At 51.4% G+C, this 68,543-nt stretch overlaps 3 protein-coding genes and 1 non-coding gene across 6 annotated transcripts; 3 read left to right on the top strand and 1 right to left on the bottom strand.

Moving 5' to 3' along the window:
• The first annotated feature begins 5,279 nt into the window (after positions 1-5,279).
• LOC128578741 (cytochrome b-c1 complex subunit 10) lies at positions 5,280-10,000 on the top strand. The gene is made up of 3 exons (XM_053581266.1): positions 5,280-5,425; positions 8,859-9,007; positions 9,830-10,000. The coding sequence occupies exons 1-2, from the start codon at positions 5,376-5,378 to the stop codon at positions 8,977-8,979; spliced, it is 171 nt and encodes a 56-aa protein (XP_053437241.1). The 5' UTR covers positions 5,280-5,375; the 3' UTR covers positions 8,980-9,007; positions 9,830-10,000.
• Positions 10,001-11,966: 1,966 nt separating this feature from the next.
• LOC128580127 (U7 small nuclear RNA) lies at positions 11,967-12,028 on the bottom strand. Its single transcript, XR_008378464.1, has one exon. It is a non-coding gene; the product is annotated as a U7 small nuclear RNA (small nuclear RNA).
• A 5,848-nt stretch (positions 12,029-17,876) lies between these two features.
• MBD3 (methyl-CpG binding domain protein 3) lies at positions 17,877-34,441 on the top strand. Of its 3 annotated transcripts, none has more exons than XM_053581268.1 (7): positions 17,877-18,183; positions 25,690-25,849; positions 26,031-26,168; positions 27,420-27,510; positions 28,021-28,198; positions 32,514-32,729; positions 33,022-34,441. In XM_053581268.1, exons 1-6 carry the CDS (start codon positions 18,074-18,076, stop codon positions 32,704-32,706), a joined length of 870 nt encoding a protein of 289 aa, XP_053437243.1. In that variant the 5' UTR covers positions 17,877-18,073; the 3' UTR covers positions 32,707-32,729; positions 33,022-34,441. The 3 variants fall into 3 exon arrangements, with proteins under 3 accessions (XP_053437243.1, XP_053437242.1, XP_053437244.1); XM_053581267.1 differs by having other exon boundaries at positions 17,882-18,183; positions 32,514-32,735; XM_053581269.1 differs by having other exon boundaries at positions 17,882-18,087; positions 32,514-32,735.
• Positions 34,442-46,750: 12,309 nt separating this feature from the next.
• On the top strand, positions 46,751-56,740 carry MEX3D (mex-3 RNA binding family member D). Its single transcript, XM_053581270.1, has 2 exons — positions 46,751-47,453; positions 54,500-56,740. Exons 1-2 carry the CDS (start codon positions 46,838-46,840, stop codon positions 55,882-55,884), a joined length of 2,001 nt encoding a protein of 666 aa, XP_053437245.1. The 5' UTR covers positions 46,751-46,837; the 3' UTR covers positions 55,885-56,740.
• Positions 56,741-68,543: the final 11,803 nt, after the last annotated feature.

Genomic DNA, 68,543 nt, shown 5'->3' on the forward strand with positions numbered 1-68,543 from the left:
GGCAAGAGGATCACTTAAGCCTAAGAATTTGAGGTTGCTGTGAGCTATGACATTATGGCACTCTACTGAGAGCAACATAGTGAGACTCTGTCTCAAAAAAAAGAAAGGGACGGGTGGCGTCTATGGCTCAGTGGGTAGGGTGCCAGCCCCATATACTGAGGGTGGTGGGTTCAAACCCGGCCCTGGCCAAACTGCAACAAAAAATAGCCAGGTGTTGTGGCAGGCGCCTGTTGTCCCAGCTACTCGGGAAGCTGAGGCAAGAGACTGGCCTAAGCCCAGGAGCTGGAGGTTGCTATGAGCTGTGATGCCACGGTACTCTACTGAGGGCGATAAAGTGAGACTCTGTCTCTACCAAAAAAAAAGAGACTAAAGCCAGAGAATTGCTTGAGCCTATGAATTTGAGGCTGCAGTGAGCTATGATCAGTACCACTGTACTCCAGCCTAGGTGACAGTGAGACCCTCTCTCAAAAAAGAAAAAGACTCCTTATCCCATAAAGATAGACACAGAAATGCTACTTAGTGATGAAATTGATGTTGGGATTTTGTTTGCAATAATCAGGAAATAGCAAGATGAGGACATAGGGAGAAGCTCCCTTTGACACCCATTCTGTTTTTTGTGTTTGGAATTTTCTTTTTTTTTTTTTTTTTTTGTAGAGACAGAGTCTCACTTTATGGCCCTTGGTAGAGTGCCATGGCATCACACAGCTCACAGCAACCTCCAACTCCTGGGCCTAAGCGATTCTCTTGCCTCAGCCTCCCAAGTAGCTGGGACTACAGGCGCCCGCCACAACGCCCGGCTATTCTTTGGTTGCAGTTCAGCCGGGGCTGGGTTTGAACCCGCCACCCTCGGTATATGGGGCCGGCGCCTTACTGACTGAGCCACAGGCGCTGCCCTGTGTTTGGAATTTTCTATGGTGAAAATAAATATATTTTGGAAACAACCCAAGTGTCCATCAGTGCAAGAGTACATAAACCCAGTGTGATCCATCTACACAGGGAATATCACTCAACCATGAAAAGGAACAAGGCTCTGACACAGGCTATAATGTGATGGACCTTGAGGACATTGTGTTCAGTGAGAGAAGCAGACACAGAAGGACCCACAGTGTGAGATTCCATTTATGTGAAATGTCCAGAATGAGTAGATCCACAAAGGCCAGGAGTGGGTGTCGGGGAGAGGGTGGGCAATGACCATTCATGGGGATGGGGTCTTCCGAGATAATAGAACTGGGGTGAAGCTACATACAGTGCTTCCACAGAAGTGTATGCTTCAAAATGGCCAGTTATATATTATGTGAATCTTTCTTTTTTTTCTTGAGACAGAGTCTCACTATGTCACCCTTGGTAGAGTGCTGTGGTGTCACAGCTCACCGCAACCTCAAACAACTGCTGAGCTAAAGCGATTCTCTCACTTTTTTTTTTTTTTGTAGAGACGGAGTCTCACTTTACTGCCCTCGGTAGAGTGCCGTGGTGTCACACAGCTCACAGCAACCTCCAGCTCTTGGGCTTATGTGATTCTCTTGCCTCAGCCTCCCGAGCAGCTGGGACTACAGGCGCCCACCACAACGCCCGGCTATTTTTTTGTTGTTGCAGTTCGGCCGGGGCTGGGTTTGAACCCACCACCCTCGGTATATGGGGCCGGCGCCCTACTCACTGAGCCACAGGCGCAGCCCACTTTTTTTTTTTTTTTTTGAGACAGAGTCTTACTATATCACCCTTGATAGAGTTCTGTGGCATCACAGCTCACAACAACCTCAAACTCTTGGGCTTAAGCTATTCTCTTGTCTCAGCCTCCCAAATAGCTGGGACTACAGGCGGCCACCACAACTCCCACCTATTTTGTTGTAGTTGTCATTGTTGTCTGGCAGACCTGGTGTATGTGGCCAGTGCCCTAGCCGCTGAGCTACAGGTGCCAAGCCTATTATGTGAATCTCGTATCAATAAAAACAAACAAGAAAAAAAGACTTTTTCCCCAAGGACAAGATAGGAATTCCACAGGGAATCCAGGATGCCTGGGCTGAGTTCTGTCCCTCTGATCAAAGCCATGGATTTCCAGGAAGCTCAGAAGTGCCCAGCCCCAGTGGGACCCCTGCAGGAGGTGTATGCAACACCTCCAGACTGGGTCAGTGGGTGTTGGAAAGAAAGATGGCACCTGTAGGCCACATGGCCCCCACTCATCCTTCCATCCTATAAGCAAGTATCAAGCAATTGCTTTGTGAGGTTTCATTCAGGTTGCAAGGCACTTAACCTCCAAGTGCCTCAGTTTCCTAGCTGTGGCAAGAATTGATGGAAAGAGGTAATATACAAAAAGTAAAGGGAACAGTGCAGGGCACCCAGGAAGCGCCCTTACTAAATGTCTATGACTCTGATTTACTATAATATTACTAGGAGACAGAAGCCAACGCAAGTGTGAGGGAGGTTGGTAGTTCTTGCCCATCCACCATCTCTGTGTCATAGAATCCTGCTTATTCTCTTTGAGGGATCCCCTGGCTCCCCAGTTCAGTTCATCCTATCATGTGAGAGAGGTTGACTCCACTTGTATCCATAGCAGGCTCTTGAGGAAGAGGTGTCATCATTCTACAATGGCTGCTAGAATGTCAACTTGGGAGTCCTCAGATGCTGCTACTAAAAGAGAGTTCGACAAAGAATGAGGGTGACATAAAGGAAAGAAGAGCTGAGAGATTGAGAGGGATTTGTAATGATATTGCTGGGCCCCAACCCTAGATCCAGCCATCCCTGAAGCCATTCATCATGACTTAGATGGTCTTCTAAGCTGGTTTTCTTAAGCTGGTTTTCTTTGCTTATCACTTACTAAAAAGCATTCTTAAGCTGGTTTTCTTTGCTTATCACTTACTAAAAAGCATTCTGCCTCATGAGCTAAAGTTCATTAAGCAAAAGAAGCAATGAGGCAGGGCTTCAGGAATTGCTGGATCCAGTACCTGCAGCCCCCAGACCTCTATCCCCACGTTTGCTCATTTATTCAGGCAACCTTATTCTCATATTCTCTCTCTCTCCTTTCTCTTTACAGTCTTCACGATAGCCACTACATGCCACTTTTTTTTTTTTTTTTTTGACATAGTCTCTGTCACCCTAGGCTTGAGTGCTGTAGCATTAGCCTAGCTCACAGTAACCTCAAACTCCTGGGTCTAAGCAATCCTCCTGCCTCAGCATCCTGAGTAGCTGGGACTGCAGGTGCCCACCACAATGTGCAGCCATTTTTTTTCTATTTTTAGTAGAGATAGGGTCTCACTGTGTTGCTCAGGATGGTTTCAAACTCTTGAGTTCAAGTGATCCTCTCACTTCAGCCTCCCAGAGTGCTAGGATTACCAGGTGTGAGCCACCAAAGGACAGTTTTATTCAGCCCAAACTCAAAAACTCCAGGACAACTGTTAAGAACTAGAAACAATACCCAAACCATTAACCCAGAATGTGGTCTCTAAATACTTTTTCTGGCCTAGAGACAAGGATGAGTCAGAACATGTATGCCCCAGAGAACAGCAGGCTTGGAGGTTGCCGAGGGACTGAACCCAGAAAAACAGGAAGGGTTGGATGGAAGAACCCATGGTGTCCATTCCTTATCACCATGTCTGTATCCAACACTGAGGGCCCAGAAACAACACCCCATTCCTCATCTATCTAGGCTATAACCTAGATGTTCATGCTGTCAAAGGTGCCTGTGGGTTAGCCAGTCAAAGAAGGCTTCCTGAGGGAGGCTGCATTTGATGAAAATAGAGGAAAAGGCATGATGTTGCAATGGTGGTTTCTGGAATGTGCCCCTCTTCCTTCTATCTATCTATACCTGCCCAAGTTGGAAGCTCACTTACACATCAGTTTTGTTTTGTTTGTTTTTGAGACAGAGTCTCACTCCATTGTCCTGGGTAGAGTGCCTTGCTGTCATAGTTCACAGCAACTTCAAACTCTGGAGCTCAAGAGATCCTCTTTTTTGGACAGAGCCTCAAGCTGTCTCCCTGGGTAGAGTGCAGTGGCATCACAGCTCACAACAACCTCCAACTCCTGAGCTCAAGGGATTCTCCTGCCTCCACCTCCCAAGTAGCTGGGACTACAGGTGCCCGCCACAACGCCCAGCTATTTTTTGGTTGCAGCCGTCATTGTCGTTTGGCGGGCCAGGCTGGATTCAAACCTGCCAGCTCAGGTGTATGTGGCTGGTGCCTTAGCCGCTTGAGCCACAGACGCTGAGCCTTTTTTTTTGTTTGTTTTTTTAGACAAAGTCTCACTTTGTCACCCTTGGTAGAGGGCTGTGGTGTCATAGCTCACAGCAACCCCTAAACTCTTGGCCTCAAGCGATTCTCTTGCCTCAGCCTCCAGAGTAGCTGGGACTGCAGGCGCAGCCACAACGCCTGGCTATTTTTAGAGACAAGGTCTCCCTCTTGCTCAGGTTGGTCTCAAACCTGTGAGCTCAGCAATCCACCTGCCTTGGCCTTCCAGAGGGCTAGGATTGCAGGCGTGAGCCACTGTGCCCTGCCCAAGAGATCCTCTGGATTCAGCCTTCCAAGTAGCTGGGACTACCGGAGTCTGCTAGAAGGCCTGGCTAGTTTTTCTAGTTTTAGTAGAGACAGGGCCTTGCTCTTGCTGGTGTCCATCTCCTGAGCTCAGGCAATCCACCTGCCTCAGCCTTGTGGAGTGCTAGGATTACTGGCGTGAGCCACAGTGCCTGGCCTACACCTCTGGTCTGTAATCAGTGAAGGCAGGAAGTGAAGAAAGGCGAGCCTGGAGCTGCAGAAAGCAGAGAGCAAGGAGGACCCGCCTGTCCATCAGCTAAGGGGATCCAAGGTGGTCACAGTGCAAGAAGCCAGGTTTCCTGGTGCTGCCAGAATGAGGAGTTACTCATTCTCCCAAACGGGCGACGATTTCCACCAGGGCTTTCAAGCAAGAGACAACGCAGGATGAGCGAGCTGAGGCTCAGGGAAGCACTGCTACTTGGCCAAAGTCCAACAGCACATCGGTGAGAACCCCCAATGCCTCCAAAAGTGGGTTTAAGTCTCAGCCCTCCCCTTCTGTGTGACAGACACTAGGCAAGCCTCTTCCTTCATTGTAAGTAATGTTCTGGCACATACTAGGGGCACAAAGACACCAGCCAAATATTCCGGGCTATACTGAGTTACAGGCAGCTGTGCCACTGAGGGCCACTCGAGCACCGAGCACCGGAGCACAGAGATAACAACCGTCTCTCGCTAGATAATGTTTGCAAACCACCGCCCACTTCAGTCCGCCCCTCCCCGGAGGTGACCGAGGTTTCCTGGTGTGCGTGCGCAGCGGTGGGTGTTCCCCTGCACGCGTGCGTGCTGTGGCCGGACCTGCGCAGTGCGACTGGATTGGCCGGACAGGGTCACCCTGAGTTTGCACACGGAGCCGCAATGCTCACCCGGTTCGTGGGCCCGCGCTACCGGGAACTGGCGAAGAACTGGTGAGGACGCTGCCCCACCACTGACCCCGCTTCCGCCTCGGGCCGGGGTCCCTAGTTGCGCCCCGGTGACAGGGAGAAACTGAGGCTCATGAGTTTTAACAATGGGGCGGCGCCTGTGGCTCAGTGAGTAGGGCGCCGGCCCCATATACCCAGGGTGGCAGGTTCAAACCCGGCCCCGGCCAAACTGCAACAACAACAACAAAAAAAAATAGCCGGGTGTTGTGGCGGGTGCCTGTAGTCCCAGCTACCTGGGAGGCTGAGGCAAGAGAATCACCTAAGCCCAGGAGTCGGAGGTTGCTGTGAGCTGTGACGCCACGGCACTCTACCAAGGGTAACATAGTGAGACTCTGTCTCAAAAAAAAAGAAAAAAAGAGTTTAACAGTGTGTTCTGGGGCGCACGAGGCCAAATCCTAGCATCCTCGGCTCAGTCGTTGAGCTGCTCGGAGCCTCAGTTTCCCCATCTTTACTTGGGAATCCTGCCCCCCCACCCCACCCCACCGGATGGAGTCGCCCTGAGGCTGCGGAGCCGGCCCAGCACCCTGGGCTCAGGTGTTTGGGCCTGAAACTAAACCTTTAAATTTCTGGCTTTGCTTTTCTTTCATTACGTTATTACTTTTTTTTTTTGAGACAGAGTCTCACATTGTTGCCCTTGGTAGAGTGTCATGGCGTCATAGGTCACAGCCTTCTAGGGAGCTAGGGTCAAACTCTTGGGCTCAAGTGATCCTCTTGCTTCAGCCTCCCAAGTAGCTGGGACTACAGGCACCTGCCACAACGTCTGGTTATTTTTTTTAGAGACGGGGTCTCAACTCTTGCTCAGACTGGTCTCAACTGCTAATCTCAAGCAATCACCCGCCTGGGTCACCAAGAGTTCTAGGATTACAGGCGTGAGCCACCGTTGCAGTTGCTTGGTTATTACTTCTTTTTTTTTTTTTTTTTTGCGGTTTTTGGCCGGGGCTGGGCTTGAACCGACTACCCAGGGCATATGGGGCCAGCGCCCTACTCCTTGAGCCACAGGCGCCACCCTGGTTATTACTTCTTAATGATTTTTTTTGACAAGAACTGTGAAACAGCACAGCTGCACCTGCTTGTGATTCCACCATAGGGGAATGACCTCCACACATGGGGTACTAAAAAGCAAGGGCTTATGCTTAGCCATGCATCCCTGAGCTGGAATACACTTCCTCCACACCAGATAGGGAGGCAAGAGTGAGGTATTGAGGGGTCCTTCAGGAGGAGCATGATAGTGGCATTTTTCAGCAAGGGTGACTCCAGCCTGGGACAAGAACACAGTGGTCCAGGCCCAGGCCAGTCAGTGCAGCCTCTCCCAGTTAGAGTGGGTCCACTTCCATCTGTGCGGTAAGAGCAGTGACCTGCATCCATCCATGTTTTCATTCAGTCAAGAAGCATTTATTGAGGGTGATGCCTGTGGCTCAAAGGAGTAGGGTGCCGGCCCACATACTGGAGGTGGTGGGTTCAAACCCAGCCCTGGCCAAAAAAACTGCCAAAAAAAAAAGAAGCAATTATTGAGCATCTGCTGTGTGCTGCTAGAGATGCAGCAATAAATTAAAACCAAACCCTTGTGGGCTGACATTGTAATTGGTGGGCAAGAAAAAATAGGCCACTGAAATCTGTGGTGTAGGGAGAGGGCTGCAGCCCTGTCTCAGCAGCCCATGGCTTTGGGAGACAAGGAAGCAGATCTTATCCTTGGAGGAAGATATGGGTATTTTTTTCTCAGACTTGGGTCAGAGGGTCTCTGCTCACCACTGGGCACCCCACACGTTACATCCTCTCTGGACTTTGGTGTCTCGGTCCACTCAGAGGGTTGTCTCTGGTGAAGCACTTTCAGACAAGGTGGGCAGGAGTTGTTGATCCCCTCTTTCCACTGTCCCCAACATCGCAGGCACGTTACGTGGTTTATTGTGACCCAGCAAGGTAAGGCTCAGATTCTTTTTTTTTTTTTTTTTTTTATTGTTGGGGATTCATTGAGGGTACAATAAGCCAGGTTACACTGATTGCAATTGTTAGGTAAAGTCCCTCTTGCAATCATGTCTTGAAGGCTCAGATTCTAATCCAGTCCTCCACTGGCCAGTGGTGGGACCTGTAATAATAATCTGTATAACAGATGGCCCCCAAATTTAGCAGCTCAAAACAATAAATGTTCATTATCGAACAGCTTCTGTGGGTCAGGAATTCAGGCACCAAATCTTTGGCTCAGGGTCTCATAGGAAGGCTTCACTGGGGCAGGTGTTTCCAGGCTCACTCATGTGGTTGGTGAGGTTTAGTAGCTCTATTGCTGTTGACTAGAGGCTGCCTTCAGCTCTCTGCCATAGGTACCCCTCTATAGGGCAGCTCAGAGCATGGCAGCTTCCCCCAAAGCAAAGGAGAGGGCACCCAAGATGGAAGTACCATCTTTTTTTTTTTTTTTTGTAGAGACTCTCACTGTACCGCCCTCAGTAGAGTGCCGTGGCGTCACACGGCTCACAGCAACCTCTAACTCTTGGGCTTACGCGATTCTCTTGCCTCAGCCTCCCAAGCAGCTGGGACTACAAGTGCCCGCCACAACGCCCGGCTATTTTTTTTTTGTTGCAGTTTGGCCGGGGCTGGGTTTGAACCCGCCACCCTCGGCATATGGGGCCGACGCCCTACTCACCGAGCCACAGGCGCCGCCCAGAAGTACCATCTTTTTATAGCCTACCTTCAGAAGATAATACAACACTGTGTTCTTTGCATTAAAAGAGAGTGCTTTGGTTCACACTGTATGAGGGTGTGAATGGCTGGTGGCATCCTGGGTCATCCTTGACTTTCACAGCAAGTCAAGTGGTGTGGGTGGGGAAGGATGTGGACTTGGAACCTGATGCCTCAGTTCCTGTCCACATTCTCTGCCACCTTACCTGTGCATCAAGTGAGTGACTCTTGTCCCTCTGTTGCTTGATCTCATCTGTGAAACAGGGACCTAGTCATGGTACCTCCCTCAGCCCTGCAGCTGTTGCAGGGATGATGAGTTACTGTAAACTGTGGTGAGCTGTGAGGACATCAGTAGCTGTCATCTTGGTTACAAACTTGATTTTTTTTTTAGCAGCAGAATTCCTCAAATAAAACCTTAATCAGAATTCTAATGTGAAAACAGGTCAGAGAGTTGAAGTTGGGGCTCCGAGGCTATCCCCCCAACCTGCTCATGTTCCTGCCCACAGGCAGTTCCTGGGGAGATGCAAGAACTAGTGGGTCAGAGACCCTATCCCAAGGGCAGATTACATTCTGCTTTGACCTTTGGGGTGGGCAGCCTGCAGAGCCCGTATCTTTAGGCAAGGACCAGGCATGAAGTAGGCACTCAACACTTAGTAGCTTGGGGTGAATGGGCACCCACATGTGGAATTGGGAGAGGATCCTGGAGGGTGAGCTCTGAGCGGGGCCTGACTGCCCACCCTCTCTACAGGACCCCCACAGTGGGCATGTGGGGTGCTGTGGGTGCTGTGGGGCTGGTGTGGATGACTGACTGGCGGCTGATTCTGGATTGGGTGCCTTACATCAATGGCAAGTTTAAGAAGGATGATTAATGAAAGCAACCCTCCACGGACCCCTCTGGTAAGTCTCCCCAAGTGCAAAAGTCCTGCCCACTGCCATGGGTGGGTGAATCACGTGGCTGCCAGGTGGTGGAGGAGTGGGTTCCCTGAGCTTCAGAGCTAAGGGTGGCAGGTCTTGAGGACTCACTATGATTGTTCACCTGGAGATCCCTGCATGAGGTTGGGCCTCTGGGGTGGCCCTTCTGGCACCTTCTACCCTTTGACACAGAACTGCCAGCCCAGCAGCCTTGGCCTATACGATTGGAGAGTGGGCCCAGCCACTCCCTGCTAGACAGCTGGCAGTCTTGGAGGCTGATCAGTGCTGGCCATCCACCTCAGTCTGCATCCCAGCTCTGGGTAGATGGGGAAAGTTGAAGCTGTTCCACAGCTGCTGTCTCCCCAGTGAGCCCCTGTAGGTATTACTCAAGTCCTTGGACTCAATCTGTATATTTTTTCAGTGTGCCAGTGGCCATGCCAATCACTTTGCCTGCGTCAGAGTTCATTGCCCTCCTAACAATCCTGCCTGGCCACAACTTGTTTTTTATTATTATTATTAAATCATAGCTGTGTACATTAATGCCATCATGGGGCACCAAACATTGCTAGCCACAACTCTTATACCCCCTTGTTACAGATGGGAATATGAGGCCCAGGGCCATGCATCTCAATTTGGATGTGGGCCAGTTATCTGGCTCCAAGGGCTTTCTTCTTCCTCACCTCTTGGTGTTGGAGTCTCTGCCATTTCAGTGACTCTGGCGAAATGGAGCCCCCAGGACACTCGCACTGCCAGCCTCTTGTAGAAGGGATATTTCTTCTCACCCTGCCTTGTGTCCTCCCCCTCCAGGTGTCTGGTGGTGGTGGCTCTGGCCATCTCCGTGACTGCTGCATCAGGAACAGCCCAAGCCCTTAGGATGGACCCCGAGGACGTTCATGGTGCAACTTAAGACTTCTCACGTTTCTGAAAACTGCTTGGATGTTTTAACGTGCATAGCATTAAATCTCACTTTGAAACTTGGGTGTTGATCATGCTGCTGATGCATTTACTTTGCAGCCCTAGTGGCTCAGGTGACTGAGGAGAGGGTTCGAATCTAGGTGGGCCTGCCTGTTTGCAACATTTGGGAGTTGAACCCTTTCAACTCCCAAATGTTGCAAATCTAGGAGAGTTGCCTAGGGCTGGCAGAAATTAAGTATTTAAAATGTTTAATGGATAACTGTTGTTCAGTGTATTTATTGCTGCCTTAATAAGTTACTCCACAACTTAGTGACTTAAAGCAACAAACGTTTATTATCTCAGTTTCTGTGGGTGAGGGATTTCAGAATGATTTATATGGTGGTTCTGGCCCCAGGTCTTTCATGAAATTGCAGATGAAGCAAGCCAGTACCCTTATGTGGCTCTTGGGTGAAAGCCTCAGTTTTCCCCTTCAGGACCCTTATGTAGAGCTGCTTGAGCATACGTAAAACATGAGCGCCAGCTTCCCTCAGAGCAGTCGATCCTAAGGAGAGCCAGAAGGCCACAATGGTTTTACGAGCTAACGTTAGTTGTCTCATGCTATCATTGCCTCTACAATCAACTTGTTAGAATCAAGCCCTTACACCCAGCTCATACTCAGAAGGAGAAGAATTAGGCTCTGAGTTTTGAAGGGTAGACTATCAGAACTTGGAGACATTTTAAGGCCCGGCACACGCACTCAGGGTGGCAGGGTCACACTTGGCCCGGACCAGCTAAACAACAATGACAACTGCAACAAAAAAAAGGATAACTAGGACCCTAAAGGAGGGAAATGGTGTCTTGCCTCAACCTCCCAAGTAGCTTTTTTCACTTAGGGCTTGTTTTCTGGAGGGATCATTCCACTTTAGTAAACTAAAACTTATCCAGTTTTTTTTTTTTTTTTTTTTGAGACAGAGTCTCAAGCTGTTGCCCTGGGTGGAGTGCCGTGGCATTACAGCTCGCAGCAACCCCAAACTCTTGGGCTTAAGCGATTCTCTTGCCTCAGCCTCCCAAGTAGCTGGGAATACAGGCTTCTGCCACAACACCTGGCTATTTTTGTTGTTGTTGTTGTAGTTGTCGTTTAGCAGACCTGGGCTGGATTCACACCCACCAGCTCTGGTGTATGTGACTAGCGCCTTAGCTGCTTGAGCTATAGGCGCTGAGCCACTTATCCAGTTTTTAAGCAGCTGCCTAGTATTCTGAAGTGCAGCCCCACCAGCATTTATCAGCCACTCTGTTACCAAGGGACATTTATTTCCTGATATTTGCTGGTAAAATAATGCCCTGTAAGGCTAGGTGCCTGTAGTTCAGTGGTTAGAGTGCCAGGGCAGTGCCTGTTGCTCAAGGAGTAGGGCACCGGCCCCATATACCAGTGGTGGTCGGTTCAAGCCCAGCCCTGGCCGAAACACTGCAAAAAAAAAAATGGTAAGAGTGCCAGCCCTGTATGCCAGTTTAAACCAGCCAGGGCCCTGCTTAACAAAATAATAATGCCCTGTAGTAATGCAGTTTCACATATGTATATGAATATATCTGTCAGATAAATACCTGTAAGTGATGAATTGTGAGGTGAATGAATTACTCTTAGCATTTCTTGGGTATTTTTTTTTTTTTTTTTTAAGAAAGAGTCTCACTTTGTCACCCTCACTAGAATGCAGTGGTGTCACAGCTCACAGCAACCTCCAGCTGTTGGGCTTAGGTGATTCTCTTGCCTCAGCCTCCTGAGTAGCTGGGACTATAGGCTCCCGCCACAACGCCCAGCTATTCTTTTGTTGCAGTTCAGCTGGGACCAGGTTTGAACCCGCCACCCTCCCTGTGAGAAGAGGCTCCAGCAGGCATCCAGGGACAACTGGAGATGGGTGTGGACATAGGTGGGAGGCAGAGGAAGAGGAGCCCAGAGGTATATGGGGCCAGCGCCCTACTCCTTTGAGCCACAGGTGCTGCCCTGCCCACACTATTTAAAATTTTGACAAGTTGGAGTTGTTTTGTTGTTGGGGAAGGGTTTCCAGTGAAAACCAGAAAACCTGCTAGAAAAATTCTAAAAGAGCTGTAACACTAAAATGTTGATTTTTTTTTTTTTTTTTTTTTGTAGAGACAGAGTCTCACTTTATGGCCCTCACTAGAGTGCCATGGCATCACACAGCTCACAGCAACCTCCAACTCCTGGGCTTAAGTGATTCTCTTGCCTCAGCCTCCCGAGTAGCTGGGACTACAGGCACCTGCCACAACACCCAGCTATTTTTTGGTTGCAGTTCAGCCGGGGCCGGGTTTGAACCCGCCACCCTCGGTATATGGGGCCAGCGCCTTACCGACTGAGCCACAGGCACTGCCCAATGTTGATCATTTTTAATCCTGGATTTTTTGCATTCGTTTTGATTTTTCAAAAATATTACACTTGCTGGGTGCAGTGGCTCACGCCTGTAATCCCAGCACTTGGGAGATCAAGGCAGGTAGACTGTCTGACCTCAGAGGTTTGAGACCAGCCTGAGCTAGAGCAGACCTCGTCTCTAAAAATAGGAGGGCAGGGGGCGGCGCCTGTGGCTCAGTCGGTAAGGCGCCGGCCCCATATACCAAGAGTGGCGGGTTCAAACCCGGCCCCGGCCGAACTGCAACCAAAAAATAGCTGGGCGTTGTGGCGGGCGCCTGTAGTCCCAGCTACTCGGGAGGCTGAGGCAAGAGAATCGCTTAAGCCCAGGAGTTGGAGGTTGCTGTGAGCTGTGTGACGCCACGGCACTCTACCGAGGGCCATAAAGTGAGAATCTTGTCTCTACAAAAAAAAAAAAAAAATAGGAGGGCAGGTTGTGGTGCCTGTGGCTCAAAGGAGTAGGGCGCTGGCCCCATATGCCGGAGGTGGTGGGTTCAAACCCAGCCCCGGCCATAAACTGAAAAAAAAAAAAAAAAAAAAAATAGGGCGGGCTCAGTGCCTATAGCACAGTGGTTATAGCGCCGGGCACACGCACCAGGGTGGCAGGTTCACACTTGGCCCGGACCAGCTAAACAACAATGACGACTGCAACAAAAAATAGCTGGGCGTTGTGGGGGGTGCCTGTAGTCCTAGCTACTTCAGAGGCTGAGGCAAGAAAATTGATTAAGCCCAGGAGTTTGAAGTTGCTGTAAGTTATGGTGCCACAGCACTCTACCAAGGGTGACAAAGTGAGACTGTCTGAAAAAGAAAAAAAAATTACACTAAATCAGCCACAGTGCTGCAACTACTCAGGAAGCTAAAGTGGAAGGATCACTTGAGCTCAAGAGTTGAAGATCAGCCTGTGCAAGGTAGCAAGACTCTGATTTTTGTTTTTTGGACACAGAATCTCAAGCTGTTGCCCTAGGTTGAGTGGCATGGCATCATAGCTCACAACAACTTCAAACTCTTGGGCTCAAGTGATCCTTTTGCCTCGGTTTTTCTATTTTTAGTAGAGATGGGGTCTGGCTTTTGCTCAGGCTGGTCTTAAACTCTTGATCTCAGGCAATCCATTCCTCCCAGAGTGCTAGGATTAAAGGCATGAGCCACCATGCCTGGCCCAAAGACTCTCATACTAAAAAATAAAATAAAAATAAAAAGTTAAATATTGGGGTGACACCTGTGGCTCAGTGGGTAGGGTGCCAGACCCATATACCTAGGGTGGCAGGTTAGAACCTAGCCCAGGCCAAACTGCAACAAAAAAATAGCCTGGCATTGTGGTGGTCACCTATAGTCCCAGCTACTCAGGAGGCTGACGCAAGAAAATCACCTAAATCCAGGAGTTAGAGGTTGCTGTAAGTTGTGACATCACAGCCCTCTACCGAGGGTGATAAAGTGAGACTGTCTCCAAAAAAAAAAAAAAATTAAATATTGGCTAGGTGCCTATAGCTCAGTGGTTAGGGCGCCGGCCACATACACCAGGGCTGGCAGGTTTGAACCCAGCCCGGGCCTGCTAAACAACAACAAAAAATAGCCGGCTGTTGTGGCAGAAGCCTGTATTCCCAGCTACTTGGGAGGCTGAGGCAATAGAATCGCTTAAGTCCCAAGAGTTTGAAGTTGCTGTGAGCTGTGATGTGACAGCACTCTACCCAGGGTGACATAGTGAGACTTTCTCTTAAAAAAAAAAAAAAAAACAAACAATATTCCACTAACATGCCATTTAGCTAGCTATTGAGGTTTTCCCTCACACTAGTCCTGGCCCTAATGGTGCTCCAGCATTTGAAAGCTAATCAGACATCACATTGATTCATTCCCTGTGTTCTAGAGAACATCTCAACAACAAGGCTTCCTTACATAACCCCAATGGCTATTATCGCCGCAATAAACGAATGCCTTTTGGTAACCACTCAGTATTCAAATGTACCCAAATAGCTGAAAACATTTTTTGTTGTTGTTGAGACAGTCTCACTATGTCACCCTCGGTAGGGTGCTGTGGTGTCACAGCTCACAGCAACCTCAAACTCCTGGGCTTAAGTGATTCTCTTGTCTCAGCCTCCCAAATAGCTGGGACTACAGGTGCCCGCCACAACGCCTGGCTATTTCAGAGACAAGGTTTTGCTCTGGCTCAGGCTGGTCTTGAACCTGTGATCTCAGCCAATCCACCCACTTCAGCCTCCCAAGTGCTGGGATTACAAGTGTGAGCCACCATGCCTGGCTAGCTTTTTTGTTTGTTTTTTGAGACCAAGTGTCACTTTGTCCCCCTGGGTAGTGCTGTGGCATCATGGTACCTCACAACAACCTCAAACTCCTGAGCTCAAGAGATGCTCTTGCTTCAGCCTCCCAAGTAGCTGGGACTACAGGCATGAGCTACTATGCCCGCTAGGTTTTTTTCCTATTTTTATTTTTTGTTGGGACAGAGTTTCACCCAGTGTCCTGAGCAGAGGGCAGTGGTGTCATATAGCTCACTGCAACCTCGGACTAAGACTGTGGGCATCCTGCTGCCTCAGCCTCCTGAGTTGCTGAGATTATAGGCATGAGCCACTACATCCAGCCTGCAAACATTTTAACATCTGGTTTGTTCCAATCAAGGTAATTGGAGTCCACTCAATCTAGAGATAGCCCTCTCTCCTTTTTGTCCTTTGCCAACGGCAGAATGACGAAGTTAGGCCATGAATCAGCCATTTTAATGATCCGTTGGTTGGGGATTTTTTTGAGACAGAGTCTCTCTGTTGCCCTAGGTAGAGTGTGTGGCATCATCATAGCTCTCAGCAACCTCAAATTCTTGGGCTTAAGCGATCCTGTTGGGCGGCGCCTGTGGCTCGGTAGGGCACTGGCCCCATATACCAAGGGTGGCGGGTTCAAACTCGGCCCCAGCCAAACTGCAACAACAAAAAAAAATAGCCGGGCGTTGTGGCGGGCGCCTGTAGTCCCAGCTACTCGTGAGGCTGAGGCAAGAGAATCGCTTAAGCCCAGGAGTTGGAGGTTGCTGTGAGCTGTGTGATGCCACCACACTCTACCGAGGGCAATAAAGTGAAACTCTGTCTCTACAAAAAAAAAAAAAGCGATCCTCTTGCCTCAGCCTCCCAAGTAGCTGGGACTACAAGTGCCCACCGCATGCCCGGCTATTTATTTATATTATTTATGTATTTATTTTACTTTTTTTTGAGTGACAGAGTCTCATTTTGTTGCCCTCGGTAGAGTGCCGTGGTATCACAGCTCACAGCAACCTCCAGCTCTTGGGCTTAGGCGATTTTCTTGCCTCAGTCTCCTGAGTAGCTGGGACAACAGGCACCCGCTACAACGCCCGGCTATTTTTGTTGTTGTTGCAGTTTGCCCGAGGCTGGGTTTGAACCTGCCTCCCTTGGTATATGGGGCCGGCACCCTACTCACTGAGCCACAGGCGCCACCCTATTTATTTTTTTAGAGACAGAGTCTCACTTTGTCACCCTCGGTAGAGTGCTGTGGCATCACGGCTCTCAGCAACCTCCAGCTCTGTGGCTTAGGTGATTCTCTTGCCTCAGGAGAATAACTGGGACTCTGGGACTACAGGCACCCACCACGGCTATTTTGTTTTGTTGCAGTTTGGCTGGGGCTGGGTTTGAACCTGCCACCTTCAGTATATGGGGCCCACGCCCTACTCACTGAGCCACAGGCGCCATCCCCCAGCTGTTTTTTAGAGACTGGGGTCTCCATCTTGCTCAGGCTCATCTCAAACCTGTGAGCTCAGCAATCCACCTGCCTCAGCCTCCCAGAGTGCTAGGATTACAGGTGTGAGCCATGGAGCTCAGCCCATCCTAGATATTTCCCTTGGAAAGGGGCAGGTTCTTTTTTTTTTTTTGGTAGCTTTTTGGCTGGGGCTGGGTTTGAACCTGCCACCTCCGGTATATGAGCCCGGTGCCCTACTCCTTGAGGCACAGGCACTGCCCAAAAGGGGCAGGTTCTTCTGCCAGCTGACCACCTTACCAAGTACCATTAATGGTTCTAGTGTGCAACTTCCTGCCTTTGAGTCCATGACATGGCCAATCCTCTGTCTCCACACCAGCACTGGCCCCTGTAGGTGGCAGGTTCAAACCCAGCCGCAGCCAAACTGCCACAAAACAAAATAGCCTTGGTGGGCGCCTGTAGTCCCAGAGTCCCAGCTATTCTACTGAGGCAAAAGAATCACCAGCTACCGAGCTTCTCAGGAGACAGAGCCTCATAGCCAGGATCGGGTGGGAGGGCAAGAAACCATCCACCCCAGAGCAGATGTACTGGGTGGCGGTTGCTGGGTGTACAGGAAAGGTAGGGTGACCACCAACCAAGACTGGTAACAGTGTCTGTGTGGTCAGCACAGCACCACTCAATGATGTCTACATTCTAATCCATTTGTCACTTACCATGGCAAAAGGAACTCTGTGAATGGGGTTAAAGACCTTGAGACGGGAGATCATATGGATTATTAGGGTGCATTCAATGCCATCATAGGGTTTTTTTACTTTTTTCTGAGACAGTCTCAACTTTGTCACCCCGTAGAGTGCTGTGACGTCACAGCCCACAGCAACCTCAAACTCTTGGGCTCAAGTGATTCTCTTGCCTCAGCCTCCCAAGTAGCTGGGACTACAGGCGCCGGCCACAGGGCCGGGCTCTTTTATTTAGCAGGCCTGGGCAGGGTTCAAGCAGCCCCGGAGCATGTGGCTGGTGCCCTAACCACTGAGCAACGGGCACCCAGCCATCACAGTGGCTTTTAAGACCAGGAACCTTCTCCAACTGGAGGTACAAGAGAAGGATATAAGGAAAATCAATTTTTTAACACCTGCCCTAGGTCGACCAGCCTGTGCTCTGGGGAGCAGTGCAGCTAGCACAGGTTGAGCCGGGAGTGGCCCACCCTTTCCGTGCCAGGGTCCCTCTGGATGGTGTACAGACAGAGGGTCTGTGAGGAGGAGGATAGACGATCCCATAGAAAGGGCCTGGAATCCTCCAGCGGGGGATGACTGGACCAATGTCTAGTGGAGACAAGGAGAGGGAGCTCCAATTCTTGATTTTGAGGGATCAGTTAAGTGATGGGTGGGGACTTGGGTATGGATGGGTCCAAAAGCCCCCCGGATCTGGACGCCCAAGAAGAGGCTGGAGTTTGGGAGACTAGCTGGGCGGTGGAAGGCGAGGCCGGAGCACTGGATGACCGGGTCCTAAAGACCCCGGCCCGGGAGGAGTAGGATCTCCATCAGAATCTTCCTGCGCACTGACAGCACAAGTCGGCCCCGGGGGCGGAAGAGCATGGCGCCGCAGCAGCTCCCTGACTGGGACGCACGCGTGGCTGAGACGCCTGCAGGCGACCTGGAAGCGTAAGATCTCCGCGCGGGCAGGCCTGAGAAGCAGGCGCGCCAGACCGCTGGTCCCTCCTCCTGGCCCCGCGCTGATTGGCGCCACCGGCTGTAGGGCGGGGCCCGGCGTCGCGGCTGCGCAGCACGGGGCCCGGCGCGGGAGGGTGGGCGGAGCGGGCCCCCCGAGCGGGGGCTGGCGAACGCGGGGAGGGGGCCGAGAGGGCGGCAAAGCCAGCGCGCGCCCGGCTGGGGGCGGAGGGCGGGGGCCTGACGGCCGGAACAGCCGTAGCAAGTGGCGGCGGCGGCGGCGGCGGTGGAAGCAGCTGAGGCGGCGGTGCCGAGTGGGGGTCCGGGCAGCGGCGGCGACGGCGGGCCCCGAGGCGGGCCGAGGAGCCGGGCGCGATGGAGCGGAAGAGGTGGGAGTGTCCGGCGCTCCCGCAGGGCTGGGAGAGGGAAGAAGTGCCCAGAAGGTCGGGGCTGTCGGCCGGCCACAGGGATGTCTTTTACTATAGGTGAATGAGCGTGCCGGCCGGGCCGGGCCCCAGCGGGCGCCTCCCAGCGGTCTCTGCGGCGGCCTGGGCTCCCGTGGCCCCGCGCCCCGCGCCTGCGCCGTGAGTGCGTGTCGCGCATGCGTGCGCTCCTGGCTTGCGGCCCAGTGCGCGTGCGCCCCTCGCAAGACCGCATGGCGTTCGGGCTGGCTTTGAGAGCGCGCCGGCGGCGGCGGCCTTTGTTTGGGGGCACTGGGCAACGGATACCTAGCTGCGGACAGACACTGCTGGGAGGCGGGGGTGGGGGTGGGACTCTGCTTTCGGTTTTCGTGAGACGCGGGGCGGGGGACATCGTGGAGCGCCCGGGGTTACGCGGAGTCGGATGGGGACGGCCAGCCTGGGGATCGGGGTGTGGGGAGGGTGTGCTTGAACGTGCGGGTCCCTGGGCCCACCCCAATCCTAAGACCAGACTTCCCAGAGTGACTGCACCACGACCCACTTTTCCACTCTTGGACAGGTTCCAAGGCCATGGCCCCTGAGACACCACTTTCTGAGCCCAGTAAACTGCCTTTGCATCGATGAAGGTGGTGGTCGGAGACTTTCAGAGCACGCTTCCCCTGAATTGCAGTGAGGCACTGCTTTTAGCTAGGGAAAAGTGGCAGGGAAGCCCCTCGTGGAACAAAGAGTTAGTCGCTGGCCTGCAGCCCAGACCCAGACAGGTGGCCACCTGCTGTTTGTCTTCCTCATTTTTCCTGAGTAGCGAAAGAAAAAGCACTTGAATCTGAGCCAGCTTTGACCGAGAAGGCTCTGTGCTTTGCCATGCCATGGTGCTGTGAGGCCCCTGGTGAAAGGGAAGCTGAACACCGCTGAACACCTGCACGTGCCAAGTGCCAAACTGGGTGCTGCAGGGAGTGCTGGGTCTCTGTCCTTCCCCTAGCCTGAGGTTGTGGGTGAAGGCAAGTGTTTTGTATGGACCCAGGACAGGCAAGAGCGCTGCTGCATCCACTGAGCACTTTGGTCCCCCTGTGGTACTTTACTTTCTCCATTTAGGGAAGCTAATTGAGCTGGAAAGGGATGGCTTAGGTAGATAGATGCCTGTGGTACTGGTCATCCAGGACAAGCTCAGGCTTGATTTCCAAGAAGTGTGAGGGCAGTGAAGTAGAGGGGAGGCTTGGTCCCCCAAATTAGTGTTGTAATTAGTTGGAATCTGTAATTTCAGGAATTGAAATAGTGGGACTGGCTGGCCACTGTGGCTCACACCTGTAATCCTAGCACTCTGGGAGGCCGAGGCAGGTAGATGGCTTGAGCCCAAGAGTTTGAGGTTGCTATAAGCTATGATGCCATGGCACTCTGCCCATGGTGACGGAAGAGTGGGACTGCAAGCAGTGTCACTTAGGGACATATCTTTGCATTCATTCTCCTTTGCTGCCCAACTCTCCCCTCCTGTATCTTCAGAAAGCCTTAAACTTGTGGTTCTGTCCTCAGGTCAGGATCTGTCAGCATGCTAACTCCAAGCACTTGTATCCAAAGGCGGCTGTGGCAGGTCTGTGTTTGCCTCTCTAGTCCTTTGTTAATATAACAAATGCTATCCAGGCTCAGTGCCTCACACCTGTTATGCCAGCACTCTAGGAAGCCCAGGCAGGCAGACCCCCTAAGCTCAGAGTTTGAGACCAGCCTGAGTGAGAGCGAGACCCTGTGTCTAAAAATAGCCAGACATAGTCATGGGCATCTGTAGTCCCAGCTACTTGGGAAGCTGATGCAAGAGAATTGTTTGAGCCCAAAAGTCTGAAGTTTCTGTGAGCTATGATGCCAAGGCTCTCTACCGGGGCAACAAAGTGAGACTGTGTCCGAAAAATAATAATAATTGGGACGGCACCTGTGGCTCAGTGGGTGCCGGCCCCATATACCGAGGGTGGCGAGTTCGAACCCAGCCCCACCCAAACTGCAACAAAAAAAAATAGCCGGGCATTGTGGTGGGTGCCTGTAGTCCCAGCTACTCGGGAGGCTAAAGCAAGAGACTCAGCTAAGCCCAAGAGCTGGAGGTTGCTGTGAGCTGTGACACCATGGCGCGGCGCCTGTGGCTCAGCGGGTAGGGCGCCAGTCCCATATGCCGGAGGTGGCGGGTTCAAACCCAGCCCCAGCCCAAAAAAAAAAAATAATAATAACAACAGCAACAAATGCCGCTGCAGCAGCACCTGCTGGTGTGTCAGGCATTGCCTGGGTGGATCCTGGCCAGATCCTGGCCTTTCTTCTGGGAGTGCAAAGGAGCTGTCCCCCTCCTGAGTGACAGCCAGAGCAACAGGCATCTCCCCTTACAGCCATTGTTACAGATGGTAACATGCCAAGGTTTTTGAGGGCAGTTAACAGTTCCTGGTTGAGACTGGGAAAGACTTCTCAGAGGAGATGACATTAAGTGGAACTGGGACCCCTGTGCAGAGGCCCTAGGAAGACTCAGCTGACTTCAGCTTGGGAGCTGAACTAAGGGCAGCTTGTCAGGAGAGTCCTGAGACTGTCATTACTTTACCTCTCTCTCATCTGCCATGAGGACCCCACTCTGAGCCCCTTAACCCTGAGCATAGGGGTCTGACAATGGAGAAAGGCAGGGGAAAGCTCTAAGAAGGCTGGAGAGCTTCTAGATTTACTGTTGCAAGGAGTGAAGCCAGAGTGAGCCCAGAGTAGACTTCTGCAGGTCTCGGGTGTTCATTTACTGGGGCTTTGATCCAAGGCTTGTCATTGGCATCTGTACTCTGGGTAGGCCTGAGAGAACTCAAGTTGCAGGGTTCATTTTATTCCATATGGTTGGTTGTATTTAAGTTTGTTTTTTTTTTCTAGAGACAATCTCACTTTGTTGCCCTCGGTAGAGTGCTATGGCATCACAGCTCACAGCAACCTCCAGCTCTTGGGCTTAGGCGATTCTCTTGCCTCAGCCTCCCGAGTAGTTGAGACTACAGGCACCCGCCACAGCACCCGGCTATTTTTTGTTGCAGTTTAGTCAGCACCGGTTTTGAACCCACCAACCTCAGCATATGGGCCTAGTGCCCTACTCACTGAGCCACAGGTGCTGCCCAAGTTTGTTTGTTTTCAATAAAATATCAGGAACATCTTTCTGTGTCAGTACAGATCTGCATAACCTTTTCTAAAAATTAAAATATATTCACATTCCATAGAGTTACCCTAGTGTACAATTCAGTGGTTTAATACATTCACAAAGTCATGTAACCATCACCACTACTTCCAGAACATTGTGGAAGCCTGTTCCCATTAGCAGTCGCTTCCTGGTAACCACTGATTCACTTCTGGACTTTATTATTTTTTTTAGAGACAGAGTCTCACTGTACCGCCCTCCGGTAGAGTGCCGTGACATCACACGGCTCACAGCAACCTCTAACTCTTAGGCTTACGCGATTCTCTTGCCTCAGCCTCCCAAGCAGCTGAGAGTACAGGCGCCCGCCACAACACCCGGCTATTTTTTTGTTGCAGTTTGGCCAGGGCTGGGTTTGAACCAGCCACCCTCTGCATATGGGGCCAGCACCCTACTCACTGAGCCACAGGCGCCGCCCGATTATCATTTTTTTTGAGGCAGCTTTATTGAGATGTGGTTCCCATACCATACAGTTCAAAATGTGCAAGTCAATGGTTTTGTGTGTGTTTTTTTTTTTAGCATATACACAAATATGTGCAACTATGATGAGATTCAAGTTAAGAATTTTCATCCCATAAAAAAATCACTGGGCGGCTCAAAGGAACAGGGCGCCGGCCCCATATGCCCGAGGTGGCCGGTTCAAACCCAGCCCTAGCCAAAAACTGCAACAACAACAAAAAAATCACTGTCTTCTATTCCTGTTTCCCCAGCCTTAAGCAACCACTAGTGTATATTCTGTGCTTCTATATTTATTTCCCTGTTTGCCTTCATCATAAAAGGCAGAATAGCCTTGTTTTGGCAAGAGAACTATTGGGGATGGCTGGGTGTGGTGGCTCACATCTGTAATCCTAGCACTTTGAGAAGCCAAGGCAAGGCAGGTGGTTTATTTGAGCTCTTTAGTTGAACAAAAGCAAGACCCCATCTCTACTAAAAATAGAGAAAGTAGCTGGGTGTTGTGGTGGGCATCTGTAGTCCCAGTTATGGGGTATATTGAATTAAACATGTGACCAAACATTTTTGTGCAGTGAGTAGGGCACTGGCCCCATATACTGAGGGTAGAATTGGGTTTCCTTCAAGGTTTGATGGATCCCAATTGTTCTCTTCATTGTCCTGGTCTGCCATGGGCCAAGATATTTAGGACAGCAGCTTGTCCTAGAGGTTTCCAGGGAAAACCAACAAAATAGAGCTACTCCCCAATCTCAGGCAGATAAATCACTAATTAAAGGGACTGTTTGTCTAAATCTGGCTAGTAAGCACCATGCAAGTGTTTTTAGACAACTTCATTGAGATATAATATAACATATAATTTACACATGTAAACTGCAATTCAGTGGGGTTTTTTTTTTTGGTTTGTTTTTTGAGACAGTCTCTATGTCACAACTCACAGCAACCTCAAACTCTTGGGATTAAGCGATTCTCTTGCCTCAGCCTCCCAAATACCTGGGACTGCAGGCACCAGCCACAGTGCCCGGCTTTTTTTTTTGGTTGTAGTTGTTGTTTGGTGGTCCCAGGCTGGGTTTGAACCTGCCAGCTCCAGTATATGTGGCTGGCCCCCTAACTGCTGAGCTACAGGCATCAAGCCCAGTGGTTTGTTTTGTTTTGTGTTTTTTTTTTTTTTTTTTTTTTTTGAGACAGAGCCTCAAGCTGTCCCCCTGGATAGAACGCTATGACATCACAGCTCACAGCAACCTCCAACTCCTGGGCTTAAGCGATTCTCCTGCCTCGGCCTCCCAAGTAGCTAGGACTACAGGCGCCCGCCACAATGCCTGGCTTATTTTTGTTGTCATTGTTTGTTTGTTTTTTTTTTTTGTAGAGGCAGAGTCTGCTGTATCGCTCTCGGGTAGAGTGCCGTGGCATCACACGGCTCACAGCAACCTCCAGTTCTTGGGCTTACGCGATTCTCTTGCCTCAGCCTCCCGAGCAGCTGGGACTACAGGCGCCCGCCACAACACCCGGCTATTTTTTGGTTGCAGTTTGGCCGGGGCTGGGTTTGAACCCGCCACCTTCGGCATATGGGGCCGGCGCCCTACTCACTGAGCCACAGGCGCCGCCCTGTTTGTTTTTTTTTTTAACTATTTTTTTTTTTTGCAGTTCTGGTTGGGGCCTTGAACCTGCCACCCCCAGTATATGGGGCCAGTGCCCTACTCCTTGAGCCACAGGCACCGCCCTGTTGTTGTCATTGTTTAGCAGGCCTGGTCTGGGTTTGAACCCACCAGCCCTGGTGCATGTGGCCGGCCCCCTAACCACTGAGCTATGAGCGCCGAGCCAGCCCAGCTCTTGAGTCCAAGAGTTAGAGGTTGCTGTGAGCTGTGACGCCAGAGCACTCTACCAGGAGCACCAAAGTGAGACTCTGTCTCAAAAAAAAACATGTTCACGGCGGTGCCTGTGGCTCAGTGAGTAGGGCACTGGCCCCATATACTGAGGGTGGTGGGTTCAAACCCAGCCCCAGCCAAACTGCAACAAAAAAAATAGCCAGGCGTTATGGCAGGAGCTTGTAGTCCTAGCTACTCTGGAGGCTGAGGCAAGAGAATCACCTAAGCCCAAGAGCTGGAGGTTGCTGTGAGCTGTGATGTCATGGCACTCTACCAAGGATGACAAAGTAAGACTGTCTCCTATTAAAAAAAATATATATGTTCACCACCCAAAGATAACCACGTCCCCATCAGTAGTCACTCCCAAGCCCTTGGCAATCATGAATCCACTTCCCATGTTTATGGGTCTGTCTGTTTTGGACATTTCATATAAATGAAATCTCACACTGTGTCTTCTATGTCTGTATTCACTCACTGAGCACGTGTCCTCAAGGTCTATTCATGTTATAGCCTGTGTCAGAGCATCACTCTTTTTTTCTTTTTTTTGGCTGGGGCTGGGTTTGAACCCGCCACCTCCGGCATATGGGACCAGTGCCCTACTCCTTGAGCCACAGGCGCCACCCGCATCACTCTTTTTTATGGCTGAGTGGTATTCCCATATGGATGGTCCACACCAGGGGTTCTCAAACTTTTTAAACAGGGGGCCAGTTCACTGTCCCTCAGACCGTTGGAGGGCCAGACTATAGTTTAAAAAAAAAAAACTATGACCTGGCTCGTCACCTGTGGCTCAGGTGGCTACGGAGCCGGTCACATACACCTGAGCTGGCAGGTTCAAATCCAGCCCGGGCCCGCCAAACAACAATGACGGCTACAACCAAAAAATAGCCGGGTGTTGTGGCAGGTGCCTGTAGTCCCAGCTACTTGGGAGACAGAGGCAGGAGAATCACTTGAGCCCAGGAGTTGGCGGTTGCTTTGAGCTGTGATGCCATGGCACTCTACCCAGGGTGACAGTTTGAGGCTCTGTCTCAAAAAAACAAAAACAAAAAAACTATGAACAAATTCCTATGCACATTGTACATATCTTATTTTGAATTAAAAAAACAAAACGGGAACAAATAACAATATTTAAAATGAAGAACAACTAAAGTTAAATCAACAAACTTACCAGTATTTCGATGGAACTATGGGCCTGCTTTTGGCTAATGAGACGGTCAACGTCTGGTTCCATATTTGTCACTGCTAGTCCTAACAAGTGATGCAAGTATGCATCAGTTAGTCCCAAGACTGAGAGGAGGAGTCGAGGGACAGAGAGGAGCGGAGTCGGAAAGTGCCGCACACATTCCACACATGCGCACTGTAGCAGGACCGGCAGTGGTGGCAAAAAGACCTGGAGGGCCGGATCAGTGTTCTCGGTAGGCTGCATGTGGCCTGCGGGCCTTAGTTTGAGGACCCTTGGTCCACACTGTGTTTTTCCATTTCTCCATTGATGAACATTTGGGCTGTTTCCACCTTACAGCTGATGACAGTGCTGAGCATTCATGTAGAAGTAATTGCGTGAACGCGTGTTTTTGTTGTATGTTTTCATTTCTCTCTGGTAGATACTTAGGAGTGGATTCGCTGGGTCACATGGAAACTTCCACTGTTGGAGGTGCTGCCAGACTTTTGCAGGGCAGCTCTATAGATAGGTGTCCGCATTTCCCAGGGAGAGTAAGTTGCCTGTGCTAGCGCAGGCCGTCCCCCGGATCCATTTCCGGTCACTAGCCCCCACCACACAGGCAGCTTCCCTGGGTCCTGGCTTGAGTCTTTCCAGGAGCTACCTTCATAGCCTCCCTTGGGGTCAGTCACCATGGGGCTGCCCTTAGGACTGTTGCTCCAATAACTGCTTTCCTTGGGGTCTTTTTACAAAAGCGTAAACTAATTCTGTTTCTGCAATGTTCTGGACACATGAGCTACCCCCACCCCCACCCCCGTCCTGTAGGTAACAGCAAGGCTTCCCATGCTGGGAGCTGGGTTCAGGGATCCAGGGTCTGGGGACTGGTCCCCCGGCCACTGTGCCAACCCTTCTGCCATTCGCAGCCCCAGCGGGAAGAAGTTCCGCAGCAAGCCGCAGCTGGCACGCTACCTGGGCGGCTCCATGGACCTGAGCACTTTTGACTTCCGCACGGGCAAGATGCTTATGAGCAAGATGAACAAGAGCCGCCAGCGCGTGCGCTATGACTCCTCCAACCAGGTCAAGGTGAGCTGGGCCGCGTCACGCTCGGTGACATCAGTGCATCATGATGACAGCGGGCGCTGCCAAGTGCATGACCTGCAGGAGCCAGGGGGTCCCAACCCAGGGGTGCAGGAGCATACGGGAGCTGGGGACGCGGGAGGTGGGGGGCGTCGCAGGTCCAGCCTACAGCGCCTCGTCCTTCCAGGGCAAGCCTGACCTGAACACGGCGTTGCCTGTGCGGCAAACGGCATCCATATTTAAGCAGCCGGTGACCAAGATCACCAACCACCCCAGCAACAAGGTGAAAAGTGACCCTCAGAAGGCGGTAGACCAGCCCCGGCAGGTAAGCATGGGACTGGGCATCTCCTGGCTGCTTTTCATAAATAGATTCCCCTCTGCGGCCATATGCTCTGAATATGGCGGCACAGCTGTCACTTGGCATCTGTGGGAGTGTCTGGGGCGCTACAAGGGTGCCCACATCCTAGTGCGGATGTGTAGCTACACTGTCTCCCCCACACTGGAAGACATCTCTGGGTTACTTGTGATATCTAATGCAGTGTAAATGATTGTCATACAGTCTAGGGTTTTTGGGTCATTTTTCTATTGGTGTGCTGTTATTTGGGGGCTGTTCCCCACAAATATTTCATATTTACAGTTGGTTGAATCTCTGGATGTAGAACCTACAAGAACAGAGGACCAATCATACATACATGGTTTTATAACTGGCTTTTTATTTTTTATTTTATTTTATTATTATTATTATTTTTTTTTTTTTTTTTTTGTAGAGACAGAGTCTCACTTTATCGCCCTCGGTAGAGTGCCGTGGTGTCACACAGTTCACAGCAACCTCCAACTCCTGGGCTTAGGCGATTCTCTTGCCTCAGCCTCCCGAGTCCCTCCTGGGACTACAGGTGCCCGCCACAACACCCAGCTATTTTTTGGTTGCAGTTCAGCTGGGGCCGGGTTTGAACCCGCCACCTTCGGTATATGGGACTGGCGCCCTACTCACTGAGCCACAGGCACCACTTATTTTTATTTGGCCAGGACTGGGTTTGAACCCTCCACCTCCGGCATATGGGGCCACTGCCCTACTCCTTTGAGCCACAGGCGCTGCCCTTTATTTTTATTTTTCATTTTTTTTGAGAAAGGGCCTCAAGCTGTCACCCTGGGTAGAGTGCTGTGGCATCACAGCTCACAGCAACCTCCAACTCTTGGGCTCAAGTGATTCTCCTGCCTCCATCTCCCAAGTAGCTGGGACTACAGGCGTCTGCCGCAATGCCTGGCTATTTTTTGGTTGCAGCTGTCATTGTTGTTTGGCAGGCCCAGGCTGGATTTGAACCCGCCAGCTCAGGTATATGTGGCTGGCACCTTAGCCACTTGAGCCACAGGTGCCAAGCCAATATAACCTGCTTTTTAAAGAAACAGCACCATTTGTGCTTTTCATAGTTATTTACATATGTTCACTAGATGTGTGGACAAATGGTATATGGGCCCTGGGCAGGAGCTCGGAGCCAAAGGGGAGTCGGGAGAGGGGCTGGCATAGCATAGCCCTGGCCATCACCCCTGGAGGCTTACAGCCATGTGTTTGGGACAGCTTTTCTGGGAGAAGAAGCTGAGTGGCCTGAATGCCTTTGACATCGCTGAGGAGCTGGTCAAGACCATGGACCTCCCCAAGGGCCTACAAGGTGAAGGACACCCTGAGGTGTGGGAGGCCCCTGCCATGGGAGGAATATTGAAGCATGTGCCCTGAGGGAGTTCTGCCTTGAATAGGGGGAAACTCCCAGGCCAGGCCCTTCTTGCTTGGCCTTGGAAACCTGTGGGGCTTCCAGGTGTAGCTCAGGCACTGCGATGGGGTGGTGGGGGTGGGGAGGCAATTGACCCCTAGGAGGCACAGTGTTCCCTTGGGGATCCTAAGAAGACGAACAGAGACGTTTGATTTTGCTCCCACATCCTAAAAACCAGCCCATGGTGCATACACAGAATGCAAACCCTGCAAGTTTTTTATGTTATGAAAGTAATGATTCAGGCATGAGGAAACTTGTAAACAAAATCCAAGACTAAAGAGAGAAGGGAGAAGCACGTTCTTGGGGGCATTTCCCAAAGCCTGGCCTAGCCTCAGGGATGAGGACACCATCTGGGTCACAGCTGTCTCTTGGTGACCCTCCTGTATGGGGCTGTCTCTCCTGCCTTACCAGGGGTGGGACCTGGTTGCACAGATGAGACCCTGTTGTCAGCCATTGCCAGCGCCCTGCACACAAGCACCATGCCCATCACTGGGCAGCTCTCGGCTGCTGTGGAGAAGAACCCTGGAGTGTGGCTCAATACAACACAGCCCCTGTGCAAGGCCTTTATGGTGACTGATGAGGACATCAGGTACGTAGCCAGCAGCCTTCCCGTTCCCTCCCTGTCCCTTTGCCCCACCTCTTGGAGTTATGGGAGAGCATCTCTGGGGTGTCCCCAAGCACTTGCCCATGACTTACATATTTCTGCTGACTCTGCTGAGGTTTTTTTTTTGTTGTTTGTTTGTTTTTAGAGACAGAGTCTCACTTTATCACCCTTGGTAGAGAGCTATTACATCACAGCTCACAGCAACCTTCAACTCCTGGGTTTAGGCAATTCTCCTGCCTCAGCCTCTCCAGTAGCTGGGACTACAGGCGCCTGCCACAACGCCCAGCTATTTTTTTTGTTGCAGTTTGGCCGGGGCTGGGTTTGAACACACCACCATCAGTATGTGGGGCTGGCGCCCTGCTCACTGAGCCACAGGCGCCGCCCTCTGCTGAGGTTTTGAAGCAGAAATAGTCACTGCATGGATGCCACCTGTTGTTAAAGTGTCAGCATGAACAGGCTCGCCCACATTTTAAGTACAGGGCAGGCCAGGTGAGAGCCCCTCAAAGTAATGTTCTTGAAAAGAAAATGTGGTTCTGCCCCTATTAACTAGCTGAACCCTGGGGGTGTGAGATGAGTTAGCCCAGGCCTCCTGCCTTCAGGAGTATATGACTTTCAAGGTTCCTGCTTAAGGTGAGGGTGGCTTCCCAGGCAGAAGTGACAGCGTGTGTAGTGCTCAGAGCAACAGGGTCTGTGGCCACCACAGCAATGGAAATAGTGGGCTAATGAGAGATGAGGCTGGAGCCTGTGGGTAAAAAACCTTCTGGAGGTGTTTCAGGGGAGAATTAGGATCCATTGTGTAAGGTGGATGCCATGACCAGGAGGGGGCCATTGCTGCAACCATCTGCAAAGGCCTCCTGGTAAAGAGATGATCTGAAGTTACCTCAGGCACGTGCAAGAAGCATCTAGAAGTGCCAGGAGAAGACACATCTCTTAGCTTTAAACTCAAATGCACGGCTTAAGTCAAAAGAAGTGATGGGAACTGTGTAACGATCATTAACAGAAGAGGCATGACACCCAGAACAGTTACAGATGGATGGGCAGGGAGGGGCTCTGGTTGTGTGGGCAGGAGAGCAGAGACCCTGTACCCTGTGCAGGATAAGGAGGTGGAACCAAGATGCCACCACCTCATACAAAGGTGACACAGGCTCCCTCGGATTCCTGTGCTGGTAGCCATTGAGCACCCCAGGTGATGTGTGTGTCCTTTCTTTGATGGGTAGGGAGAGCCCTCCAGACCATAATGATTGTGGGCCCCCTTCATTTGGACTCAGATCAATTTACATTTTCCACAAGGTCTGGGAACTCCTCTAAAATGAAGAATGATATGATTGGCTCGGTGCCTGTAGTTCAGCGGCTAGGGTGCCGGCCACACACACCAGAGATGGTGGGTTCGAACCTGGCCCAGGCCTGCTAAAGAACAATAACAACTACAACAAAAAAATAGCTGGGCGTTGTAGCAGGCACATGTAGTCCCAGTTACTCAGGAGGCTGAGGAAAGAGAATCACTTAAGCCCAAGAGTTTGAGGCTGGTGTGAGCTGTGATGCCAGGGCATTCTACCAAGGGTAACAGTAAGATTCTGTCTCAAAAAAAAAAAAGAATGGTATGATTAAAAGAATTGAAAACAGAAGAAAAGATCAAGACTGTCAGAAGACACTAGACACTTAAAAGCTTCATAGATCAGGCTGGGCACGGTGGCTCCCACCTGTAATCCTAGCACTCTGGGAGGCTGAGATGGGTGAATTGCTTGAGCTCACTAGTTTGAGATCAGCCTGAGCAAAAGTGAGACCCCCATCTCTACTAATATAGAAAAAACTGAGGCAAGACGGCTCGGTGCCTGTGGCTCAAGCAGCTAAGGTGACAGCCACATACACTTGAGCTGGCAGGTTTGAATCCAGCCTGGGCCCGCCAAACAACGATGGCTGCAACCAAAAAATAGCCGGGTGTTGTGGCGGGCGCCTGTAGTCCCAGCTACTTGGGAGGCGGAGGCAGGAGAATTGCTTGAGCCCAGGAGTTGGAGGTTGTGAGCTGTGATGCCACAGCACTCTACCCAGCGTGACAGCTTGAGGCAAGAGGATCGCTTGAGCCCAAGAGGTAGAGGTTGCTGTGAGCTATGACACCATGGCATTCTACCCAGGGCAGCAGCTTGAGAATCTTTCTCAAAGAAAAAAAGCTTTGTAGATCATCTAGAAGTAGTAGAAGTCATTGAAGTTAAGAACTGAGTTGTGGGCTGGGTATGGTGGCTCACACCTGTAATCCTAGCCTTCTGAGAGGTGGAGGTGGGTAGATTGCTTTAGCTCAGGAGTTTGAGACCAGCCTGAGCAAGAGCAGGACCCTGTCTCTAAAAAAACCAGAAAAACTAGCCAGACATTGTGGTGGGTCCTAATAGTCCCAGCCACTGAAGAGGCTGAGACAAGGCTCAGCACCTATGTTTAGTGGTTAGGGCGCCAGCCACATACAGCAGGGCTGGCAGGTTCAAACAAGGGTGAGACATGCTAAATAACAGTGACCAAAACAAAACAAAATACAAGTGGTGGGCACTTGTAGTCCCAGCTACCTGGGAGGCTGAGGCAAGAGAATCACTTAAGCCCAAGAGTTAAAATTGCTTTGCGCTATGATGCCACAGCATCTTACCCAGGGTGACAGAATGAGACTTTGTCTCAAAAACAAAAACAAACAAAAAGAACTTAGTCGTGGGTTAAGCAGATTTTGGGGGCAAGACACTGGTGCAAGTTAACCAGAATGTGCTTCTGGTAGCGGAAAAGGAGCAATACAGGGTCAGTGGGAACCTCATGACAGAGATTGGAAAGCCAAGGGCAGGTCTGGAAGTACCAGAGGGGTAAGCCAACTGGCTTCCTGCCACAGCACTGGAGCCACAGGACAATGAAGGAGGCATATCACCCAGAGCTCTATTCTACGTGAGCCCGTTGTCCAGGAGTTAGGATTCTGGTCAGATGAGGTAGATTGAACACACGGGTGTGCTTTTTCCTTTCCAAACCCACTAAGCCAGGGCTGGGAAACCTGTGGCCTTATGGATCCTTAGGTGCAGCCTTTTGACTGAATCCAAATTTTACAGAACAAATCCTTTAAGCAATAGTAAAAGAGAGCATATCCCTATACACAGGATGAGAGACCAAAGCAGACAGTTGATTAAGGAAGGCCTAGAGCCGTGGTTCTCAACCTTCCCAATGCTGCAACCTATTAATACAGTTCCTCATGTTGTGGTGACCCCCCACCATAAAATTATTTTCGTTGTGCAATGAAAATAATTTTATGGCTTGGCGCCTGTAGCACAAGCAGCTAAGGGACCAACCACATACAACAGAGCTGGCAGATTTGAATCTAGCCTGGGCCTGCCAAACAACAAATGACCACTACAGGGCGGTGCCTGTGGCTCAGTGAGTAAGGCACTGGCCCCACATACTGAGGGTGCCAGGTTCAAACCTAGCCCCGGCCAGACTGCAACAAAAAATAGCCGGGCGTTGTGGCAGGCACCTGTAGTCCCAGCTACTTGGGATGCTGAGGCAAGAGAATTGCCTAAGTCCAAGAGTTTGAGGTTGCTGTGAGCTGTGATGCCACAGCACTCTACTGAGGGCAATAAAGTGAGACTCTGTCTCTAAAAAAAACAAAACAAACAAACAAATAAAAAATGACAACTAGACAACTACAACCAAAAAATAGCCGGGCGTTGTGGTGGGCGTCCTGTAGTCCCAGCTACTTGGGAGGCTGAGGCAAGAGAATTGCTTAAGCCCAGCGGTTGGAGATTGCTGTGAGCTGTGACGTCACAGCACTCTACTCAGGGTGACAGCTTGAGGCTCTGTCTCCAAAAAAAAAAAAATTTATGGTTGGGGGTCACCACAACATGAGGAACTGTATTAAAGGGTCGTGGCATTAGGAAGGTTGAGAACCACTGGCCTAGAGGGTGGCACGTTGCTCACAGATGGTGTCTGATTTTCATGAGGCTTCTACCCCGAGTGCTTGTGGGGTTGGTGGCAGAGGCAAGGGACTTGTGCATAACTCCCAGGGAGACTTGGCACAAACAGGCCGAACAAAGGTGGCCAGTTCTGGGGTTTGGGGAGTTGGGGCTATGCAGCAGCCATCCCTCCGGACCCTGAGCAGAGGCGGAAGGTGTGTGGTCTGAGAAGTTGACCAAGAGGGGCGCTTGCTTCGTCTGGCCAGGGTGTCCTATTTGGAGCTGAGAGAGGGGCAGGAGGCAGGCAAGGGCTCTCCTAGGGGTACCCTTTGGGGCCTCCCCTTCCCCAATGAGATGTCAAGTTCCCTGGCAAGCATGACCTGTGTCCCCAGGAAGCAGGAAGAGCTGGTGCAGCAGGTGCGGAAGCGGCTGGAGGAGGCGCTCATGGCTGACATGCTGGCCCACGTAGAGGAGCTGGCCCGTGATGGTGAGGCGCCACTGGACAAGGCCTGTGCAGATGAGGAGGAGGAGGAGGAGGAGGAAGAAGAAGAACCTGACCAGGACCAGGAGATGGAGCACATCTAGGGCAGTGCCACCTGGGCCCACGGGTACAGGTGGGGCCTTGAGTCTAAGCCTGTGGCTTGAACAGGTCACAGGCCACAGCACAGACTTAAGCAATAACCATGGGCGGGGTAAGGGAAACACTGTTGGAATCACTGGAAATGGCCCTTTTGTCTGGGGGTGCAGTGAGGTGGCTGGGCCAAGAGGCCACACCCCCAAAGCCCCCCAAGAGCTATGCTAGGTAGATGTCTCCAAGAACTTTGTGTCTCCCTGAAAGAGTCAGGGAACCCCCATATCCCATCCTATCTCTAATGGTATTCCCTCCCTGCCCTTTTTCAGATGCCCTGCCAAGAGCCCTGCACTGTGGGGGCGCCAGCCCTGAGCTGCCTGCAGACTCGACCCTCAGCTGCGCTTGGGACCAGACTTGGTGGCCAGGCTCAGTGGGATGGGAGGCTGCTGCCCCTCCCTGCTCCTTCCCAGTTGTGTCCTGCCTACCCCAGGCCTCAGGAACAGCTGAGGATGGCCCCCCCACCCAATGGACCCTCCATGCCTTCCCTTGGAAGGGCCTGTGTTCTGGAAGTGCTGGTCGCTCCTGGGCCCTGCCTGGCAGGAGGCCCTTCCTGGGTCATTGCTCCTGATGTGACATCAGGTCCCAGACTAGCCTTGTCCCTGGAGACAGAAGAGCTGCCAGCAAGTGCCCACCTGGGCAACACTAGGATCCAGGGCCACCTGTGAGGATATTTGAGTTGCTGCATCTCCATGAGGTTGGAGAAACACTTTGGAAGCAGATTACCCACCTCGTGCTGCCTGTGGGCATGATGTGCAGCATGGCTACCTGGTGGGGCAGAGCCATCCGGAAAGTACACCCAAGAAGTCCTGTCCTTCCAGTAAATCCATGATACACACGGGGCTGGACATTTGCCAGCTGTGTGAGCTTTCTTACGTGCTGCACTTGGAAGTGAACTCCAGCCTTGGGCTGAGAGCCAGACTGTCTTCCCGCAGCTGCACTTGAAACCTCTACAAAGCAAGCCAGGCCAAGGCAGCTCTGCCATTGCCAACCCCGTGCCTCAGTTTCCCTGTCTGTATAGTGGGGACAGATACCTGGCCTTTGAGACACAGCTAGTACTCTTTGTAAATGTTGCCCTGAGGCATGGGGACTGGGGAGAGCTTTTGGCACCAAGATCATCCATGACATGTTACGAAAACACACTGCCCCCAGCACCTTGGGGCTAGAGGAGCCTCCACACCTACCAACCTTGCCCTGAGCAGACAGTGCACCAGCACCCTCTCCTCTGGGCTCCAGCAGTGCCTCTGTGAAGGTATCTTCTCCCTGTCAAGTGAGCCCTCCCAGTTGGGTGCCATCCCATAGAGAGCGCTGGTCCAGGCCCTGTGTCCTGTGTGGTTAGGTGGGGTAGGCATGTTGGAGCTGATGGAAGCCCTGTTCAGGAGGTGACGGTCTACCCTAATGCCACCTGACCTCTGAAGAGGTTGCTGGGAAGGGGGGCTTCAAGGTGTCCCCTGCTCCTACAGGTATGCTAACCTGGATGGTGCTGATGGCTTTCCTTTTGTTCTGTGTCAGGTCAAAGCACAATTCTCAGAGGACAGTGGCTGCTAAGTACTGTGGGCTCTGTCCTGTGGGGGCTCAGCATCCCTAGCTGTGGCCTGTGCCCTGCCTGGAGGAGAAATCTGTGTAGGGGAGATGTGGGACAGTGGGGTGTCCTGTACCCACAGCTGAATAAAGCCACTCAGGTGGAATGTGGTTGGCGCCTTTGTTAATTCTGAGGACCCAGAGGTCTGAAGCATCTGGGAGTGCTGAGTGACCTCCCAGCTTAAGTTGTCTAGACTTTGGTGCCTGTGCCCATTTTGTCATTGGTAATGGAGACCCAGGGCAAACTGGCCACTGAGACCTGCCCCAGCTTCACTGATTCTCAGGACCGAGTGATGACTGACGTAAAAGGCCAGGCATGGTGGGTTTCCATGAGAGACTAGGTGTGCCAGGCACCTGAAATCCCTGGCCCTAGGTCACAAGTTGTGGTCCTGCTGCTGCCTGGAATGAGGATAGGTGGACTTGAAGTCAGAGCCACCCACCTGTCCTTTTTGTGGAGAGGAGGCAGAAGGGACCTTTCACAAAGGGTTGAGTCAGCCCTAGGACCCAGGGCTCCTACTCAACAACACCCCCACTACCAGTCCCAGTCTTCGAAAGCTGCTTTCTAGACCTAAAGTCTAGGAGACCTCTCACTGCCCTGCCACCTCCAACAGGTTTGCTTTGACACCTGCCTTCACCCCCCTCCTGTCAGAGACCCCTCTACACCTGCACCAGAGGCCTGTCTAGACTATAGAGGGTGGCCACCCATCCGGGCTTAAGGGTCCCTCCTGAATTCTTTTTTTTTGAGATAGAGCCTCAAGCTTTACTCCTGGGCTCAAGCAATTCTGCCTTTGCCTCCCAAGTAGCTGGGACTACAGGCGCCTGCCACAATGCCCACTATTTTTTGGTTGCAGCCATCATTGTTTGGCGGACCCAGGCTGCATTCGAACCCACCAGCTCAGGCATATGTGGCTGGTGCTTCTTGAGCCACAGGCGCCAAGCCCCTCCTAAATTCTTCCCTCCCTGAACCTCAGACCCCAGCAGTTTTAGGAGATACAGTGGCCTATCCCCAGGAGCACATGGGCCCCACACCCCACCTGTTGTCTGCTCTGTCCTGGCCCAAGGAGCAGTGGGGGTGGGGAGTTAAAGACTCCTGCTCCCGTGCTCTGGGTGTGGGGACCCCTGATGGTGACCTTTCAACACCCTAGGCCAGGCTGGACACCCCCCTCCAGAAAGCCTCCCACCATGTCTCAGCCATTGTGACTGACCTCGAACTACCCTTGCAACAAAATCTTTGTGTACTGTCCTCTACCCTCAGATCATGCGCCCACGCGGGTGGCCATCACACCCCTTGCTGGGTCCTGGTCAATGCCAGGAACTCAGGGACATCCAAGAAGCTCTGAGCTGCCCAGGACCCCAGACCTGCTGTCCCAATGGCCCCTGGCCTCAGGTTGGCAGCAGTGGTATTCTGAGCACCAAACACCCTCAACCACAACCCTCCAGGGAAGACCTACCCAGATGAACCCCTAATGCTGCTGTGACAGAACTCCATAAATGTGGCGGCACAGATTTTTGGAGACCATCACCATCCAGAAAGTTCTATCAGTGCCATTCTAGCATGTGGATGCTTCTTGGAATTCTCAAGAACTTGGTCAAGATTGAAAGGATTGCCTGAGGGCGGCGCCTGTGGCTTAAAGAAGGCCACATACACTGGAGGGGGCAGGTTCAAACTTGGCCCTGGCCGGAAAAAAGAAAGAAAAGAGGATTGCCTGAGCAACATGGTGAGATTCCATCTCTTAAAAAAATTAATTAGCCCAGGTGGCACCTGTAGCTCAGTCAGCAGGGCGCCGGCCACCTAGGGTGGCGGGTTCAAACCCGGCCTGGGCCTATTAAGCAACAATGAAACTACAACCAAAAAATAGCTGGGCTTGTGGTGGGCACCTGTAGTCCCAGCTACTTGGGAGGCTGAGGCAAGAGAATCACTTAAGCGCAAGAGTTTGAGGTTGCTATGGGTTGTGATGCCACAGCACTGAAACCAGGGTGACAGCTGAGACTGTCCTCAAAAAAATAACAAATTTGCTGGGCATGGTGGAAACAACCCAAGTGACAATCAACAGATGAATGAACACACACAACATAGTCCATCCATGCACTGGAATATCACTCAGCTGTGAAAATGAACAAGGCTGTGACACAGGTCACATGGATGGACCTTGAGGACATCATGCTCAGTGAGAAGCAAACCCAGAAGGACATACAGTGTTGAGATTCCATTTATAAGAAATGTTCAGAACAGGCAGATCCACAGAGAAGAAAAGAGGATTTGTGGTTGCCAGGGGCTGGGGAGTATTGAAGTTGGACAGGTGTCTAAAAGGTTCAGGGGGGTTCATTTGGGGGTGATGATAATATTCTAAAATTGGTAATGATGCAGGTATAGTGGCTCACACTTGTAATCCCAGCACTATGGGAGGCCAAGGGCAAGAGGATCACTTGAGCTCAGGGAACTTGAAGGCCGTCCACAGACTATCTCTAGGGGGTGTCAGTGATTAGCTTAAGGAGAAGGTGGGACCAATGTGTTAAAGCAGCCACTTGACAGTGCCCTCAGAGACTTGCCCAGTGACCCATGAAGCATCTTGGATGCACCACCACCCAGCTGGGAATGGAAAAAAAAAAAAAAAAAACAGGCAAAAATTAATTTGAGCTGAGTGCAAGAAACTTCCCACAAGAGTAAGCATAGGATGATTGCACTAATGCAAGGATCCAGAAGAGGCAAAACCCATTTATGGCGACAAGTGGATAGTGAAGGCCAGGTTGGCCTTGGTATGGCAGAGCCCATCCAACAGGACCAAAGTTTGGAAGGGTCAAGGGATATAAAACCACAAAATTGTGCTCCCCATGCAGTTAATTTTCTCTGGTTAGGGGGCCAGGCACAGTGGCTCACGCTTGTAATCGTACTCTGGGAGGCACCCAGATGGGTGGATTGCCTGAGCTCACGGGTTCAAGACCAGCCTGAGCCAAAGCAAGACCCCATCTCTAAAAATAGCTGGCATTGTGGTGGGCACCTGTAGTCTCAGCTTTTTGGCAGGCTGAGGCAAGAGAATTGCTTGAGCCCAAGAGTTTGAGGTTGTTGTGAGCTATGACGCCAGGGTACTCTATGGAGGATGACAAAGTGAGACTGTCTCAAAAAAATATTTTTTTCTCCCTCTGGTTATAACACATGCTCATGGTTACTCTTTTGGGAATGGGTTCCAGGTAGTTTTCTTGAAGTAGATTTCACTGAAAGATAATTTACATACCTGCAGTATGCTCCCATTTTTACTGCCATGTCTTCCTATCTTTCAATCTTCCCTGTTACCGTATTTCCCCAATATACTTTAAAACTGCAAATATCACTAAAGTCCTCCTGATGGGAGAGAGCCAGGTCTGACCCCCAACCCTGAGCCCACTCTCCAAGGGTGACCCCTTTCAACAGTCATGTTGTTTCTTCTGCAGTTCTCCTCCATGTTTCTAAAGATATTAGTGCTGCTTTTTCTTTTCCTTCTTTTTTCCTCTTCCCCAGCCCCTGGCCACCACATCCTGTCTCTGTGGATCTGGGCATTTCATGCTAAATGGAATCTCACACTGTGTGTCCTTCTGTGTCTGGCTTCTCTCACTGAGCATGATGTCCTTAAGGTCCATCCACTTTGAAGCCTTCTGTAGTCAGAGCCTTCTTCCTTTTCATGGCTGAGTGATATTCCAGTGTGGACCAGGTTGTGTTGATCCACTAACTTGGGCTGTTTCTACCCTTTGGCTGTTGGGGATGGTGCTGCTGTGAGCATAGGGGATAGGCTCTCTCTCTTGATCTATCAGGTTTGGGAGGTCTTCCATAACCTCCTACCCATGGGAATGAGTTGGGGTTTTTTGTTTGTTTTTCTTTTTTGAGACAGAGTCTCACTCTGTTGCCCATGCTAGAGTGCTGTGCTGTCAAAGCTCACAGCAACATCAAACTCCTGGGTTCAAACTCCTGGGTCTCTTGCAGCTGTGACTCAAGCAACTAAGGTGACAGCCACATACACCTGAGCTGGCGGGTTCAAATCCAGGCCAGGCCCGCCAGACAACAAAGATGGCTGCAACAAAAAAAAGCCGGGCATTGTGGCGGGCGCCTATAGTCCCAGCTACTTGGGAGGCTGAGGCAGGAGAATTGCCTGAGCCCAGGAGTTAGAGATTGCTATGAGCTGTGATGCCTCAGCACTCTACCCAGGGTGACAACTTGAGGCTCTGTCTCAAAAAAAAAAAAAGAAACCCTCTTGCCTCAGCCTCCCAAGAAGTTGAGACTACCGGCTTGTGACAACATGCCATTTTATTTCTATTTTTAGTAGAGATGGGGTCTTGCTCTTACTCAGTCTGCTCTCAAACTCCTGAGCTTAAGCAATCCACCCATCTCAGCCTCCCAAAGTACTAGGATTATAGGTGTGAGTTGCCATCCCTGTCGGAGAATGAGCATTTAGATTCTTGGACTCCTGCCAGGAGGAGGAGGGTTATGTCACTAGTCGGAGATGACTGGCCCTGGGGTCCTGGACACTTTTTGTTTGTCCTTTTGTTAATAATCACTTCATTCTGGTCTAACTATAATGAAAGTGAAGAGATAGTAGAGCCAACCCAGGCCCCCCACCCACAGCCTCCTCACTCTCTCCTCCATCACACCCCTTTCAGCCCCTCTCTGGGGAGGTGTTGGGTGCTATTTTCATCCGCAGACATTCCTGAATAAATCTCTCAAAGGGCACTTTTTAAAACTTAAGATGCATTTTTGTATTATAGAAGATTTTCAAATATATGCCAGATAACACTGGCCTCAGAGTTATGATCCAGGCTCACTGTGTCTCCCATAAACCACCTCCCAAACCCAAACTGCCTCTGATTCCTTTTTTTTTTTTTTTGGAGAGAGAGGGTCAAGCTGTCGCCCTGGGTAGAGTGCCGTGGCATCACAACTCACAGCAACCTCCAACTCCTGGGCTTAAGCGATTCTCTTGCCTCAGCCTCCCAGGTAGCTGGGACTACAGACGCCTGCCACAACACCTGGCTATTTTTTGGTTGCAGTTGTCATTTTGTTCAGCAGGCCCGGGCAGTGTTTGAACCTGCCTGCCTTGGTGTATGTGGCCAGTGCCCTGACCACTGAGCCATGGGTGCCAAGCCTCAACATAGAAATTTGATGACACACAAACATTCAGATCACAGCAAGGTCTGAATGTCACTTTGAACATTTCACTTTACATGTGGTCTGTCAGTGTCCTTCTCCCCTCTTCCTTTCTCTGTGCAACCTCAAACCATTTTTCTTCTAGTGCATTTCAAAGCACATGATACTACTTTGCCTCCTGAATTCTGGAGCATATCACTGTGGTTAGCTCTAAAAGGGCTTTTATTTATTTATTTGAGACAGGGTTTCACTCTTGTCACTCAGACTGGAGTGCCAAGGCATCATCATAGCTCACTGCAATCTCTAACTTTGGGCTCAAGCCATCCTCCTGCTGTGGCCTCCTAAGTAGCTGACACTACTTACAGGTGCACCACCATACCGAGCTAATTTTTAAATTTTTTTTAGAGATAGAGTCTCAACTTTGTTGCCCTTGGTAGAGTGCTATGATGTCACAGCTCATAGAAACCTCCAGCTCTTGGGCTTAGTAGCTGGGACTACAGGCGCATGCCACAATGCCGGGCAATTTATTTTGTTGTTGCATTTTGGCTGGGGCTGGGTTTGATCCCGCCCCCTTGGTATATGGGGCCGGTGCCCTACTCACTGAGCCATAGGTGCTGCCCTAATTTTTAAATTTTTATTTTTTAGAGACAGACTCTCAAGCTGTTGCTGTTGCCCTGGATAGAAGGCCATGGCATCATAGCTCACAGCAACCTCCAATTCTTGGGCTCAAGTGATCCTCTTGCCTCAGTTTTTTTGTATCTTTAGTAGATCTGGCTCACGATAGCCTGTCAGCTCAAAAAATCCACCCACTGTGGCCTCCCAGAGTGCTAGGATTATAGACATGAGCCATTGCGTGGGGCCTAATTTTTATTTTATTATTATTATTTATTTTTTTTTTTTGTAGAGACAGAGTCTCACTTTACCGCCTTCAGTAGAGTACCATGATGTCACAGGACTCAACCAACCTCTAGCTCTTGGGCTTCAGCGATTCTCCTGCCTCAGCCTCCCGAGCAGCTGGGACTACAGGCGCCTGCCACAACGCCCGGCTATTTTTTGGTTGCAGTTCAGCCGGGGCTGGGTTTGAACCCGCCACCCTCGGTATATGGGGCCAGCGCCCTACTCACTGAGCCACAGGCGCCACCCCTAATTTTTATTTTTTATACTTTTGTTTATTTACCTTGTTTGAGACAGTCTCACTTTGTCACCCTCGGAAGAATGCCATGGCATCTTAGCTCTCAACAACCTCAAACTCTTGGGCTCAAGCAATTCTATTGTCTCAGCCTCCTGAGAAGCTGGGACTACAGGTGCCCGCCATAATGCCTGGCTATTTTTAGAGACGGGATCTTGCTCTTGCTCAGACTGGTCTTGAAACTGTGAGCTCAGACAATCTACCCACCTTGGCCTCCCAAGTACTGGGATTACAGGTGTGAGCCATTGTGCCTGGTCCGTTTTAAATTTTTTTTTTTTTTTTGAGACAAGAGTCTCAAGCTGTTGCCCGGGATAGAGTGCCATGAGTCATAGCTCACAGCAACCTCCGATTTTTGGACTCAAGTGATCCTTTTGCCTCAATTTTTCTTTCTTTCTTTATTTTTTTTTGTAGAGACAGAGTTTCACTTTATCACCCTCAGTAGAGTGCGTGGCATCACACAGCTCACAGCAACCTCCAACTCCTGGGCTTAAGCGATTCTCTTGCCTCAGCCTCCCAAGTAGCTGGAACTACAGGCACCTGCCACAATGCCCAGCTATTTTTTTGTTGCAGTTCGGCCGGGGCTGGGTTTAAGCCTGCCGCCCTCGGTATATGGGGCCGGCACCTTACCTCCTGAGCCACAGGCGCTGCCCCTCAATTTTTCTATTTTTATTGAAGACAGGGTCTTGCTTTTGCTCAGGTTGGTCTTGAACTTATGAGTTCAAGGGATCTGCCCACCTTGGCCTCCCAGAGCACTAGGATTATAGGCATGAACCACCGCACCCAGCCATGCAGCCTAAGTTTTATTTTTTTATTTTTATTTTTTGAGACAGAGTCTCACTATGTTGCCCTTGGTAGAGTGCTGTGATGTCACAGCTCACAGCAACCTCCAACTCTTGGGCTTAGGCAATTCTCTTGCCTCAGCCTCCCAAGTAGCTGGGACTACAGGCACCCACCACAAAGCCCCAGCTATATTCCGTTGCAGCTGTCATTATTGTTTAGCTGGCCTGGGCCCGGTTCAAACCCTCCAGCCTCGGTGTATGTGGCTGGCGCTGTCACCACTGAGCAACGGGTGCTGAGCCACAGCCTAATTTTTAAATTTTAGTAGAGAGAGACTCTTGCTAGGTTGCCCAGGCTATTTATTTATTTATTTATTTATATTTTGAGATAGTCTCATTTTGTCACCCTTGGTAGAGTGCTGGTGGCATCACAGCTTGCACAGCAACCTCAAAGTCTTCGGCTTAACTGATTCTTTTGCCTTAGCCTCCCAAGTAGATGGGACCCAAAACAATGCCCAGCTATTTTTAGAGATGAGATCTTGCTCTGGTTCAGGCTGGTCTCCAACCTGTTAGCTCAGACAATCTACCCACCTTGGCCTCCCAAGTGCTGGGATTACAGGTGAGACACCAGGCCTGACCCTTATTTTTATTTATTCATTTATTTTGCAACAAAGTCTCACTTTGTCATCCTTGGTAAAGTGTCAAGGCGTCATAGCTCACAGCAACCTCTAACTCTTGGACTCAAGCAATCCTCTTGCCTAAGCCTCCTGAGTCTAGGACACAGACACAATGCTGGGCTATTTTTAGAGACAAGGTCTTGGCTCAGTGACTGTGGCTCAAGAGGCTAAGGCGCCAGCCACATACACCTGAGCTGGCGGGTGCAAATTCAGCCCGGGCCCGCCAAACAACAATGATGGCTGCAACCAAAAATAGCCAGGCGTTGTGGCAGGCGCCTGTGGTCCCAGCTACTTGGGAGGCGGAGGCAGGAGAATCGCTTGAGCCCAGGAATTGGAGGTTGCTGTGAGCTGTGATGTTACAGTACTCTACCCAGGGTGACAGCTTGAGGCTCTGTCTCAAAAAATAAAAAGAGACAAGGTCTTGCTCTTGCTCATTCTGGTCTCAAACTCCTGAGCTCAAGCAATCTATCCACCTTGGCCTCCCAGAGTGCTAGGATTATAGGCATGAGCCACTGTGCCCAGCCAACACCCAAGCTGGTTTTAAAACTCCTGGCCTCTAGGGCCAGGCACAGTGGCTTTTGCCTGTAATCCCAGCACTCTGGGAGGCGAAGGAGAGTGGATTGCCTGAGTTTACAGGTTTGAGACCAGCCTGAGCCAGAGCAAGACCTTGTCTCTAAAAATAGCTGAGCAGGCTCAGTGCCTGTAGCTAGCCACATATATCAGGGCTGATGGGTTCGAACCCAGCCCAGGCCTGCCAAACAAGACAACTACAACAAAAAAATAGCCAGGCGTTGTGGCAGACACCTGTAGTCCCAGCTACTAGGGAGGCTGAGGCAAGAGAATTGCTTAAGCCTGAGTTTAAGGTTGCTGTGAGCTGTGACCGCACTGCACTCCACTAAGGGTGACATAGCAGCCCAAGAGCTAGAGGTTGCTGTGAGCTGTGACACCCCACAGCACTCTACTGAAGGTGACAAAAAAAAAGGGAAAAGGGTGACATAGTGAGACTCTGTCTCTAAATAAATTAATTAAATAAAATATAAAAATAGCTGGGCATTGTGGCGGGTGCCTCAGTCCCAGCTACTCAGGAGGCTGAGGTAAGAGGATCACTTGAGCCCAAGAGTTTGAGGTTGCTATGAGCTATAACGCCATGGCACTCTCCCGAGGATGACAAACTGAGACTCTCTAAAATAAAAGAAAATAAAAATAAAAATAAACTCCTGGCATCAAGTGATCCTCCCACCTCAGCTTACCAAAGTACTTTGAAGGCATGATCCACCACCTCTAGCCTAGGACTTTAAAAAATACATGGCTTCAGGGCCATTATCAATAAATCCTGCAAACATCAAACAAGCCAGTGTTCATGTATCCCTGATTGTGTGCTGACACAGGCATTCACCTCTGCTCCTGATGGCTAAAGCCCCCTGCCTCCAGACCCTCAACAGTTCAATACAATCAAACCCTCTACTACCATCCTCAGGTTTCCTCTGGACCTTCTTGGGGCAGAATCTGTCTTTTCATTTACTTATCTCTTGTTTTGCTGGAGCACATCCTCTAGCACACTAATTAGCAAAAACCTTAAAGGTCTGAAAAACTTTGATTCTTTCTTCCTCTTGACATACATTTGGGGATCTGCTATCATCTTTCCTGGGAACAGAGGCATTCTCCCTCCTAATCCTTTGGGATGTGACCCTAGACATATGTCCCCAGGATAAGCTGCAGGGTCCTAGTTCTTTAAAGACTCTGGTTCCACAATCCTGGGCATTCCCTCCTATTCTTTCTTTGAAACTTCCTTCCATTTTCCTCTGTCCCATCTGGAACTCCTGAATCAATCCTCTGTTTTCCCCTTTACTCTTCCAATTCTCAGTTCTGGCTGTTTTACTTTATTTTGTTTGTTCTGGGAGATTTCCTCTGATTTGAATCTTCCTGTGTTTTTAACTCACAAGCCCTCTCTCGTTCTCTTTCAAGTTTTTTCAGACTTTTCTTGGCTGGACACCTGTGTGCTGAGCCACTAAACCCCACCTGCCCATGCCCCAGGTGCCCCAGTGTTGGTGGCAATGGACTGGAATGAGCTGGGCTGGGTGCTGTGGCCCCCTCAGGCTTCTCTGCAGTATAGTTTCTTTGTCCATCAGAGGGAAGAGGCTTGAGTAGGGCCTGGGAGGAGAAAGGGGCAGGAAGCAAGGGAGGGCCTGAGCCCAGGACACAAGCCACCCAGCTGGGGAATAATTCTCCAGGAAATAATGAAGGGTCAGGGGGTACTTTAAGAAATGTGTGTGAACACCCACAAAGATATGTCCCAAGGCTAGCTCCACTTTGGCCTTAGTTTCCCCATCTGTCACCATCAATAGCCCTGATATTGCTCTTCCTTCCTCCACTCCAACACCCTGTCCTGCCCATACCCCACTCCTTCCCTGCTCCCTTCTCCCACCCTGATCCCCTGTATGTCAATGACTCAGCATGCACCATGGAATTTATGTTTCTCTGTCCCCTAGAATGTGGGCAGTCCACCAGGAAAGCCCACCAACCAGGTCACAACCTGCAAGGGCCTGGTGCTGGGTGCTCCCAAGTGTGTTGCTGTGGGACCCTAGGGGGACTCAAGGCTGGCAGGGGGCACATGATGCCTGGCCTCAAGTCTTGAATACCAGCTAAGACAGAGGTTTCTGCTCTGCAGGGAGACAAGGACAATGCCTGTGGCTGTAACACAAGGAAGACAGGGGTCCATCAATCCCATTACTGCAGGTGCTTCCTTGGGAGCACACTGGAGGCTGGAAGATCTGGAACTGTCCTGCCAGAGCTTGGTCCCATGGAAAGAGGTTAGGCAAACATTACTACACAGCAATTAACAATTTTAGGCATTTGGGCATGAGTGTGTGCCTATAGTCATGGCTACTCTGGAGGCTGAGGGAAGATCACTTGAGCCCAGGTTTTGAGCTGTTATGTGCTTTGCTAATCCAGTATCTGCATTATATTTGGCATCAATATGGTGACTCCTGGGAGCAAAGGACCAGCAAGCTGTCTACGGAGGAGAAAATCAGCTGAGGTCAGAAACAGAGCAGGTCAAAACTGTGCTGATCAGAGGAGGGATCACACCTGTGAATAGCTACTGCACTACAGCCTGAGCAGCATACCCAAGTCAGACCCCATCTCTAAAAAAAAAAAAAGAAAGAAAGGAAAGGAAAAAAAAATTAATTACTTGGGCATTGTGGTAAGTGCCTGTTGTCCCAGCCACTCGGGAGGCTGAGGCAGGAGGATCAATTGAGCCCAGGAGTTTGAGGTTGCTATGATCTAAGCTGATGCCATAGCACTCTAGCTTGAGCAACAGAGGAAGGGGGTTGAATGGGCCTGGGGCCAAGAGAGACATTTTAGGGTAAGGGCTCTGGGCAGAGGTACTGACCCAGGGAGGGCTTTCATCCAGGGCCTGACCAGCCCAACTGGAAGGCAGTGGGCAGTGGAAGTGATTGGAAGTGAAGGACATCTAGCAGCAGGCAGCTGTGGCTGAGGGACTATGTAGAGATGGATAGTGGTGGATAGTGGCGGAATCCCAGGAGGAGGAGCACTGTTAAGCAAAAGAGGCAGGCTGACCAGTCCTACCCAGAGAGCCTTCAGCTGGCCTGAGGTTACACAGCCCTCCAGACTTGGCCTTGGAGACTCCCGGGCAGGGAGGAAACTCCCAAAGGAGCAAAGAAGTCAGTGCAGGGGAGCTGGAGAAGAAGCCATGGGGACAGGATGGCTTTAGAGATGGACATTCCCGGCTGTGGGGCGGGAAGAGAGTGAGTCTCAAGATGGGAGGGCCCTGGTTTGTGGGACCTACCCACGCAGGGAAGCAACACTCAGTGGGGAGATCTCTAGCTTGGAGTGGGTGGGGGACACATCCCACTGGGGCAGGCAGGGAGTTGGCTTGTCTGCTGAGCCCTGAGCCCTAGAGGGTAGTGGTCTCTGGCACAGAGTAGGGATCGAACGGGAGACCTGACTTTTAAGCCCGGTGGGAAAGTGAAGGGCACTCTTTGTGCACGGGGCTGGAGTCCCTGGAAGGCTGGGGCGGAACGCGGGAGGGGGCTTGACTCCGAAGCCCGCCCGAATCCCTAGAGGTCTTGAAGAGGTCTCGGAACGACTTTGAGTTCCGACGTGTAGGTCCCTGGCAGGGAGGAGGCGGGGCAGAATGATCGTCAGGGGGACTCAGGGAGAAAGGGCCTGGAGCGGCTGGTCAGGCCCAGGGCTCTGTAGCACCTACCTGCGGCAGCGACTGCAAGAGCCAAAGCTGGGGGTCCCAACCCGAGAGCCAAGAGGAGGGGGGCGGGGTCTGATGCCAGAGCGCGACGCCGGCTCCGCCCCGCCTCCCGGCCCCCCCCTCCGCGCATGCGCCCTGCTGGCAACCCATTGTTGGGCCGCGACCTGACGTCACGGGGGCGGAGTAGAGGCGGGGCCGGGGCGGGGCCGGAGGGAGGCGGGCGGCGGGAGGGAAGGAGCGTCCCGCGCCGCCGCCGCCGCCTCGGCCGCCCAGGAGCCGCCGCAGCCGTAGCCGAGCAGCAGCCAGAGTCGCCGCCGCCGCCCGGCCCGGCCCGGCCCGGCCCGGCCCGGCCCCGAGCAGCCGCGCGCCGCCGCCGCCCCGCCCGCCCCGGCCCGCCGCGCCCGCCCCCGCCGCTGGATGCAGGCGGCCGGCGGCCGAGCTCGCAGAGGCGGAGGGCGGCGCGGGCGGCGGCGGCGGCGCGGGCGGGCGGCCGAGTGGCAGGAGCGCGGGCCCGAGCGCTAGCGCCCGCCATGCCCAGCCCCAGCAGCCAGCCCGACGGCGGTGGGGGCGGGGGCGGCGGCGGGCCGGGGGCAGCGGCCGGCAGGGACCCCAGCCCCGGTCCCCGGGCCCCGCCGCCACCCCCGCCCGAGGGCGCAGAGGAGGCCGCACCCGCCCCTCGGCCGCCGCCCGAGCCCGACGACGCGGCCGCTGCGCTGCGCCTGGCGCTGGACCAGTTGTCCGCGCTGGGGCTGGGGGACGCAGGCGACACGGACGAGGAGGGGGCGGCCGCGGGCGGTGGGGACAGTGCGGCGGCGGGGGGCGCGGGCGGCGGGGCGGTGGCTGAGCCCGCGCCCCCCGACGGGCCCGAGGCCGGCGCGCCACTGGCCGTGGCGTCTGCGGTGGCTGTGGTGCCCGGCTCTTTGCCGCTGCTGGACCCGGACGTGAGCCCCCCGCCGCCGCCACCGCCCCGGCCGTCGCCACCCGACGTGTTCGCGGGCTTCGCGCCCCACCCCACGGCCCTGGGCCCCCCGACGCTGCTAGCTGAGCAGATGAGCGTGATAGGCAGTCGCAAAAAAAGCGTGAACATGACCGAGTGCGTGCCGGTGCCCAGCTCGGAGCACGTCGCTGAGATCGTGGGTCGCCAGGGTGAGTGACCGCCGTCGGGGGCGCTGCCCCGGGGGTCCCCGCGCCGTCCGCCCTGGGGAGGGGGCCGTTCCAGCCCAGCCCAGCCTAGCCCAGCCCAGCCTCCCGCCAGTCTCCAGGTCCCAGACACGCCTCGCTTGGGCTCTGGCCTCTCAGGCCGCCTTTGCGCCTTTGTCCTGCAGCAGTCGCGGGAGAAAGTTGGGCGCAGCCCGGGTTCCCGCCCGGCCGCTGCCTTTGTCTGGGCGCTCCAGCCTAAAGGCCCTGGTGTGCACCACTGCTGTCCGAGCCCTCCCTGTCCGCAGGGACACCCCGGAGAGGGGCGCTAGGGACCAGGGGTCCTGGCCAAGCTGCGGGTGCTCCACACCCAAGACAGGCACGGGGCGGGGCATGCTCAGATTTGGAGGTGGCATGGGTGGGTCACCAGCAGGATCAAGAGAGAAGGTTGACAGCACAGAGGGTCCATTTCAACTCCCCAGCTTGGGGCCCCTGATTGGGGTGGGGGCAGGACCCAGTGGGAAAGGACATCCACCCTACTCTGGCGCCTGAGTCAAGGATTGGGGGGCTTGTGGAAGAACCGGCTATCAAAGCTACTTGTGGGATACAATCCCTAAGCCCTCTTTGGCAGGCCAGTGGGTGGCAGGCCCAGGGTGTGGGGGTCCAGAAGCGGTATTGTCAGAGCGTCCGTGTGGCCGCCCCATTGTTCTCTTTGTTAGAGAGCTAGGCTGAGATTTGCAGGGTGACATCAGGCCGGCCGCTGCTCATTGGCCCTCGAGCTGTGGGGCGGGCAGGAGGCTGGTGGGCAGTGCCCAGCCCAGCACACACCCACCACCCCATTAGTTGCCTGCCCATCCTTCTGCCTTCCTGGCCTCAACTTTCTCCTGCCTTCCCACCTGCCCCACCCGCTCCTAGCTCCCTGCTGACCGCCTGTGATCAGCCAGGTTCTAGAACTTGGGGTGGGGCCTGGGCGGGGCTTGAGGTAGTGCTGCAGGACTCTGGGTTCTTCTCACTAACAGGAGCCAGAGAAGGGTGTGGGGGCTTAAATTGCAAGGTCACCTGTCACCCTGTCTGTAAAAGCAGGGCACCCTAGGGATGCCCTCGCTACATCCCTTCCCTGGTTCTGGGTGGTTGGCACAGCAAGCCCAGTGTCTTTTGGTCATTCATGTGCTTAGCTCTTATGTGGACACATGGAGGGTCAGTCATCATGCTGGACCTAGGACCTACCACAGAGAGTGGGAGTCAGGAAGAGGGACAGGCAGTTCTCTGAACCTTGCTGGCTGCCACCCCAGGAGACCTGGCTGGACAGCTCCCCTAAGCCATCCTGTTGCTACCCGCAGTCCACACCCCAGGCAGTGGCTCTGTGTGAAGCATCCTGAGGGGTGTGGGAACAGACGTTCAAACCGAGGCCTGAAGTCACCAGGCTGATCTGCCAGTGAGTTCTGCATGAATGCATGTGTCCTGGCACCTGAAGGTCTTTTGAGAGACTGTGGTATTGGAGTTGGGTACAGGCTGTGGGGACCTGTGGCCTCAGGCTGGGCATTTTTTGGCAGGGTCATGGAGCATTGAACATGGAAACACCAGGCTCAGTCAGCCCTGACCTCCCGCATGTGCATTTGGCACCCATTTATGGGATATCAGGCTGGGTTTCTGCTGGTTGCAGTCAGTAAGGCAGGCTATGTATGTATGTGTGGGGGGAGGGGTATATAGTGGATCCTGAGAGCCCACCCTGCAAGTTGGGGTAGCCCTGTGGCCATGGGCAAATGACAGCTCTTTTCTGTGATGTTGAGACAGTACCTCCCTTGGGGTTGTTGCAAGGGTTCTTTTTTTTTTTTTTGCAGTTTTTGGCTGGGGCTGGGGCTGGGGCTGGGGCTGGGTTTGAACCTGCCAACCTGCCACCTCCAGCATATGGGGCCGGCACCCTACTCCTTTGAGCTACAGGCACCGCCCGTTGCAAAGGTTCTTATACTGCTCTGGGTGGCACACGGTTGCCACCCCAAGAGAAGGGTATGGGGTGCCAGAGATGAGACCATGAATGCCAGAACAGGTTGGCAACTTCAATAGTCCTTGCATTTCCCCCAGCTCTAGAACTATCTGTGGCTCCCAGATTCTTCCGTCCACCTAATTCTCAAGCACATCCTTCAATGTCCTTTGTGCCCTAGCTCTGCCCCCTCCTTTTCTCCGGTCACATACCTTACCCTCTTTGCTGACCTTCCCCCACCTGCAAGGACTATTGAAGCTGCCAACCTGTCCTGGCATTCATGGTCACATGAATACAGGAATACAGGAAGAGTCAGAGAAACTAGAGTTCAGATCTCAGCCCCTACCCATCTGCCCCCTTATCCGTGACCCCAGGAGCTACAGGATTTTCTCAGAAGCAGATCTTGGGTCTTACCCTCCACCCTGGGGGTCCCTGAACTGCTCATGCCTTTCTGTCAAATCCAAGGCCCAAGGCCACCCTTTTCCCTGGAGGGCAGGAGGGGTACATCTGCCTGGCCTCCATCACAGTCACACAGACCTGTTGCCAACCCTTTCTCTGAGCCCCACATACTACTCTCCAAGCTTTGTTTTTCTCAAGCCTAGAACGGGTCCAAGTGCTTTCTGGGCACACCATTGTCATTTACACCTCCTATGAGTTCTCTTGTTCCCTCTGAGCCTAAGGAGGTCTAGATCGGAGAGACATTTTCTCATCTGCTAAGGTGTCCATTTACTTGCTACATCTTTATTAAATGCCTACTGTATGCTGAGCCTGTGCTAATCTTAACCTGCTACAATTCACTGAGACCCAAGATCTGCTTCTGAGAAAATCCTGCAGCTCCTGGGGTCACAGATAAGGGGGCTCAGATGGGTAGGGGCTGAGATTTCAACCCTAGTTTCTCTGATTCTTCCTGTATTGCTGGGGGTGGGGGAAGGTCAGCAGAGAACTTCCCACCTTCCAAGGCTCCAAGGTTGGGGGCAGTGAGAGGCAGCCCTCTTTTGGATACAGGCAAAGTACAGGCTCCAAGAGGATGATGGTGGGCATCTCCCTCCAGCCAGCCAGTGAAGGTCATCAGGGAGACCCTGGCTCAGTTTGTTCATCCCCTCCTTACTTGCCAGATTTACATGGTGTCTTGGGCACATCCAACCTCAGGGACTGCCTTGCCCTGCAAGTTCTTGTAGAATGGACCCAGGGCATTCTTTTTTTTTTTTTTTTGAGACAGTCTCATTCTGTCGCCCTCAGTAGAGTGCTGTGACATCACAGCTCACAGTAACCTCCAACTCTTCAGCTTGAGCAATTCTCTTGTCTCAGCCTCCCAAGTAGCTGGGACTATAGGCGCCCGCCACAATACCTGGCTGATTTTTGGTTGTAGTTGCCACTGCTGTTTTAGCTGGCCAGGGCGGGTTTAAACCTGCCACCCTTGATATATGGGGCCGGCGTCCTCCCCACTGGGCCACAGGCACCGCCCAACCCAGGGCATTCTTGGTCATGGTTTAGTCTCTGGTACCTTGCACAGGGCCTATCACACAGTAGATGTTCAGTAACCATCTACTGTGTGAATGAATGATGTAGTCAGAGCTTGGGCTGAAAGCCACCGAGGGCTCCCTCCCTTGCTGCTCTTGTCACAGACTGAGGACAGAGGTCTCAGAGTACTTCCCTCAGTGGAAGAAAGGCCCCCAAAGCCCACTGTTCTTTCCTCCTACTCCCAGTGGATTCAGGTGCTTTTCTGGTGGCTGGGGATAGTGCTGCAGTGTTATAGGGACCATGCCTTGGTTCTCTTATCTGATGTTCCTATTTCACAGCTGAGCCACCTTCCCTTCCTCCCCCACAGACCACTAGCCAGGACCGGCTCCCATGCTGGCCTGGCTCAGGGGACAACTGTATTCTGTGCTAGCTACTTCATCAAGGGCTGCCATATGTTGGACTGAGTTTTAGTGATGGCCACTTGTCCCAGCTTCATCCTGCTTCCGGAATTCTGCCCTTGCTGTTCCTTCAGCCACTCTCCCTAGGTACATGGCCTCTTTGTGGCTGTGTTAAACTCCTCCAGCTGTCAATCCCCAGCAGCAGTTTCTGTTCCCAGACCCAGCCGTCTGATTTTATTGATAACTTTGTACTGGGGATCGCCTGCAGTCAGGACCCCAGACAGGGTTAGATGAGTAATGTCCACTGATAGAAGCTCTGTTTGGGGCCCTGTCCTTGGAGGGAAAGATTTGGCTTTGTTAGGGTAGGAGTGGGTTTGGGGATAAGTCAGCTGCTGCCCCTGGGCAGTCACCCAATTCCCAGGCATACCAGGCTCTCTGAGTTGGAATTCTGGAGGCTGGGCTCAGGAATCTGTATTTTAGCCTGCATCAACCCTCAGCTGGCCCTAGGATCCCTCTGGGGTCCTTGTCATTCTGGCCTGGCTGTGTCTGACCCACTGGGGCAGGGGTGTGGCTAGGGTCACTCCTATAGCCCTGACTTCATGGCCTAGCTCTACCGCCTCTCAGGGTCTTGACATGGGTGGGGTTTGGTCCTAGCTAAGCAAAGCTGGTGAACTGGGTCTCTTAGCTGTGAGGTCTACACCCAAGACCACCATCTGGGATGGGGTCAAGATGGAGAAAGGTGGGGTGTAGGCTGCTGGATCCCTTCCTGCCCTAACTCATCCACAGCTCCCATCACTGTCCTCAGTTCTTCCCACTGGCGGGTCACCTGTCACCTTCACTTTGGTCCCTTTCCAAACCTCTCCCTGTCCACCTTCAGCTCCCAAATTTATCATCTCATTTTTATGTGACCCACAACTTGTGAGTTCAGCTGTGGCCATGTCAGCGTACCCCCCCTCACATGTGACTTTTTGGGGCCTGGGGAGATGGGAGGACTCCATAGTAGAAACCTCCCAGCTAGGTCTGCTCTCCACCAGCCCCAGTCAGGGTAAGCTTCCTGAAGGAGGGGACACTAGGCTGAGATGTGCAGAGGAATGAGAGGGTGGTGGCAGTGAGGAAAGTGTTACAGGTAGGAAGGTCAAGTGTGGCCGGTGCAGGGGGCTACTGTCCTCCTTTGGGTGGGTCCCCCTGCCTCATTCACCCCTGCTGAGCCACTGAGACCCCTGCCTTCCAAGCCCCATGTCTTCTGGCCCAAGTACCTTCTCTTTGGCTTCTTCCTGCTGAAATATGCTTGTTCAGCTAATTTTGTGTCTTTTGCTACTAGAGAGTTTAGTAACACTGTTATCCTGTCATTGCCATCCTCTGATTATATTGAAACAATATCCTTGTGTACCTGTGTCTCTGCCTTCTCAGAGCCTGGGAGCTGTGTGGCAGGGAGGTGGGGTGGGGGCAGGGACGTCTGAGACCCCAGGAAGGCCATACCTGGCCTTTATACTTTAAGGAGTGCCTAGAAAGTGAGTGAAGATGCCCTTCCACACACCTCTGAAAGACTGTTCTCATCACAGGTCAGATTGCCCCAGCCCAGCCCAGCCCAGCCGGCAACAATGGAGCCACTGTGCTATGTCCCTTACACTCCACCTCAGGAACACCTGGGGCCTTTTGAGGAGGTGCTGTGAGCACCTCAGGAGGCTGCCACTGCCGCAAGGCCTAGGCTTTCCTTAGGTGTGGGCCTTGGCAGCCTACGGGGGTCCTTTGGCTGGAAGAAAATCGTAGGTGATCTCCACAGCTTGAGCTTGAGCTTCCTGCTACTGGACAGGGAGTCACTGTCAGAGGATCTCTGTTTGTTTCCTAGGGCTGACCAGGTGTCTTGAAACAATAGAAATTTACTCTTTCCCAGTTCTGGAGGATAAAAGTCTGAAATCAAGGTGGTGGTAGGGCCAAGCTCCCTCTGCAGCTTCAAGGGAAGGATCCTTCCTGCTTCTGCCAGCTCGTGCTAACTCCTGGCAGACCTTGGTGTTCCTTGGCTTGTAGACGCATCCCTCCAGTCTGTGCCTGTCTGGCACACAGCCACCTCCTGTGTGGGTGTCTCTGTGTGTGTCCTCTCTTATAAAGACACCATCAGATTGGATTTAAGAGCCACACTAATCCAGGATGTCCTCCTTTTAACTAATTATATCTCCAGAGACCCTATTTCCAAATATGATCACTGTCTTAGTCCTTTCCTGTGGTTGTAAGAGCATACCTTAGACTGGGTAATTTTTATTTATTTATTTATTTTTGAGAGTCTTACTATATCGCCTTGGTAGAGTGCCATGGCGTCACAGCTCATAGCAACCTCAAACTCTTGGGCTTAAGCAATTCTCTGGCCTCAGCCACCTGGGTAGCTGGGACTACAGGTGCCTGCCACAATACCCGGCTGTTTTTTGTTGCAGTTTGACCAGGGCTGGGTTTGAACCCGCCACCCTCAGTATATGGGGCCTGTGCCCTCCTCACTGAGCCGCAGGTGCTGCCCAACCTGGCTATTTTTGTTGCAGTTGTCATTGTTGTTTAGCTGGCCCAGGCAGGATTCAAACACTTGGTATATGTGGCTGGCACCATAACCACTGTCCCATGGGTGCGGAGCCATAGACTGGGTAATTTATAAACAACAACATTTTATTATTGCTCATGATTCTGGAGGCTGGGAAGTCCAAGAACATGGTGCCAGCAGGCACAGTGTCTGATGAGGGCCTGTTCCTCACAGCACCTTCTGTTTCTTCATGTGGCAGAGGGGGCAAGGGAGCTTGCTGGAGTCTCTTTTATGAGGGAACTAATCTTGTGATGAGGGTGGAGCCTTTACCACATAATCAGTCCCCTAAGGCCCCCACCTCTTAACATTGTTACACTGGATATTAGTTTCCAAGGTGTGAATTTGCGGGTAAGGACATTCACACTAATACATTCTGAAGTTTAGGGGGACATGAATTAAGGAGACACTTTTTAATCCACAGGCATGTTTTCTTTGGCTTCTTGTTTGTTTGCCAACCCCCAGAAACCCAGAGGGAAAACTGAGGATGGAGAAGGAAGGACATGGCATATCTGAGAATAAGCTGTGAGGAGCACAGGCTGGGAAATGGGGCTTCTGAATTAGCCGTGATCACTGGCCCTGCAGCCCGAATTTTGAAGGGGCTATCCTGGGCTGGGGACCCTGGTCACCATGTCTCTCTTCTTCCTCACAGGCTGTAAGATCAAGGCTCTGCGTGCCAAGACGAACACATATATTAAGACACCTGTGCGTGGGGAGGAGCCCGTCTTCATCGTGACTGGCCGCAAGGAGGACGTGGAGATGGCCAAGCGCGAAATCCTGTCAGCTGCGGAGCACTTCTCCATGATCCGCGCCACCCGCAGCAAGGCGGGCGGGCTGCCAGGCACTGCCCAGGGCCCGCCCAATCTGCCAGGACAGACCACCATCCAGGTGCGCGTGCCCTACCGAGTGGTGGGGCTGGTGGTGGGGCCCAAGGGTGCCACCATCAAGCGCATCCAGCAGCGGACGCACACATACATCGTGACGCCCGGGCGCGACAAGGAGCCGGTGTTTGCTGTGACCGGCATGCCCGAGAACGTGGACCGGGCGCGTGAGGAGATTGAAGCGCACATCACACTGCGCACCGGTGCCTTCACCGACGCCGGTCCTGACAGCGACTTCCATGCCAACGGTACCGACGTCTGCCTAGACCTTCTTGGGGCAGCTACCAGTCTCTGGGCCAAGGCCCCCAATCCAGGACGGCGGCACCCCACAGCCACGGCTGGTCTCCGCGGGGACAGTGCCCTAGGTGCCCCAAGCACCCCTGAGGCCTTCTACACGGGCAGCCGCGGGGGACCACCAGTGCCAGACACAGGCCCTGCCAGCCCCTACAGTAGCACCGGCAATGGGGGCTTCACCTTTGGTGGGGACGGCCCTGGTGCCCCTGGAGGGACTGCTGCCCCTGAGGACTGCGACTTCAGTTTCGACTTCTTGGCTCTGGACCTGACCGTGCCCGCTGCAGCCACCATCTGGGCCCCCTTTGAGCGGGCCCCACCCCTGCCCGCCTTTAGTGGCTGCTCAGCTGTGAACGGGGCCCCAGCGCCTCCTGCCACCAGCGCCCGGCGCAGCAGCGGGACAGGGACCCCCAGCCACTCGCCCACACTGCCTGAGCCCGGTGGCCTGGGCCTGGAGCTTCCCCTGGCCCGCCGCGGTGCCCCCGACCTGGTGGGTGCGCTTCCCTGGCGGCCCCCTCAGGGCTCCCTGCCCTTTCCTGGCGGTACCGCCTTCTCAGCAGCCTCCTCACTGCCCAGCAGCGCCCCAGCAGCCTCCTGCTCCCCGCTGGACTCCAGCACCTCCGAGAGCAACCGCAAGCCCTCAACAGCCGCAACCGTGGCCCCTGGGCCCCCGGCGACGTCAGCCTCCCCAGCCTTGGCACGGGAGTGCGTGGTGTGCGCCGAGGGCGAGGTGATGGCCGCGCTGGTGCCCTGCGGCCACAACCTCTTCTGTATGGACTGTGCTGTCCGAATCTGCGGCAAGAGTGAGCCTGAGTGTCCCGCATGCCGCACCCCGGCCACCCAAGCCATTCATATCTTTTCTTAGCACGGGCCTCTATGTGGCCCTGGGCTGGCTGCCACCAGGGCCAGCTGCAGGCAACAGGGGTGGGCAGGGCCAGGGGCGAGGGGGGCCAGACCTGGGCCAGGGGGACCGGGCCAGTGTTTACAGACGAGCTTTAACTCCTGTCCCAAGCGTGGAGACTGCGAGCCCGCGACCCGGCTGCACCTCATTTCTTAACAAATAACAGTATTGAGTCCACAGGTTACAATAAACCAGAGAGAAAAGGTCTCCTTGCACTTTTATTTAAGACACCCCCACCTCCAGGGTGATCTGTAAAAAAAGAAAAAAAGAAAACACAATTTTTACAACTCTTGGTGTGCTCCTTTTGTACACAGCAGTTTTCTGATTTCACAGTTTGTTCTCAGCGGCCTCAGACTGTGTAGACATTTCTGCAAGGAGGATAGTGACATTTTTATTCCCTTTTCCGGGCTAACCGTTTACCCTTTTGTAAGTCAGCCACGCTAGGCTGGAGGGGGGCGGGGGGCAGGGTCCAGGGGCTCCCAACCAGAAATTTCTAACTTCTTTTTTTGTTTTAATTATTAATCCCCTTCCTGCTGTGGTTTCTGTTGTCATTTTTTAATTTTTTTTTTTTTTTTTTTTTTTTTTTACTTTTTACCTCGTGTATATGTAGGGAATTTATAGGGAAATATGTACTTTATGGAATAAATTTTAAGAACTAAAATATATTTTATTTTAAATAAAGTAATGGACCTTTAATCTTACACAGCTAAATTACTGATTATATATTTGCTGAGCTGATTTAAGGGTTAAAAAATTGTATCAAGAGTTTTATTTTTTGACTTCAAAGCCTTCTTAATAAAGTCTTTTTACTACATGTGAACACACGTCTTTGGCGTGGTATGGGGGGGTGAACACCTGGGAGGATGACCCCAGGGGAAGGACACTCGGGTCTACTCCTCAAACTTAGACATTGGGATCTAGGCCTTTACCCAACCAAGTACTGTACTCACCCAGCCAAGTACCGATGAGGGGATCAGATCTGTGTGGGGAAGGGGTCCAGCCAGGCCCCCTTCTCTGAGGCTGCCCATATTTCAACTGGCATCTGACCATTGGAGAGGAAGCAGAGTCAGGTGTCCCTTTTTGGAGACATCTTCTCAGCTCTCTGGTGTGTCTGAATGGCTCACCAGTCATTGTGTGGCCTGGGGAAACTGAGGTCTGAAAGTCCCTCTCCCAGAATTGGCCCCAATGCCTTCTAGTTGGTGAAGTATGCCCGAGAGATGAGGTGTCCACCAGATACAGCTCTTCAGGAGGTGAGGACAGAGGGTCATAGGCTAGGCCACCAACAGCAGGTGCCAGCAACATTCTGAGGAGGGACTGAAACCCCAACATGCATGAGGCATAGTGCTCCTCTGGGGACACGGCAAGGGCTGGAGGTGGCTGCAGGCCTGAGGAGTGGGGGCCCTGAAGTCAGGCCTAGAACCCACTAGGAAATCTAGGACCATGTGGAAAGAAGGCCTGGAAGCTTCTAGGAGGAGGTTAGGGTTCAGAAACTAGGAATTCCAGGGCTCATATGAGAGAAGAAGCAACCAGAGCCGGACACCCTTGGGCTCCTGAACAGGAGGCCCCCCACCTCCTGTTCCTATGGCTGCTCCTATGTCCAAACTCCTGGTCTGTGAGAGGGGTGCATAAGAATAAGACATGGCCCCTGGCACTTGTGAATGGGTTTTCTTATTTGGAAAGATTTTTTTGCAGTTATAATTAAAAATCTCAAGATGAAATCACCCTGAAATAGAATGAGCCCCAAATCTAGTGATGTGTCACTATAAGAGAAGTGCTGGGTGCAGTGGCTCATGCATGTAGTCCCAGCACTTTGGGAGGCTATGGCAGGAGGATAGCTTGAGGCCAGGAGTTTGAGACTAGCCTGCAACATAGTGAGGACTCTGTCTTTTATTTTAATTTTTATTATTTTCTTTTGAGACAGAGTCTCATTTTGTCACCCAGGGTAGAGTGCTGTGGCGTCACAGCTCACAGCAACCCCAGACTCGGGCTCAAGTGATTTTCTTGCCTCAGCCTACCAAGTAGCTGAGACTACAAGCGCCCGCCACAACACCCAGCTATTTTTAATGAGAGGATCTCACTCGGTCTCAGGCTGGTCTCAAACTCATGAGCTCAGGCAATCCACCAGCCTCTACCTCCCAGAGTGCTAAGATTACAGGCATGCGCCACCGTGCCTGGTGACCCTGTCTCTTAAAGAAAAAATGTTTAAAAAATTATCCTGGCATGGTGGTGTGCATACCTGTAGTCCCAGCTACTCAGGAGGCGAAGCCGTAGGCTCACTTGCGCCCAGGAGTTCCAGGCTGCAGTGAATTATGATGACACCACTGCACTCCAGTCTGGGCAAGTGTGGTGGGTGTTGCCCAGGGCTGAGACTGGAAAGGGATGAAGAGACTGGACAATGAACCAGGGCACGGCTAGGCCCAGGGTTTGGGTCCAAGTTCAGACTGGTCAAGAGCCCTTCCCAGCGGTTTCTGAGAGTTGTGATGATAGATGGGAGTGGGATCTTCCCAACCAGGGCCAAAGATAGAGGTGTGACCATGCTGGTTTGAGGACACACTGTCCCAGGGCTTCCAGAGACATCTGAGGGGTGTGCTCAGCTGAGAAGTGGGAATCTGGAGCTTCTGTGGTCCTCAGAGAGAACCTAAGAGATGGCCAGAGCTGGATTTTTTTTTTTCCTGAGATAGGGTCTTGCCCTGCTGCCCAGGCTGGAGTGCAGTGGTGTCACAACTGCAGCCTCCAACTCCTGGGCTCAAACGATCCTCCTGCCTCAGCCTCCTGAGTAGCTGGGACTACAGGCATGGGCCACCATGCATTGCTAAATTTTGTATCTTTTTTTTTTGAGACGGAGCCTCAAGCTGTCCTCCAGGTAGAGTGCTGTGCCATCACAGCTCACAGCAACCTCCAACTCCTGGGCTCAAGCGATTCTCCTGCCTCTGCCTCCCAAGTAGCTGGGACCACAGGAGCTCGCCACACCCGGCTATTTTTTGGTTGCAGCCGTCATTGTTGTTTGGCAGGCCTGGGCTGGATTCGAATCTGCCAACTCAGGTGTATGTGTATGTGGCTGGTGCCTTAGCCGCTTGAGCCACAGGTGCCGAGCCTAAATTTTGTATTCTTTTGTAAAGCTGGAGTCTCATTGTGTTGCCCAGGCTGATCTTCAATTCCAAGCTTCAAGTGAGTCTAATCCCCCAGTGCTGGGATTACAGGTGTGATCCACCACACCTGGCCAAGATATATTCTTAAGGTTGCTGTTTGAGGCCTTGGATCCAGCTGTGCCTGAAGGCTGCCCGTCCTAACTTTTCAGTTCTGAGACCCTGTAAGCTTTCCATTTTTAAACCACTGTGGGTGGGAGTAGCTCAAACTCATAGCCACAGAGGCCACATTCTCAACTAAGGGGCTGGGAAGCATTTCCTAAAAGGCATCAGGCAGCAGAAGCAAGGCAAAGATGCTGTGTACTGGCTCCATCACACCCAGACACAGCTCAGGGAAGCCTAAGTTTGAGGCCCTGCCAGCATCTTGGGTGCAGAGTCGCATAGCCACTGTCCTTCATCTCTCTTGGCTTGTGGACTTGACACATTGGAATGAGTCTAGCTCAGTGTCTGCTGAGATACCTCCTTGTCTCATCAGCCCCTAGCAGTCTACTGGGGGCCACGGCTGTTCTCCCATCTGCAAGCTCAATGTGGCATGATACACTACCTGCACATTGTGTGTCCCTTGAGAAGATCCCAGGGCAGGAACTGTGGCTCATGCTTGCCACATGAACAGAAAATAGTATGCTCTGAAGTCACCCCCATACCTGGGTCCTTGGCTCTGACCCACCACCTTCCTGTATTGTGACCCTGGAGATAACACTTTACTTCATCAAACTTAGTTTCCACATCTATGAAGTGGGGACTGGGGGGCTTAACCAAGGTTAAATCACCAGTATGTGAGCACAGAGTCTGGCAAACGGTAAGTGCTCAGCAAATACTGGCCATAGTAGCTTTCCCCAATCACTGATTTCATATGCTTACACTCTGGAGGGAATGGGCAGATGGATGGATGGATGAGTAGGTGGATGGGTAGATGGGTGGATGGACGGATGGGTGGATGAGTGAATGTATGTTTGTATATATGCATGGATGGATGGGTTCATAGGTGGATGGATGTATGGGTTGATGAATGGTGATGGATGGATGGATGGATGGATGGGTGGATGGATGGATGGGTGAGTGGATGAATTGGGTGTATGGGTGCATAGAGGGTGGGTGGATGGGTGGATAGACAGGTGTATGGATGAGTAGATAGATGGATTGGTGGGTAGACAGATGGATCAATGGTGAGTGGATGAGTGGAGAGATGGGTGAATCAGGAACTCAGAGGAGGGAGAGGTAAATTTTACCTGGGAACACAGTGGGAGACTAGAGGGAGGGCTTGGTTGATGGCAAGGCAGGAGACAGTATGGCAAAGATCAAGGATCACAGAGAACATTCAGGGAACAAAGAGTAGTCAGAGGAACAGGTGAAGATAACAGAAGACAATTATTTAGGGGTATAAGTTTTAAGATTTCTTTAAAAGCCAGGTTCTATGAATTCTGGACACACAGCTCACCAAGAGCTAGTCAGAGAAGTGGAGGCAGGAATGCCAATATGTCCAGAGATTGTAATGAGAGTGTGAGGGGACAAATGTCCTGATTAAGGTGTTCCAAATGAAGCAACAAAGGTCTCAGAGAAGAAGGAAAACCTTGGGCTGTTAAAGAAAATAGAATAATGGCCCCAAAGACATCCCTTTCCTAATCCCTGGAACCAGTGGATTATATCATCTTTCATGCTAAAAGGAATTTTGTAGATGGAATTAAGTTAAAGTTTTGGGGTTTTTTTGAGACAGAGTCTCACTATGTCACCCTTGGTAGAGTGCCATGGCGTCACAGCTCACAGCAACCTCAAACTCTTGGGCTTAAGTGATTCTCTTGCCTCAGCCTCCCAAGTAGCTGGGACCACAGATGCCCACCACAACGCCTGGTTATTTTTTTGTTGCAGTTGTCACTGTTGTTTAGCTGGCCCTGGCTGGGTTTGAACCCGCCGCACCATTACCATAGTGTTATGGGCGCCAAGCCTAAGTTAAAGTTCTTGAGATGGGAGGTCATCTTAGATTTTTTTTTTTTTTTTGCAACAGAGCCTCAAGCTGTCGCCCTTGGTAGAGTGTGGTGGCATCACAGCTCACAGCAACCGCCAACTCCTGGGCTTAAGTGATTCTCTTGCCTCAGCCTCCCAAGCAGCTGGGACTGCCCCCCACAATGCCTGGCCATTTTTTGGTTGCAGTGGTCATTGTTGTTTGGCAGGCCAGGGTTGGATTCGAACCTGCCAGCTCTGGTGTATGTGGCTGGCGCCTTAGCCGCTTGAGCCACAGGTGCCGAGCCTTTTTTTTTTTTGAGACAGAGTGTCACCCTGGATAGAGTGCCATGTCATCATACTTCACAGCAACCTCTAACTCTTGGGCTCAAGCAATCTTCTTGCCTCACTTTTCCTATTTTTAGTAGAGACTGGGTCTCGCTTTTTGCTCAGGCTCGTTTCGAACCCAGGAGCTCAAGCTATCCACCTGCCATGGCCTCCCAGAGTGCTAGAATTACAGGCATGAGCCACCATGCCCAACCAGGTCATCTTAGATTAACTGGGTGGTTCAGGGTCATCAAAGGGAGGATTAGAGGCACAGAGAGTCTGGAAGATGCTGTGCTGCTAAGGGAAGGAAGGTGGAGGAAGGGGCCCCAAGCTGAGGGATGTGGGCAATCTCTAGACTAGTAATTTTCAACTTGTGTGCCATGGCACACTAGTGTGCCCTTAGAGGATCTTAGGTGTGTCATGAAAAATTTTTAAAGATCATTAATTAAATCATTTTGAAAAGGCTTGGTGAGGTGGCTCATTCCTATAGTCCTAGCACTTTGAGAGGCTGAGGCAGGTGGATTTCCTGAGCTCTGGAGTTTGAGACCAGCCTTAGTAAGAGTAAGACCCTGTCTGTATAAGCTAGCTGGGCATTCTGATGGGCACCTGTAGTCCCAGCTACTCAGGAGGCTGAGACAAGAGGATCACTTGAGTCCAGAAGTTTGAGATGGCTGTGAGCTATGACGCTACAGCACTCTATTGTAGGGAGCAAAGACAGATTCTGTCTCAAACAACAGCAACAAAAATGATTTTCAAAACAAGTTTAAAGCACAGTAACCATATTCTTTTTTTTTACTCTTCTTTTTTTTGTTTTGTTTTTATTTATTTATTATTATTATTTTTTTTTTACTCTTCTTTTTTTGATCAACATAATTTAAGTGTCCACAGAAGTTTAACTATAGGTTCAAGTGTACCACGAGACAAAAAAGGTTAAAAAATACTGCTCTAGGGTGGCGCCTGTGGCTCAAGGAGTAGGGCGCCGGTCCCATATGCCGGAGGTGGCGGGTTCAAACCTAGCCCTGGCCAAAACAAAACAAAACAAAAAAAATACTGCTCTAGATGCTGGAAAAAGCAGGAAATGGGTTCTTCCCTAGAGCCTTCAAGGAGGGATCAGCCCTGCCACACCTTTGTTTTGGGACTTCTGCCATCCAGAACTATGAGAATACATTTGCAATGTTTTAAACCACTACATTTGACAGGGCAAAGTAGCTCACGCCTGTAATCCTAGCACTCTGAGAGGTGGAGGCAGGTGGATTGCTTGAGTTTATGAATTTGAGACCAGCCTAAGCATGAGCAAGATCCCAGCCCTAAAAATAGCCCGGTGTTGTGGTGGGCACCTGTAGTGGGGGCACCTTTGTCACCCTCAGCTACTCAGGAGGCTGAGGCAAGAGGATCAATTGAGCCCAATAGTTTGAGGTTGCTGTGAACTGTGATGCCATAGCACTCTACTGAGGGTGACAAAATGAGATTTTGTTCCAAAAAAAAAACACTAAATTTGTGGTGATGTGTTATTGTCTAAATAGAAAACTCATACAGCTGTGTATAAAGTTGTCCCCACCCTTTGGAGAAGTGGCTTACTCTATTGCCTAAATGGGGTAAAATACATTACGAGCCTGGGACACCTTGTGGTGCCAGACAGCAAGGATGTGCCCCAAACCCTAACCATGACAGGGATATGTCAGAGGGACCTAGAAGCCACCGACTGAAAGCAATCCCAAGGGCCAAGCCTGGAACAATTCATTTTAGAAAATACAGGACATCCAGTTTATTTGCATATCATATAAACAAGGAATCTTTTTTTTTCTTTTATTTGTTTATTTATTTGTTTTTTTATTGAGACAGAGTCTCACTTTGTGGCCCTCAGTAGGGTTCCCTAGCGTCGCAGCTCACAGCAACCTCAAACTCTTGGGCTTAAGCAATTCTCTTGCATCAGTCTCCCAAGTAGCTGGGACTACAGGCGCCTGCCACAACGCCCGACTATTTTTTGGTTGTAGTTGTCGTTGTTTGGCAGGCCTGGGCTGGATTTGAACCCGCCAGCTCTGGTGTATGTGGCTGGCGCCCTAGCCTTTGAAATACCGAGCCAGTTACCTGAAATTCAAACGTTGAGGGGCGTCTTATATTTCTCTTTGCTAAATATGAATGGAGGAGGAAGACTAAGTAACCCACAGATTCTCAGGGAGAATTACAAGCTGGAAAGCTCCATTCCGAGGTTCCTAATTAAGGGAGGCTGTTTTGGGAACACAGACCTGAATCAATTCTTATTTACTGATATGGATGGAGTGCTTTGAATCCCGCCAGAGACAGAGTGAAGGTACTATGGAGCAAGAGTCAGGTTGAAGCCCAAATTCTCCAACACGTTTTCCGTCCTTCAACCTTCCCCTCCCCCACTCTCCCACAGCAGCCGGCGGACCCGTCCTCTGTCGCCACCGTGTGGTCAGAGCCTTACACAACATTCTGCCCTGAAACCACCTTGGGCCTGAGAACACTTCGGAAATTCTGCATTATGTGTTTCAGGAGCTCCCGTCAGCACACAAACAGGCCCACTTTTTCCACTTCTTGCCACTGGCTCGCAGTGGGGGATCCCTCCGTAAGCTATTGTTGATTGAATGAATAGCTGACATCATAAAAACTGAGAGTTTTCCTTTATCCAGAGCGGATCTGGGCTCACATCCAGTGTCAAGATGTGACAGAGAGCAACCTGAACACCCCTCACCATGAGAATTATTGCCACTATCCCCAAGGGTATATAAGACTTCAGGTTATTGCCTATTTTTAACTAAACAGAGTATTTATTTATTTATTTTTTAGAGACAGTATCTTACTCTTTTTTTTTTTTTTTTTTTTTGGAGTTTTTGGCCAGGGCCAGGCTTGAACCCAACACCTCCGGCATATGGGACCGGCACCCTACTCCTTTGAGCTACAGGTGCCGCCCGACAGTATCTTACTCTTGCTGTGCTCAAACTCTTGGCCTCAAGCAGCAACCCTTCCACTTCAACATCCTAAAATGCTAGGATTGGCTTTGCGCCTGTGGTTATGGCGCCAGCCACATACACTGGGGGTGGTGGGTTTGAACCCAGCCCAGGCCAGCTACACACAACAATGACAACTACAACAAAAAATAGCCAGATGTTGTGGCGGGCACCTGTGGTCCCAGCTGAGGCAAGAGAATTGCTTAAGTCCAAGAGTTTGAGGTTGCTGTGAGCTGTGATGCCACAGCACTCTACCAAGGGCAACATGGTGAGACTCTGTCTCAAGAACAACAAAAAATAAATAAAAAATAAATAAAATAAAATGCTATTAAGCAGGTATGAGCCACCATGCCCAGCCACAACCATGTCTGTTAGATAAGGGCCAGTTCCCCACAGTGACAGATGAACAAGAACAGGTCCCATAAGTTCTAGATGTTTGATTATTTTCCCATCTGCAAATAGAAGTTGGGATTTGTTAGTGGAGTGTACAGCAAATATCACCAATTTACATAGATTAAATGAGAGCTAATGGGTTTTTAAAAACATTAAAAACCGGGCAGCGCCTGTGGCTCAGTCGGTAAGGCGCCGGCCCCATATACGGAAGGTGGCGGGTTCAAACCCGGCCCCGGCTGAGTTGCAACCAAAAAATAGCCGGGCGTTGTGGTAGGCGCCTGTAGTCCCAGCTACTCAGGAGGCTGAGGCAAGAGAATTGCTTAAGCCCAGGAGATGGAGGTTGCCGTGAGCTGTATGATGCCACGGCACTCTACCGAGGGCCATGAAGTGAAACTCTGTCTCTACAAAAAAAAAAAAAAAAAAAATTAAAAACCATGTCAGCTGATTGAGGTAACATTACCCATCATTCATCACACTGGTTGCATGTAGCCTTGATAAGATGTGTTTCTACTCTAAATCCTTTTTTTTTTTTTTTTTTGTGGTTTTTGGCCGGGGCTGGGTTTGAACCCGCCACCTCTGGCATATGGGACCAGCGCCCTACTCCTTGAGCCACAGGTGCTGCCCCTACTCTAAATCCTGTAATCTCAATCTGACCATGAGACCAACCTCAGTTGAATGTCAGTCTACAAAATTCCTGACCCATCCAACTCAAAATGGTTAAGGGCATGAGAAACAAGAAAGTCTGAGAAATTGTTACAGCCCAGAAGGGCCTGAGATGTGATGACAAAATGTTATGTGGAATCCTGGGTGGGGCAGAAAAAGAACCTCAGAGTAGAGCTGAGCTCTGTGGCTCATGCCTGTTCCCAGCAGTTTGAGATGTCAGTGAGCTATGATTGGGCCACTACTCTCCAGCCGGGTGGCACAGTGAGATCCTTATCACTGTGGCTCAGTGAGTAGGGCGCCAACCACATATACCGAGGGTGGTGGGTTCAAACCCGGTCCCAGTCAAACTGCAACAAAAAAATAGCGGGGCATTGTGGCAGGCGCCTGTAGTCCCAGCTACTCGGGAGGCTGAGGCAGAAGGATCGCCTAAGCCCAGGAGCTGGAGGTCGCTGTGAGCTGTGATGCCATGCTACTCTACCAAGGGTGACAAAGTGAGACTCTGTCTCCAAAATAAGTAAATAAATAAATAAAAATAAAAAAGAAAGAATGGAAGAAAGAAAAAAACTTCAGGGGAAAACTAAAGGAATTTTTAAAAAATGTAGTCTTTCATTAATAATAATGTATCAGTATTGGTTCATTAATTGTTACAAATGTGCCACACTAATGTAAAATGTCAAGGATAGGAGAAACTGGGGGTGTGGGTTACTTGGGAATTCTGTATTTTCACAAACTTTCCATAAATGTAGGACTTTCTATAAATACCAAACTAAAAAACAGGATTAGACGGCACCCGTAGCTCAGTGGGTAGGGCGCTGACCACATACACCGAGGGTGGTGGGTTGGAACCCAGCCCAGGCCAGTTAAAACAACAATGACAATTGCAACAACAAAGATAGCCGGACGTTGTGGCAGGCACCTGTAGTCCCAGCTACTTGAGAGGCTGAGGCATGAGAATTGCTTAAGCCCAAGAGTTTGAGGTTGCTGTGAGCTATGACCCCATGGCACTCTAACCAGGATGACAGCTGAGACTCTGTCTCAAACCAAACCAAAACAAAACAAAACACAGGATTAGACAGCTTTTGGAGACCTGTGTGTAGAGGAAAGGGACAGGATCAAGCCCTACCTGAATTCCACAGTTGGGGGTTAATAAACCTCCAATGTGGTGTGACACCCAGGCAAGGGCTTCTTGCAGGGCAGTGAGGTTCATGTGTCCTTGCTGTGCCTTAGTCAAGGGACTGGGTCATTCCCACAGTGGTCTTAATGTATCTCCTTCAGGCACAAGAAAAATCTTGGCAAATACAGAGTTTGACTGCTCTGGTTGTTGGCTCATTTACTGTCTGCCTCCTCCTCCCTCCTGAACTAAACCATAGGGACGTATCTGCCATAGGATCTGGTACATGGTCGGTGCTCAATGAATGTTTGTTGACTGAATATTTCTTGGCAAACTGTGTATCACACATAGAGAGCTTCCTCATTCCTTTAGCAGATCATGGAACCCACTGTGGTGGGTTTCTGGGACTAGAAACTTTTTGCTTTGCTGTTATGGAGAGACAGGAGGAGAACTCTTGGATTGAGGGTTGATGGGGACAGCAGGGACTCACCTCACTCCTGACTTTGCAAAGAAAATATATCCATATGTGGCTTGTGCAAAATTAAAGCACTAGGACACATTCTGGGTGATTCCATTTATATACAGGCAAACATAGGGATGGCTCATTGTCGCTGCTACAAATTAGGAGAGTGGGTGTCCCTGCAGAGAGTGGCCATGATGTCTTTTTCCTCCTGGGTGCCGGCTCCTAGGAATGTATTAGGACATTCCCAAACCCTGAGATAGCTTTGCCTTTGTGGGTCAATCTCTATTTTATACCCTCCCCGCCACACACAGACACGTATGGAGAAATCATCAGAGTCACAGAGACAGAAGTAGAATGGTGGCTGCCAAGGGCCAGGGAGGGGTCAGGGAGTTAGTGTGTCATGGGGACAGTTTTAGTTTGGAAAGATGAGAAAGTTCTGGAGATGGAGGGTGGTGATGGTTGCACAGCAATGTTGAGTGTGCTTGATACTGCTGAGGTGTGCACTTAAGAATAGTTAACAAGGGCAGTGCCCGTAGCTCAGTGGGTAGGGTGCCAGCCACGTACACCGAGGCTTGTGGGTTCAAACCCAGTATGGGCCAGCTAAACAACAATGACAACTGCAATAACAGGAAAAAAATAGCCGGACATCAGGTGGTACCTGTGGCTCAGTGGGTAGGGTGCCGGCCCCATATACTGAGGGTGTCGGGTTCAAACCCAGCCCCGGCCAAACTGCAACAAAAAAATAGCTGGGCGTTGTGGTGGGCGCCTGTAGTCCCAGCTACTTGGGAGGCTGAGGCAAGAGAATCGCCTAAGCCAAAGAACTGGAGGTTGCTGTGAGCTGTGACGACATGGCACTCTATCAAAGTGATAAAGTGAGACTCTGTTGCTGCAAAAAAAAAATTAATAAAAAAAATAGCGGGGCATTGTGGTGGGCGCGTGTAGTCCCAGTTATTTGGGGGACTGAGGCAAGGAGATCGCTTAAGTTCAAGAGTTTGAGGTTGCTGTGAACTATGACACCACAGCACTCTACCAAGGGTGACATAGTGAGACTCTGTTTCAAAAATAAATAAATAAACAAATAAAGCCAGGCATTGTGGTGGGCACCTGTAGTCCCAGCTACTTGGGAGTCTGAGGCAAAAGAATCACTTAAGCCCAAGAGTTTGAGGTTGCTGTCGCACTCTACCGAGGGCGACAAAGTAAGGCTCAGTCTCAAAATAAAATAAAATAAATATTTAAAATGGAAAATTATGTTTTTTATATATATATTTACCATAATTTAAAATTTTGACACCCCCCCCCCAAATTACTGCATCTGGGAAGGGGAGGGATGGAGAAATAGTGAAAGTGAAGTTCAGCTTGAGAAACAAACAAGAGATGACAACATTTTCATGTGCCCAAACTCTGTGCCCAAGAAAGGTTGGCTCTGTAGTCTCCCCAAATGGGGTCAAGTGTATAAAAGTCCACCATGCACCCCTTTATGATGTGGACACTTTTTTTTGCATGTGTTATGAGGTCATAGAAAGTTAGAAAAAAATATGAGACATAACTTCCATTTGAACCTATAATCCACCAGCTCTGCCACTAGCTTCCATTTATGGTAGTAGACTTAAAGA

This window comes from Nycticebus coucang, chromosome 2 (genome assembly GCF_027406575.1).
Source record: "Nycticebus coucang isolate mNycCou1 chromosome 2, mNycCou1.pri, whole genome shotgun sequence".
Taxonomy (NCBI): Eukaryota; Metazoa; Chordata; class Mammalia; order Primates; family Lorisidae; genus Nycticebus; species Nycticebus coucang.

Excerpts from the sequence above, each read along its gene's own strand:
- LOC128578741 (XM_053581266.1), top strand. The coding sequence starts at position 5,376 with ATGCTCACCCGGTTCGTGGGCCCGCGCTACCGGGAACTGGCGAAGAAC. Across the intron at positions 5,426-8,858 it reads CGGGAACTGGCGAAGAACTG|GACCCCCACAGTGGGCATGT; the intron begins GTGAGGACGCTG and ends CCCTCTCTACAG.
- MEX3D (XM_053581270.1), top strand. The coding sequence starts at position 46,838 with ATGCCCAGCCCCAGCAGCCAGCCCGACGGCGGTGGGGGCGGGGGCGGC. Across the intron at positions 47,454-54,499 it reads TGAGATCGTGGGTCGCCAGG|GCTGTAAGATCAAGGCTCTG; the intron begins GTGAGTGACCGC and ends TCTTCCTCACAG.
- MBD3 (XM_053581268.1), top strand. The coding sequence starts at position 18,074 with ATGGAGCGGAAGAGGTGGGAGTGTCCGGCGCTCCCGCAGGGCTGGGAG. Across the intron at positions 25,850-26,030 it reads ACTCCTCCAACCAGGTCAAG|GGCAAGCCTGACCTGAACAC; the intron begins GTGAGCTGGGCC and ends TCGTCCTTCCAG. Across the intron at positions 28,199-32,513 it reads GTGACTGATGAGGACATCAG|GAAGCAGGAAGAGCTGGTGC; the intron begins GTACGTAGCCAG and ends CTGTGTCCCCAG.